Source organism: Ovis aries, chromosome 2 (assembly GCF_016772045.2).
Source record: "Ovis aries strain OAR_USU_Benz2616 breed Rambouillet chromosome 2, ARS-UI_Ramb_v3.0, whole genome shotgun sequence".
NCBI lineage: Eukaryota > Metazoa > Chordata > Mammalia > Artiodactyla > Bovidae > Ovis > Ovis aries.
In genome coordinates this window covers 92,239,098-92,311,186 of record NC_056055.1, presented here as the reverse complement: position 1 = coordinate 92,311,186, position 72,089 = coordinate 92,239,098, and positions in this window count along the sequence as shown.

Sequence of the window (72,089 nt, the reverse complement as noted above, 5' to 3'; positions counted from 1 at the left end):
CACAGGCTTGGGCTTAGAATGCTTTGTTATCACTGGGGGCTTCAGGGTTTGCAGTGTGTGTCCTGTTAGGGTTTCAGCATTTGCAGTGTGTGTCCTGTTAGGGTTTCAGGGTTTGTGATGTCTGTCCTATTAGGGTAAAGTGTGTAGGATCAAGATCAGCTGCTTGCCAGTAGGTCACAGGAAGAGCCTCTCATTTTTAATAAAGGCCTTAAAGTAGAGTCTACCATAGTTCGTGCTTAGAAAACATGCTCCTTGGACCTTCAGTATTTATTGTCAGTAGAGTCATGTTCTGTCTCTTTGTTCTCCGTACAGATACAGATTGGTTAGAGAGGAAGACTGATTTAGGAAGGAGTCTGACCACCTTATGTACTTCTACTTTCTGGCTTCACAGCTGGGGCGAGAGTGAAGACCCACACAGTGTCAATCTGACCTTTATTCTATAGTGAAGAACAGACAGAAATTGAGCTGTTGTTTCTCCAGATGTGCTGGTTTATAGTAGTTGTCTTGCCCTGCCTTCTTTTCTCTTTGCTCTCTATTCTTTCCCTTACTCTTCTTTTCCCTGTCCTTCCTTGGTTTCCCTTCTTCCTACTCTCCCCTTTCCTTTTCAAGAGAATATATTTAAATTGATCCAGAAAGCTTCCTTAAGGAAATGAGCATTGAGCATTTAGAATAACAAGATGCAGGAAAAAGACACAGGTTCTGTGTTGTTTGCCTCTCAACTTTTGAGTTTCAATTTTTATTACTTGTAAAATGGGTGAACTCAGTTACAAAAGTTAGAGATCTGGAAAGTGCCTGCCATTATTAATAATTATCATCAAGGAGCTCAAATAAATTGTTGATGAAAAACTTGGAGTGGAAATTTACAAGTTTGTTTTGTTTTGTTTTTGTTTACTAAACAATACTAAAATACTGCTAGTCATTTTACCAAACTCTTAAGGCAGTTGAGTACCACACAAGGCCTCCAATTCCCATCTCAAGAATGTCTTCCATGTACTTTTGTAGCTGACAGGAACAGACCCTGCAAAGAGCATACTGCGTTTTGTGGTATGCAGGTAACGCAGACTATAATCATCTATTTTCTCATATTATTCATTAAGTGTTTTAGATTTCTTGAATGTGATAAACCAGTCTTTTTTCTTTTAAATGAGCGTTTGGAAAGCACAATGTTTAAATCCCCAATATTTGTGCATATGTGGGTGAATCTCTGGGTGAATGACAAATATGAAAGTTACTGTGAAATATTAGCTGAATCTTAACCTGCAGTTAGTAACAAGCAATTGGTGGAGAACAAAGCCTTACCTATTTGACAGGCTTTAGCCTTTGAAGGGTAAACATGTCAATGAAAGCGCTGAGCATGATTATTCAGAATAAGAAAAACAAATTTCTCAAGCCTCATTTTCTTGATTACCAGCTTTCAGATGATGTGACTTTGACACAGGATATTTCTACTCGGTGCACATCTCAAAATATCTTGTACTAATATAGCCTTTCATTCAAACTTTTGAAAGATTTGATTCATCAGAAGGAAGTTTATTAGAAGAATATGGAGTTCAGAGATAGACCTGAGTTTGAAATACAGCTACACCATCACTAACAGTGTGATTTTATGATGTAATAAAAAAATAAATATGTGGTCTTTGTCCACTTTTCCTAAAACAACTACAGAACCCTTGGCATTTACTGTTTTGTATGCTACTGAGATGACCTGTAGGAGAAGGGAGGCCCTAGATGGTCATCAGTGGTTTAAAACTTTTATCCTCAACCCCTCAACCTCCTGGGAATGGAAAGGAGCTAGAGATTGGGTTCAGTTACCGATAGCCAGTCATTTAATTGATCAGTTTGACAAAGGTAATGAAACAGCCATGCGTGTATGCTAAGTCGCTTCAGTTGTGTCTGACTCTTTGTGACCCAGTGGACTGTAGCACGCCAGGCTCCTCTGTCTGTGAGAGTCTCCATGCAGGAATACTTGAGTGGGTTTCCATCTCCTCCTTCAGGGGATCTTCTCCACCCAGGGATCGAACCCACATCTCTTGCATCTCCTGCATTGACAAGTGGGTTCTTTACCAATTGCACCACCTGGGAAGCCCAAGGAAACCTCCATAAAAACCCCTAAGCAGTAGGGTTTGGAGAGCTTCTAGGTTGGGGAGCACATTGATGTCCTAGGAAGGCGGCAAGCCTGCAGATGGCATGGAAGTTCTTCCCCACCGTCCACCGCCTTGTACCTTGTCCAAGCATCTCTTCCATTTGTCTATTCCTGAGTGGTATCCTTTAAGTATAGCATTTCCCTGAATTCTGTGAGTCCTTCTAGGGAATAATCAGACTTGACAGTGAGGTAATGGGAACCCTGAACTTGTCACTGACCAGGCAGAAGTGTGGGTAGCCTCAGGGCCCCATTTGTAGGTGGCATCTGAACTGGAGGCAGTCTTGTAGAACTGAGCACTTAACCTGTGGGGTCTGCACTAACTCTGGGCATTTTTTATCAGAATTGAATTGATTGTTGGGTACCTAGCTGGTATTGGAGAATTGATGTGGGAAAATGCCTTGTGTTTGGTATCAGAAAAAGAAACACAGATCTTAAGGATTTTTTTTTTTTCAACTACAGTGAACTTTGTTTTGTAATCTCTGAAAAGGAGAAAAGGCATTATAAAACCTCAAAGTGTGGCTAGGAGAAATGAAGAGGGTGATGTATATAAATCTCATAGCACTATGTTATTTAGTAATTGTACATAAATGTTAACTCCCTTCCCTCATTTTTCCACCTCCTGGTTGTAGAGGGAGTGTTGGACATGTTGAGAGAGTGTTTAGAATGTGGTAGAGAACATGGCAAATAAATGGCTTATGACGGCTCTAAATTATTGAGTGGAGAGATTGTGAGAACTTTACATGAAATGGAGAAAGAGTTCAACAGCAGATTGGCCCAAATATTAATGGCTTGATAACCTAAAGGGAAAGTTCTCATTGCATATTATCCCCAATCTTTTGAGCTTTTTTTTTTTCTTGTGACTTGGATGCAATTATGAAGGGCTTGCTTGGCAAGTGTGTCAGAAGAGAGAACGTGTGTGTGTGTGATAAGTGAGGATAGCAAATAATTCTTCTTAGGCCCAGACCTGTGGACCAAAATCAAAAGGGCAGAGTTTTGCTGCTACTAAGGTTGGTTGTAGATTCCTACTTGAGGTGGTCAGATCCCACCCACAGTATTGTCTCATTGCAGGAGCTGGACTCAGGACAGAGTGCACAGAAAAGGGCAGTGAGGTTGAAGAAGGGGTGGAGATGGGGGGCTGTGGAAGCTATGCCAGCTAAAGAAGAATCCTAGAGCCTGAATTGTTTGACTAAGAGAACAGGTATCTTGTTGATTTATCTAAAAGGCTGTCATGTGCTGGGAAAGATTAAAGGCAGGAGGAGAAGGGGATGACAGAGGATGAGATGGTTGGATGGCATCACCAACGCAATGGACATGGGTTTGAGCAAGCTCTGGGAGATGGTGAGGGACAGGGAAGCCTGGCATGCTGCAGTCCATGGGGTCACAAAGAGTCAGACACGACTGAGTGACTAAACAACAACAAATGTGCAAGGAGTGTGTGTTAATTGCTCAGTCGTGTCCAACTCTTGGAGATCCAATGGAATGTAGCCCGCCAGGCTCCTCTGTCCATGGGATTCTCCAGGCATGAATACTGAAGTGGGTAGCCAATCCCTTCTCCAGGGGATCGTCCCTACCCAGGAATTGAACCTAGGTCTCTCACTTTGCAGGCAGATTCTTTATCATCTGAACCACCAGGGAAGCCCTTGTACAAGGACAAACAAGCTAATTCTGACCACTCTAGAAAACAGTGTTAAAACAGTGTTAAATGAGTTTATAATATTCAGAGGTAAAACCCAGTTTTAATTAGGAAAGACTTTTCTGATAATTCAAGGAATTCAAAAGTTGAATGGGCCACCTCACAGACTAGAAAGCTCCTCATTGCTGAAAATTTCCAGCAGAAGCTGCATGATGCAATGAAAAGGAGGCTGGAAAGGGTCTCCTCCAATTCCCACCCTGAATCCTCTGGAGTTTTTAAAATATTGAACTACGTTAAGAACAAACAAGACAAGACATTCATAATTCAGCTAACTTTGGCAAATCCAACTTGTTTGAGTTCTGTCCTGTATTAGACCCCCTCCCAAAGAGAGAATTCCATGGACAGAGGAGCCTGGTGGGCTATAGTCCATGGAGTCGCAAAGAGTTGGATACAACTGAGCGCAAGTACAGACAATATACATAAATATATGGAGATACGTATATGCTGCTGCTGCTGCTGCTAAGTCGCTCCAGTCGTGTCTGACTCTGTGCGACCCCATAGACAGCAGCCCACCAGGCTCCTCCATCCATGGGGTTTTCCAGGCAAGAGTACTGGAGTGGGTTGCCATTGCCTTCTCCAAGATACATATATACATAATCTTTTTTTGGATTCTTTTCCTTTATAGGTTATTACAAAATATTGAGTATAGTTTCCTGTGCTGTACAATAGGTTCTTGTTGGCTGTCTAGTTCATATGTTAGTGTATATGCTAGTTGGTTATCTAGTTCATATATACTAGTGTATACTGAGCGACTAACACCAAGAGAGGATGTCCTGACACTTGATTGGTTAAGTTCATCACTCAAGGCATGTACATTCTCCTTTGAACTATTCATACCAGTAATTCACCAAATCACTGTCTTTGAAAGCACTTATCAATGCATGATCACCCCCTCCACAAAGAACTTTGCAGTGAAATGAATATGCGTTTATTATCTGATACTGTTTTCAGTGGGTGTTTATTTAGGCTTTAAAAATTTGGGAAGAACATTTGTTGAGGCAGACACTGCTAGTTGTCTATCCAGTGTTCATTTCGTCCTTCTTCCTTGTTAACAGAATCCATAGTTTTTTGGTTTTTTTTCCCCAGCTCCAGGAAAGAGAATCACTTTCCCAGGCCTTCTTGCAACTAGGGGCATCAGGTGATAACTGATAATGAGACTTAACTGGAAGTCAGCTTAGGGACTTTTCAAGGTTCATTCTTGCTTTCAACATGGCTTCATGATTGGAACTAATACAGCTATCTTGAAGGCTAAGAGAATTTTAGAGACATCAAACTTGACATTGCTTGGCTGTTGAACAAACTCCAACAAGTGCATTGTTCTGGACTTCTTGCTATATAAAAATAAAAAACCCCTATTTGTTTAAGTCATCACTTTTGTGTTTTCTGCTATTTGCAGTGAAAGTTGTCTTAATTGATCATTTGACCATGGCCTTTATGCAAATAAGAGAGCTTTGACCAAGTGCTGTGTGAAGTGCTGGTCACTGGAGACAAAGGTGTATGACACATGGGCCCTCGGGAGATCTCAGCCTCAGTCTTTAGGTCTTCAAAACCCTTGGACAGCAGTCTAAGGGGGAAAGTTCAATGCCCTGTGTCTTATTCCATTTTCCTGTGGGCTAGAACTGAGAGATGGATCCATTCATCCGTGGGTTTGGGTTTAGAGGGCAGATGGGTTTGGAGGGCAGTTGGGTCAGGAAGAGTAGCCCGGGAGAGCTTACCATATGAACTCTGCCCTTCCTGTGCTGCCCTGAGGTTGTGGGGCTGAGATTTTAGTGGCATCTGTACTTGGTGATTTAGCTGTTGAGAGAGAAGAGGTGTTGGTAGTGTTTACATCAATTTAATGAGATAAACAGCATTAATTTTCTGAGTACTTTATTTAACTTGATTTATTTAAAAGGTACATTACCATTGTAAGCTGTGAATAAGATATTTAAAGATTTCTATTTGAAAACCACGTGAATACATTTTGTAAAATATGTTTTTGAAGTGGCAATTTAATCCCAAATACCTTTCTGATTGTATATTAAGATTTTCAGGGAAGATGATAGATTCTAAGCATATAAACTGTATGCTTAGATAACCTCTGTAAAAAATAACAATTTTAAGAGAAGTCCTAAAAAAGAAATACACCAAGGAATCATCTAATACCCCTGAATTTTGAAATTTTGTGTGATCAAGAGCTACTTTCTACTTTTCTGACTTTATTCTAATTTTATTGTAATTAGTGTTATTTTTATACTCTAAGAATAATGAGTGTAAGGAATTACGTACCGAGTCATGACAAATGAATTGACATAGAAACAGCAGAAGCATTTTAATGTGTTTATATAAATAGTTCTGTATAATTATCATTAAGCCTCATAAGCAGATACTGCTAAAAAGAACAGTTCTGTTTACTCAAATCAAAGTTGAATTTTATTACAATATATACTGCAATAAATTAAATCACATTCCAGGGAATGAGATAATGGTGATAGGAAAGCCATTACTTTAGTCCATCTATGTATTAGGTATCTGTGCATTAGTACCTATCTATTTATTAAGTAAGTAGTGTTACATGTCCATAGCATTGCTATCAGTAACCTAAAAATGCTGACGCTTTGTTTCTGGGACCTTGAAAAGGGAGAGGAGACTATATTCTCACTTATCCTTTTTATGTAAGCGATTTCAGAATCTTCTGTTACTGAATGAGTCTTTTCCCTAAATTTGATTCCCAAATTGAATTCTTGACTCCTTAAAGCCACTGTAAGATCATCATGCAATTAATTAAGTGTTTTAGAGTTTGAAGTCCAAACTTTTAATTGGAAGAGATTTAAAAAAAAATAGGGACTTAGTGATTTTAAAAAGTATTTCATTTTTTTGAACACTATCTACACGCTTACCTGAGGTACTCAGATGACTGAGGGATGGGTCCCATGTTAGCAGAATTTAGTGCTGGGGAGTGGCTCTAGTGGAGGAGAAACAAGCAAATTTGGTTCATGGGCAACCAAGAGAGGAAAAGGGTCCCATGTTAAGACTAAAAATACCCACAGATGGCAACTGTGGCAGGAAGGAGTCATTGGTGACCTTCACTTGAGTGAGTAAGTAGATTTGATTGAGTAGATTTGTCAGAAGGGCAGAAGCAAAAATCGGCTTTGGAGAAGCAGAGAGGTGAGAAAGGACCAGCATTAAATTTGGGAATCTTCTCCTTCAAGGGTGAATGAGGTGCTGGGACCAGAAATCAAGTCTCCTGACTCCCAGCTTATTACTTATTCTCCTAAAGCATGTTGAAAGTTTACTGAAGGTTAGAATTTAGTAGTATGATTTTGTATTCCTTAGAAAGAGTAGTATGTTCAGTCTTTATAACCCCTTGAGAGAGTTCATGGGCCCATTCCCTAATGGTGCAGAGCTCCACTGCAGCAGGGTGGGGGTTCAGCAGAAACAGGGACTCGAGTTTTATGTACTTTAGGAGTTATGTGCGTGGTCTTCTCCTTCCAACTCCAAGCACTGTTTCATTTTCTCTGAAAATAAGCCACAGACCTCTTCTTTGCCCCTGCCCACGCATACACTTGTCATTGCTTGGCACTTGCCTCTCTCTCTCTCTTGAACTTTGAAAAGTTTAGCTTATTGGTCAGAGTTAGGCCAGGGAAGCTAGTCACTTCCAACAAGCCGTGCCCTTCTATTTCTGTCAAATTGTCCATCCTCTCTTAAGCCCAAATTCCCTGATTACCATTCCTTACCTCTGGTTCTTCCAAATACTAAGACTCCTATGGATTTTTTTCCATTTTGCATTCAAAACCGTTCCTTGCTTTGTTAATAATTACTTATACCTTCAACCTTTTTTTTTAAAGATTGTTTTAGAATGTGGACCAGTTTTTTTTAATTAAAAAAGTCTTTTTAATTAATTAATTTATGATGGCTGTGCGGGCTTTCTGCAGGAGCTGCTCTTCCTTGAGGTGCACAGGCTTCTCACTGCAGTGACTTCTCTTGTGGAGCTCGGGCTCAGGGGTGTGCAGGCTTCAGTAGCTGTGGCACACGGGCTTAGCTGCTGCTTCACCTGTGGGATCTTCCCAGACCAGGGATCGAACCTGTGTCTCCTGCATTGGCAGGCAGATTCTTTTTTTTTTTTTTTTAAATATTTATGTATTTGGCTGCCTCAGGTCTTATTTGCTACACATGGGATCTTCGCTGGGGTGCAAAGGCTCAGTAATTGTGGCTCTGGGGGGACTTAGTTGCCCCACGGCATGTGAGATCTTAGTTCACCTGGCAGGGATCAAACCCGCTTCTGCTGTACTGGAAGGCAGATTCTTAACCACTGGATGATCAGGGAAGGCCCAGCAGGCAGATTCTTTACTGTTGAGCCATCAGGGAAGCCCCTATCCTCAACCTTTCATCAAAATGCTACTCAGCCAGAATTTAAAATCTTTATCTTCCTCAGGATAGTTTCTGCCAAGTTGTTCTGCCATGAAGGTGGATTTTCCCATCCACCGCCAATTTCATGCACCAGGAAGGAGGGTGGCCACTCTCCCGGATTTCCAAAAACTTTCTCAGCCCCCCCCCCCCCCCGCCAATTTCCCTCATTTAAAACATCTCCTTTGAGGATCCAGTGTCCGAGTTCTATCCCCTTGACCCTTTTCCTTCACTGTTGTCCACCAGCATGCCTCTCTCTTCCATTGAAACTTTGAGATTGAATCATAGAGATTATGCCCTCCATTTGAACTCCAGCATCCTTGCCTGGAAAATTCCAGGGACATAGGAGCCTGATGGGCTACAGTCCATGGGGTCATGAAGAGTTGGACACGACTGAGCGTGCACACTACTACTACCTTTAGTTCGAGCTTCCCGGATGGCGCTAGTGGTTAAGAACCTGCCAGGCAATGCAGTAGATATAAGAGACGCCGGTTCGATCCCTGGGTCAGAAGCAGGCCCTGAAGGAGGAAATGGCAACCCACTCCAGTATTCTTGCTTGGGAAACCCCATGGACAGAGGAGCCTGGCGGGTTACAGTCCGAGGGATGGCAAAGAGTCAGATATGACTGAAGCAACTTAGCGCTGAGCTGTCAGAGCATCGTTCTACCCCCAAGTGCTGGAGAAGCCTGCGCTGTGGCAGCCCACGCTTCCGCTGCCCAGACAGGCATTTCCACTCCCAATTTGAGCGGGACTGTGAGGAGGAAGCCAGATCTGGGAGAGCCCCTTGTGCTTTCCATGGTGTGTGTTCTGCCAGATGGCAGATCCCAGGTCACCTTCTCTCTGAAGCAGCCCTGGGACTCCAGGGAGGCAGGAGACTTTTCAGATAACTCCAGCGCTATTGAGGTGGGCGCTTCAACTCCCGGACCACAATGAGAAAAAGAAACTCTTTGTTTCAGGCTTTCCCCAGGGCTCTGGTGGACCGCTGTATAGTACGACAGCAGGTTTTGAAAAGAGCAAGAATGTTGCAGCTAATCAGGGAATAGTTGTTTAGCAAGTTGAAAACAACCCTTTTCAGTAATAAATGAAATGATTAATAAAGAAAAGCCGACGAGTTCCAGGCGGCTCTGATAAAAAACACGAATATGTTACAGTTTTTGGTGAAAGGAACTTGAAATAGTTTTCACCTGTAATTTCAGCTGCTTACGAGTCGGCCTTTTCTCTCTCAGCTCAGCATTATCTGTGTTGTGTCGGTTAGATGTGACCTGTGAAGGAGGATCTTTGCTTTTCATTTCTGCCAGCTGCAGGAGTTTCTTGCTGGGCATGGCTTTTGCTTCATCCCTTTTAACGGTTGACCAGAAAGATAAGTGCTGGAGGTGAAAGAGGGAAGCATCTTATTTAGAAACCAGAATAATTGTGCGAGTCCAGTGAATGGAGAGGCCGGAATAAAGGTCTGCCTTGAATGGTCACTACCTGGCTTTTGTTATCCAGTGACTGGATGCAGTGAAGGGGGAGCGAAGAAAGAGACACTTTTTCTCCCCTGAATATTGAATTTTTCTCTCAGGCACAAACAGCAGTTCCAAAGAGAAAACAGCTCTTTAAAATGTCCTAGGCAGATAACTAAAAATCTAGAACTCCCAAGTTCTAATTTTAGCTTCATTAATTTGTAAATGTTATAGCCAGAAAGGGACCTCTGCGTGCATGCTCAGTCACTTCAGTCCTGTCTGATTCTCTGCTGCCCCATGGACTGTAGCCTGCCCGGCTCCTCTGTCCATGGGATTTTCCTGGCAAGAGTACTGGAGTGGGTTGCCATGTCTTCCTCCATGGGATCTTCCCAACCCAGGAACTGAACCTGCATCTCCTGCATTGCAGGTGAATTCTTAACCGCTGAGCCACCAGGGAAATCCAGAAAGATACCTAGGGGTACTCACATAGCTGAACACCTCCATTTTACAGATGAGCAAACTGAGGCCCTGGGAGAATATAGTGACTTGCTCAAGGCAGTGCAGCTATGCTCTTTTCATCCATTTCATCTTTGGATGATTCTCCTTCCAAAAGCAAACTCAAATTCTCCAAGATTCATCCACTTAGATGGTAAAATTCTTTCATCTCTATTAAAACACCTAAAGCTTTTATAGACTAATTTTTCCAAGAGATCAGGGCACTTTATAGTCCTTTTGTCTCATTTTACAACATACTAAGTCAGGGACACAGGCTCCAAGGGACATTTAATACTCAGAAGGCGCAGAAGGTGTGGTATGACTTGTTCAAAATAAAAAGGAATTGAGAACATGAGCTGGAGATGACTTAGAAACTCTATATTTAATAGAAGAGGTGACTTTCTGGAGGAGACCCAGCTAAGAGGAGGCCTTAAATGTGGGAAATCAATATTATTAATCGGACTGTGTGTAGGTTATCAGAGATATGACTAATTTGAGTCCATGAAACATAGAACCAGTGTATTTTCTTACTCTAATACTTCTTCCAGGTCTAATCAAGGCTAAGCCACACCACATGCATTTTTGCTTTTAAATGATTTCCTCACTGTTTGTACTTAATTCTTTGGTTTGCCATCTTGTGTTCCATAAAGCAACCCAGTCAACTTACAGATAAATAAAGGCTGATCTCTGATTCTCACCTCTGTCGCTCTAATGTCCCTACTTCCTTCTGTCTTCAGCTGAACAAGAAACAGGGTCTCCATAAGTCATCTGGTCTTTCCCTGGGCTCGGCCAGACGGACAGAATGTGAGGCCTCCTCTCAGAGACAGACCATTTGTTGCGTTGCACTTATCTTCACTATTCCTTGATGAACTGCATTTGTTAACTCTTTCGGTTTTGCTCTGTATCTTAGTATTTGACCCTAAAAGCCAATATTCTGCTGCTTTTGTTTCCTCTTGACCATTTTCCTTTGGTCTGAATGGAAAATGTCACAGAATTAAAAACAATGGGGATTGGAGCAAAACATCAGTTGTAGGAACTGGAAGATTTATAATCTTAGGTAGAAATTCATAGGAAAACCTTGCTGCAGAAAAAAAACAAACCAACTCCAGAATAATCCCAGAAAATCATGCAGTTATTTGAGATCTGTGAGACTGTAGCAGTGTGTGTGGGCAAGACACTTGAAGAGAAGGCTGTTGACCAGATCTGAGTGATGGCTAATCCTTCGTTTTTGACTTCAATTTTATATCCTCTGGCATACATGACACAGTGGTAAAATGCTGGTAGTGGTTTTTGTTGAGGGAGCAGTTTTGGCTTCTTGCTTCATTCTTACATGAAAAGGTTATTTTTCTACCACTAGAGGAGAGAATACATAGATGGTATTCTCTGTTTTATTTTCAGTAGTATATCTGTGATCTTTCCAAATGAGTCATGAAAAATATTAACATTATGGGGTGGGGGAATTTTCTTCTTTCCATTTTTCAAGAGTTTTTAAGTAGCAATGGCTCCCAGGTCTATAGTGTGACTTTGGGTAGATAATTACTATAAAATACTGCAGACCTTTTTTTTTTTCCCCTGTAGGGTGATTGATTTTAACCTTTCTCCCCTGCCAAACCTCTGTTCCGTGCATGACATTTCAACCCCCACCACTTCCTATGTTCTCTTTTGCCGAAGAAAATTGCATTTTCTATTTCTGGATAAAGCATGGTTGTTTGTGTCAGTCAATTTAACACAATACACCACTTCTTATTTGTGCAGAGGAAGCAGTAATAAGATTCCAGCAGGAGATGGGTCCTGAGCCCATGGCCAAGCCTCCCATTGGGCCCGGAAGACAGAAGCCACAGTAATCCATTGCCGACAAGGCTGCTTAGTGATGATGTAGCGCCTTCTTGTCTCGGAGACCTCCAGGTAGTATGAAGTTCCATTTCCTGCCTGTACCCTCATCCTGCTAATGATACCCGAGCAGGAAAGAAAGTGGTTGTGTGGCTGAGTGGAAAGGACAGATCTGAAGCGTCTGACCTTGTTCTTGATCCTTGCTCCATTTACCAGCTCTGAACACTTAATCATATTACATGCCCTTTCTAAGCCTCTGATTCCTTGTGGAAGATGGGGTAAAGATACAGTTTCTGAGTTGCAGGATTCATAGGAGACTGAAATAAGATACTCAACATGAGACTCTTAGCACAGGGCACACTCCACGGCAGGCACGCAAGAAGTAGCTGTTGTCATGAAAGCACTCCTCTTAATAAGAATAGATTACATTTTGATGAAGTAAGCAGTTCTTACTCTGAGATGTCTGTTAGTTAAAATGGAGGTATAGCCCTCCCAGCTTTGTGTTCCATAGAGTATATCAGCTGTGGGAAAAGTTTATAAATTATCTGATTTCACTGCTGTGCTAAGTCGATTTAGTCATGTCCAACTCTTTGTGACCCTATGGACTGTAGCCTGCCAGGCTTCCCTGTCCCTGAGTTTCACTGCTGCTTATACTTTAACTCATTAAACTATTTAATGAAGGCCCATTGGATGCAATGAACTGTTCTGGATGTGTGAATCTAGAAGAAAAAACAAAGAGGAAAGAGGCAAAGTGATGGTGAGAAAAGAATACAGGTTCTGATGTGGGCGAGCATAGCGCCCCATTCTTACTCTGCTATCTAGGAGTACTCTGTGACTGGGGAGTGTTATTTAGCTTCTCTGAGCCTAGTTTGTGAATCTCCAAAATTTAGATAATAATGCATGCCTCACAAGGCTGTGATAATAGATAGAAGGCAGTTGTAATATGGGATTATGTTCAGAATATTCACTAACCAGAATGGGAAGGGCATTGACTAATCAGAAAGAATCAGCTGTAGAAAACCAGTCAGCTAGAACATAGCAGTGTATCCATGGAATCCGAGCCCTTCTAGAAGCTGTGCTGAAAGCCCAGGGCCTAGCATATTCCTAGTAAGAAAGAGCCCAGGTTTTAATTTGGGGTTTGGGAGTTATACTGTTTGTATTTTTAGTTTTCTGTATATTATGGTATTTTAACATCTTAAAACGCTTTCTGGCTGGAGGGAGACTGGCCCTTCAGCAACTAGCCAGTTCTTAGAGATTGCAAAGGGCTCAGGCGAGAGCTTGCCTTTGATAAGGTAGTCTTACCAAGGCAGACCATACCTCCTCCATCCAACCTGGACACCCCAGGATGCAATGTCCCTCTACCCTCATCATCCCAGAGTCCCCTATCAGACCTGGGGACCACGTTATGGCTTAAAGCTGAAGATACTGCTCAAAGTAGCCAATCCTAAAATGTTTACCGTGCCTCACCTTTTCTGAAAGTGATAGTATTAGTCACTCAGTCATGTCTGACTCTTTGTGAGCCCATGGACTGTAGCCCACCAGGCTCCTCTGTCCACGGAATTCTCCAGGCAAGCATACTGGAGTGCGTTGCCATTTCTTACTTCAGAGGATCTTCCTGACCCAGGGATTGAACCCAGGTCTTTCACATTGCAGGCAAATTCTTTTACCGACTGCCTTTTCTGAGGAAACCTCCAATAAGACTCCACCCTAGACTTTCCTTCTCTCTGTCCTCTGCCTCCTAACAGAAACCCAGCACTGCCACCCGAGACCCTGCGTGGTACACAGGGCTTCCTGTTTCGGGGACTCGTAAGTATATTCAGCTCAGTTTTCGTGAGCCTCTCCTGACTGACCGTCACATAAAAAGCAAAGAACAGAAACGGACTTGACAAGCGATTGTCATATGGTCTGAAATATGCTGTAATGAAAGTATAGAAATGAACCAAAAAAGCACAGGTAGGGAACCCCTGCACCTAACGGGGGGGATCCAGAAATGATAAAGCAAAGGAAAGCTGAGCATTGAAGGTTGAGGAGGAGGGTGTGTCAGGCCTGAGATAACCACACAGAGAGAAGAGCGTACCCCACAGCATGGATGTACACACACGGACAACATGTTTCAGGAGGAATGGGATAAGGTGGGCTGGGAGAGGGACGGTTCAGGCAGTGGATGAAACTGGAAACGTAGGTAGGGGCTAGATCTCAGAGGATCTCTGAAGCCACTCTGCTGCAGTGTGAGAAGCCATCGCAGGGAGGAGATGTGAACTGGAGGATGTCATGGAGGTGGGCTGTGTCGGCCAGTGGGGAGGTACGAGGGCCTGAACTGAGGAGGGCACCCTCCAGGCAAGGAGGGCTCAGACCTCCCAGATGGGTGGCGCATGGACTAGATGGAACCAAGTCAGTGATTGGGTGTGGGGGAGGGAAGAAAGCAGCTGAAAACATCTGAGCTTTAGCCTACGTGATGGATGCACGTAGCAGCTGTTACCAACCTTTTCAAAGCCAGGGACTGGTTTCTCAGAAGACAATTTTTCCATGGCCCAGGGTGGGGGGAGATGATTCAAGCGTGTTACATTTATTGTGTACTTTATTTCTATTATTACATCAGCTCCACCTCAGATCATTAGGCATTAGATTCCCGAGGTTGGGGACCCCTGCAGATAGGGGGTCCCAGAAAAGAGAACAATTTTGGGATGAAGCGCTTCCCTCCTGTTTGTGTAACAGCATCATTCCCCTGCCTGTCGGGTCAAGTGAGGCTTTTTTTTTTTTTTTTTGGTCTCACAGCTGTAAATATTTCATGCCAGTGGCCGTGTTTCTGTTTTATTTTGGGAATAGCACTTTAGCTGGTGTTTCAGTTTAAATGACTCAGGAACTGACGGGCCATTTTTGTCTTCCGGGGAATGTTTGGTGCCGAAGATGGTAGACAGTTGGGTGTGGGTGAGGACAGATAGCGCCTGAGGTCTTGCAGCTTAGAAGTAACATCTTGTCGTTTGAGGATAACACTGCCAAAGGTGTGTGGGTGTATCTTTGAAGAAACAAAACAAAAAAAGCATGACCGGCAATCTGATCTATGCTAGGTGTCTATAAAAATCATTCTTTTATTTATTGCCTTGCGTCCTATGGAGCTGCCTTACTGGCTTCCCAGATGGGCCCTCTGTTCAAGTAAACCACCTCGCCGCTCTCACGTGCTGGGGGGTCAACTTCTCAGTCAGTGGGGTTGTAGGGAGGGGTTTGGAGCCACTCTCCTGGTGGTGGTGGTGGTTCAATCGCCTAGTTGTATCCGGCTCTTGTGATCCTGTGGGCTGTAGCCTGCCAGGCTCCTCTGTCCATGGAATTCTCGGGGCAAAAATACTGGAGTGGATTGCCATTTCCTTTTCTGGGGGATCTTCCTGACTCAGGGATCAAAACCATGTCTCCTGTATTACATGTGAATTCTTTACTACTGAGCCACCTGGGAAGCCCCTTACTGTCCTGCGATACCGATTCATTTAAAATGGGCTTTTTTTGGCTTCCTCTCTTCTCCATCCTTGGCAGCACCTAGTAACCACCCCCTCCCAGGGCTGAGGAATGTGCAGAAATCCCCTGGTTCGTGTTTCCCAGCAGAATCATTTCAGAATAGAGGGGCTGCACACAGGCCAGGCTATGCTCTCCCCTGACTGCTCTGAATGTTGAAACAATGTCACTGAGAAGATGGATTTAGAAGAGGGTTCCTTTCTAATCATAGTGGGAACCTATCCAACTCTTTGAGGAGGTTTGCTGTGGTGTCTGGGGAATCTTCTTGACAACACACCTTTCCATCGTTTAAAGTTTCCACTTTTTAAAGCACCTAGGATCCAGGCCATTGTATCATTTCCTCCGACTACAGTGACTTGTGTTGGGTGCATTTACTGAGCCCCACCACATGCCAGGCCCCATGCTGAGCACTTCACATAGATCATCTGAACTCAGCTTCCCAGCATCTCTGCAAAGCACCACTGTGATCCCCTCCAGTCCTCACATGAGGACCCGGGGGCTCAAAGAGGTAAATACACTTTGTTCAGGGTCACTCAGCTTGAAGAGGTCAGCTCAGGAGGCCAACCCAGATACTCCTAACTGTAGAGTTGGCACTCTCAGCTGTCATGTTCTGCAGCCTTGCCAGGTAAATAACACACATGTTATCAATTTTAAGGAAGATGAACCCGAGGCTTAGAAAGCCTTAGATTCCAGAATCCAGGTCTCTCTGACTTTAAAGTCATGTTGCTGGTCATCAGTTAGCCCTGCTTATACCCTGTGAACAAAGCAAAACTTTATATGAACTGTTGTATCACACATTGGCCCTGAGTCCTGGGATCTTCAGCATGAGCTGATGAAAGTGCTGTTGGTTTGTGATATGGTGATACTTCTGGTCTTACACCTGATTGCACCATTCTTTCTCATCCTCAGTGGTAGAAAGAACATTTGTTGTTGTTCAGTCACTAAGTCTCATCCAATACTTTGTGACCCCATGGATTGCAGCATGCCAAGCTTCCCTGCCCTTCACTGTCTCCCCTTGCTCAAACTCATATCCATTGAGTTGGTGATGCCATCCAACCTTCACATCCTCTGTCGTTCCCTTCTCCTCCTGCCCTCAATCTTTCCCAGCATCAGGGTTTTTTTTTTCCAGTGAGTCAGCTCATAAAATGAGAATGTTCAAATCACATCTTATTAACTGTTAAATCCCAAAGTCAGTTTGGGCCACATTACTGATTGCTCTGTATCAAGTGAGGTGCTATTAAGGCCAATATTTGGAAAGATTGCTACCTTTTTCTGTGGAGTTTACAACCTTCAGAGAATCACAGGATAGCTATTTATTTTTGTATTTATGCAAATTATATATATACATCAGAGTGTTAAAACATAAAAACAACATATGGTTTAGAAGAATTTCCCTAAGTGCTTGGGGCATCTCTGGATACAGAAATGGCATGGCTGCTAATAACACAGATTCCTCGGTGAACAGAGAGCACACCCTCAGCCACTCTCAGAATCTGTGAGATGAGGGGCTCTTTAGGAAAGGGTACCATTCTACATTCACACTCTGACTTTCCATGATGATAGATCATGACTCATGATGATAATTTGCCATTTTTAAAGAAGATTGGGGCTTCCCAGGAGGCTCAGTTGTGAAGAATCCACCTGCCAATGCAGGAGACGCAGCAGATGCAGTCTGATCCCTGAGTCAGGAAGATCCCCTGGAGGAGGAAATGGCAGCCCACTCCAGTATTCTTGCCTGGACCCACGGACCGAGGAGCCTGGCAGGCTGCAGTCCAGGGGTTCACAAGGACTCAGACATGACTGAGCAACTGAGCACGCACAAAGAAAATTGATCTGGTGGATAAGCAGAGAAACTGAAAGTGAAGAACAGGAGAAAACAAAACTTGCTTAACGGATCCAGCCTGTCCTTGTGAGTTGAAACTAGCCTAAAATACTGACCTGTATCATACAGACAATTTGACAAATTTAGCAGAACTTGAGGCTTCAGCTTCCAAATCAGAAATGTTTAGAGAACTGCATAGATCAGCTCCTAATGAGTCTAATCACCTCTCTTGCTAATTAAGCAGAAACAGATAAAAAATAAAAAGTTAAAGAAAACCAAAGAGGGAGGAAAACAAGAGGTAGAATGAACTGAGAGCTACCAGATTCTGTCTACCTGCCAGGGTTGTGATTTAATACCATCTTGGTAACAGCCAAGGGAAAGAGACCTTTTTTTAAAACTTTTTATTCTCTATTGGGTTATAGCTGATTAACAATGTGATAGTTTCAAGTGAACAGTCATACATGTACATGTATCCATTGTCCCCCAAACTCCCCTCCCATCCAGGCTGCCACATGACACTGAGCAGAGTTCCACATGTTAGGTCCTTGTTGATCATCCACTTTAAATACAGCAGCATCACTCGGTTGTGTCCAACTCTTTGTGACCCCTTGGATTGTAGCCCACCAGGCTCCCCTGTCCATGCAATTCTCCAGGCAAGAATGCTAGAATGGGTTGCCATGCCTTTCTCCAGGGGATCTTCCTGACCCAGGGACTGAGCCTGGGTCTCCCACGTTGCAGACAGGTTCTTTATCATTTGAGCCACCTGGGAAGCTAACCCACATGTCCATCCCAAATTCCCTCCGTATCCCTTCCTCCTATCCTTGCCCCAGGCAACCATAGGGTTGTTCTCCAAGTCTATGAAGAGAGACTACTCTTAATTTCATGTCATAGATGGGGAAACTGAGGTTTTAGGGTTGAAGGGATTTGCCCAGGATCGTACAGCTAGGACGTGGTACTGAGAGTCTGTATCCGACTCTTTCTGACACAAGGAAAAGCTTGTTCTTTTCCAACCCTAAGTGGAAAGCTTTCTTGAGAGGCTCCACAGCACTGCCAAATGGCCTTTGCAGTCTCTGGGTACATCTTACATTGATGCTTAGCAGAAACCGTGGAAACCAAAGGTGAGCAGTGTGGCCAGAGCCCGGCTGGTGGCTTTGCTTCTCCCTCCTCACTGCTGCTGGGCAAGAAGCACAGTCACCGCTTCACACATTAGGCTTTGTTGGTTCTTTGCACCACAATGCAGCCCCAGTGCCTTTTGTGCATGAGGCAATTGATTTTCCCAATATTCTCTCATTTTGGACATGGACTGAATGCTACCAGAGAGACTAAGCCAGGATTGTATCAAGGACTTCTGCCTGGGTCTGTGCAGAGCGATGTGCGGTTGCCATAGCAGCAATCAATCTGCTAAATAACTGGTAACATAAACTGATTCAAAGGCAAAGACTGATTTGGGTCAGGGAATCGTACTCTATAAAAAAAACTTCCCTGTGACTTCTGAGGATTTTTTAGCCTTCATGGTTGGCCCTAGAAATGCAGGTGAGTGAATGCTCAGAGGCAGGAGGAGTGTGGGTGCCTCAGGAGATGAGACGTGCGGTTTCCAGGCAGTTAGAACTGGTAATCCCATGGCCCATACTGTACACTTGCTCTTCTGCTGCATAGTAATTCCCAGGGACTTAGGACCAGGAACCAGTCAGAAATCATGGTGTCCAGTTACTGAGTTCTCCCCGTGCCCTGGGATGCCTCTCACTGCACTACAGGGTTTTGGTCAAGAATCTTGCAAAATGGGATTTATCAGCACGTGTCTACAGTTGTGGACACAGATGCCCAGACTCGAGGCACCAGCCAGCAGTGGGTTCAGGATTCAATCTGAGATGTGCTTAATGTAGCTACTAGGCCCTCCCCATCCTGCCACACAGCTTCTCTTCCTTGAACTTCCTAAAAAAGGAAAGGACATTTCTTCTTGGCCACTCCCATAGCAAAATTGCCCTGTTCTGATTATACGTGGTATATTGTGAAACATTTGCTAATTATTTTTTATTTCACAGGAAAACTAAGTATTGGAGCAAAAGGACTTGACATTCTCAGAGCTAGTGCTGCTCAGTTTGGGCGATTCAAGTTGTCATTGCTAAAAAGGAAAAAAAAGCTATTTGTTTCTTTATGATGGATTTTAGAACAATACAGGGGCTTCCCTCATAGCTCAGTTGGTAAAGAATCTGCCTGCAGTGCATATTGCAGGGTTCCTGGGTTGGGAAGATCCCTTGGAGAAGGGATTGGCTCCCCGCTCCAGTATTTGTGGGCTTCTCTTGTGGCTCAGCTGGTAAAGAATCTGCCTGCAATGCAGGAGACCTGGGTTCAATCCCTGGGTTTGGAAGATCCCCTGGAGAAGGGAAAGGCTACCCACTCCAGTCTTCTGTTCTGTAGAATTCCCTGGATTATATCGTCCATGGAGTAGCAAAGAGTCAGACATGACTGAGTGACTTTCATTGTTGTTTGTTGTTAGAACAATACCAAGTATTCTGCTCTCTCCATTGTAATCTAGCCAAGCTCTTAGGTAAACCTGGACTATGAGAAAGCATTTCTGAACCATAGTAAGAGGTTCAGTTCAGTTGCTCAGTTGTGTCCAACTCTGCGACCCCATGAACTGCAACACACCAGGCCTCCCTGTCCATCACCAACCCCCTGAGCCTGCTCAAACTCATGTCCATTGCGTTGGTGATGCCATCCCACCATCTCATCCTCTGTCGTCCCCTTCTCCTCTCGCCTTCAGTCTTTTACAGCATGGCATGTTATAAGGCAGGAAACACTGACTTAATGTCTATGTTGCATTATGGGCTTTTTCACTTTCTAGCAGTGTGATCTTGGGCATTGTACTTCTATTATTTAGGCCTAGTCTCCACTCTGTAAAAAGGGGATGATGGTGGCCGTGGTAGTTATTATGACGACGGTGATACCACACCTGACTCTCAGTTGCCTGGAATGCGCTCCAGAGTGAGATGAAAGTAAAAATTGTCACACAGCTTGAGAAGTAAAGATATCTGCAGATTCCTTTGTATCAGGGCATATATTCCCTCATCCCTGAATTGTAATTTTCATTCTTTTGCTTAGTGGCTCTGAAGGAAGTGTTTGTAGGATGAATGAAGTCTAGGAAGGCACTTCACAGAGTGCCCATCACATGGTTATGGTTTGATACATATTCGTTTCTTATTTAAACAGAGCTTAACAATTACTGGGGGCTTCCCTGGTGGCACAGATGGTAAAAGCATCTGTCTGTAGTATGAGAGACTCAGGTTCGATCCCTGGGTTGGGAAGATCCCCTGGAGAAGGAAATGGTAACCACTCCAGTACTCTTGCCTGAAAAATCCCATGGACAGAGGAGCCTAGTAGGCTACTGTCCATGGGGTTGCAAAGAGTCGGACACGACTGAGCAACTTCACTTTCACTTTAACAATTATTAGATCATTCTTCATCTTTATATCTAGTTTGTAGGCACTGTTTAGGTTTGGTAGTCCAGAGGAATATGAGCCCTGGGAGCCCAGAGGAAGGAGATTAAGACCTGCCTTTGTGTTTTCTGTTCCCTTATTTCTGACTCTGTGACTGAATGTCAGGAGTCAAGGCGAGCGCCGTGAACTGAAATCCCATCTGAAAGTCTCACCTTTCCCAGGTCCGCAGCCACAAAGCTGGGTCAAGTACCCTGGAAGTGAACTTTATGCAGCGTGCAGTTTGACTCTGCTGTGCCAGCTGGAATACACCTTTAGGAGCTGCATAGGTGAGTTCATTTGGGGGATTTGACTATTTGGCAGCCTTTCAGCTGAATGACAATTTCTGATGGAAAGGCAGTCTTCACGCCAGCTCTTTCCACATGGACTGTCAGTGGGTTATGAGCATCATACAGGCAGGGCTGGGCTGCATTTTCAGCTTGTGACCTGGAGGTGAAAGTTCTTCCCCCTCCTTCTCATCATTCTTCCCCATGAGGTGGTGGTTTTACATTGACCTCTAGCCCCTCGACTGGTTTTCTGTGCAGGGCACTGCTGTAATTTGCAGCTTCAAAATAAGTGCTCCATTTTTTTTTTTTTTCCCTGTGTGTGGACATTGCCTTTTTTTTTTTTTTTTTTTTTAAACCTGGAATATAAGCGGAACCTGTGCCTGCTATCTGAATATCTCTAATTAGACTGACTTGCACAGATCTTCCAACTGACTGTCATAGATTGAATCCAAGTCTGCCACTGTGTCGGAGGGGAAATGAAATGTCCCGGGCTCCCAAGTTATCTTCAGTGCTTTTGTCTGAAAAGCAGACAGATTTCCCAAATTCAAGATCCAGCTGTAGGTAGGCAAGAGTTGCTGAGAGCCTGGAGGCAGGATGTAATCATCACACAGGTAAATTATCTCTGCCGGGAGAAAATGGAGCCGTCAATGAAGCGTGAGTCTCCTTCCCGGGGAGGTCATGTATGTTACGGTGCCCCACCAGCCTGCCTCTCTGATGATGGTTAGAGTCAAGGCTGCCACTCAGGCCTTCCTATCTTTTTTCCATTTTGGTTCCTTTTTCTCTTATAGTCTACTGAGCTTTGTTTTACTTCAGCTTCTCTGTATTCTACCAATTAAGCCCCAAACTGGCATCTAAGACAAAATAGAAATGAAAGGAAGGGGGCGGTGAGAAAATGGACAAAGGCAAATGAGAATAAAGATGAAAATTACTCCTGTCTACCTTCCCACGCCGTTTCTCTCCTGGCGGCTGCGTTGAGCAAAGGAGAGATTGAGCTTCGTGTGGCAAGGAACCAGTAACTTACCAGGTTTGAGTCCCAGGCAGTCTGGATTAAAACTGCAGCAGGCAACATCTATGATTTGAGCATATCTTCCCACCTTCCCTTTGCTGCTCCCAAACACACCTGGGCTCCTTCGCCTGAAACAGTATTGAACAACACTATAACACTGATCAAGGCTTATTCTCTCCCTGTGTGTGTTTCCTAAGGAGGCCAGGTTTCAGACTTAGCTTGAAAGGATGATTGTGAATTTTGGAGGCAGATAAGGGGGGAAGGGCACGCCTTAAGAGGGGAGATTGTGCATAAAGCCATAGGGGTGGGGTTTGTGAGGGATGGCCATACAGTGCGGGATGGTTCAGAGGATGGATCGTGGTTGAAGATGAAGTTGAGGTAGGTGAGAATGACACCAGGGAGAGCGAGGTGCCAGTTTCAGAGGTTTGGGGCTTTGTTCTGTAGACTCATCAGTGTCTGTTGAAACCATTTAGGTCATCTGCTGCTGACTCATTCATGGCCTGTAGAATTGTAGTCTACTCTGGAGTACTGTGTTTCCTTGCTCGCTCTAGGAGGTATCCCTTAAGGTTGGCCCACCGCTGGAAAAACAGCCCCCAAGCTCAGTCACTTTGTGCATTTGCTCCCTCCCATTGAGTCTAATGCAGGTCCGGGCAGATGTGTGTGGAGGGTTGCGATGACTGTGCTCCTTGCTGTCTTTCCTGGCCCCAGACTCCCCTAGGAATTCCACTCACATTGCAATGGCCAGAACTCAGTTTCAAGTTCTGCACTTGATCCAGGGGGAGCTGGAAATGTGAGGAGGGATGGTGTGTGCCAGGATAAAAGCAGATGAAGTTTGGGGAACACCTGGCTGGAGTGTGCATGCATGCTGCTGCTGAGTCGCTTCAGTGGTGATCGACTCTGTGCGACCCCATAGACGGCAGCCCACCAGGCTCCCCTGTCCCTGGGATTCTCCAGGCAAGAACACTGGAGTGGGTTGCCATTTCCTTCTCCAGTGCATGAAAGTGAAAAGTGAAAGGGAAGTAATCCAAGACATTCACCTTGAAGAGAGGCCTCACCCAACCACAAGTTGGGCTTTCTGGTTCTGGGACATCGTGTGTGATCACAACTATTTATTCCTTTATGAAATTTAACTAATTCAGTCTGGGCTTATAGTTGGGCTTATTTGCCTAGATTTTCTATATCTGCTCCTGATGCAGAATTTGTTTTCTCGTCTTTGTCCCTTCCCTTTTAGCAAAGCTCGTGTAGAGTGAAAGTGTTTCTCCCTTCTTCTTTCGCTCTGTTGTAAAAGTGAGGATTGTGAAGCAACCTTCAAATTACAAATGCAACATGCAATAGTCTGTCAAAATAGTTTCCTCTGTTACTTTAGTGGAATCTTAAATAGAAGATAAATCGGAAGCCCGTGAAAGGCTGAAAAGCAGGAAGATACTGTGTTCAGATTGCATTTATAGTAGAAGGAACTGGAGAAATTATTTCAATTTGATTGTGTTTATAAACGTGACTTTGTTGTGCCTTTTATACTAATCTTCGTCTGTAACATTTGCTGTTTTTTCCTGTGTCCAGCGAGCAGATAAGTCTGTCAAATAAGTCATATATTTTGTTTCTGTCACCCCCACACCTCTTTATTTAATCTATGCAGTCAGGAATGTGTTATGGAGAACATAATTAGCACTGCCAATGGACCAGCAATGAGATTGCATCTCTGTGTGTGTGTGGAAAAACAAAGAATCACTTCTGGGTAAGGAAATAGACTTTAGTTTCAAATTACATGGGGACTGTGTGAAACCCAAAGGACAGGAATTGTTAAAATATGAAATGTATTTGGTAATATCATTTGATAATAGGGTTTTCGGTTTCTCTCTTCATCTCTGCCATCTTCCCTGTCTCCTCTCCCCTGCTCATCAGTTTAGGAGAATCACAGTGAGACACAACGTGCTGGGCAGCTCCTTTGGCCACCAGAATTGTTGTTTAGTCGGTAAGTTGTGCCTGCCTCTTTTGCGACCCCATGCACTGTAGTGCTCCAGGCACCTCTGTCCATGGGATTTCTCAGGCTAGAATGCTGGAGTGGGTTGCCATTTCTTTCTCCAGAGGATATTCCTGACCCAAGGATAGAACCCATGTCTCCTGCATTGGTAGGTGGGTTCTTTACCACTGAGCCACCAGGGAAGCCCTTGCCACCAGGATAACTTTCCTTAAATGCAGGGCATTTAATTCCTGTTCATCCTTCAGATATCAACTCAGATGACACTGCCTTGGGGAGGGCTTCCCTGACCAATGAGGCTGGGCTTGGAACTCCTATACCCCACTTCCTTAGCCCCCACGTTCTCCATACAATATGGAACATACTTCATTGTCTCATGGCACTCTTTTCTTTTTATTTTATATCAAAGTGTAGATGATCGATAATGCTGTGTTAGTTTCCAGTGTGCAGCCGAGTGATTCAGTTATACATTTGCATATATATATGCTTCTTCCAACTCTTTTCTCTTTGAGGTCGTTACGGAGTATTGAGCTGAGTGCCCCACTGTATAGCACAGGGAACTCTGCTCATATATTCTTAAATTGTTTTCCAGTGAATGATCTGTTGTCATTGATCCACCCTGGTACCTAGCGCGGTGCCCAGTGCGTGGTTGACGCTCACATTTGAAGGAATGAGTGAATGAACGTGTAGTGTAAATAGGAGAGGTTCTAGAAACAGGTACAGCTGCAGTTCTGCTTTGACTCTGCTGGTTCCTAGATTCAGGTTGGTGGGTAATTTATCCAGTCTTTACATGACCCAGTCAGCAGAGCTACAGAATAAAAATGGTTAAGTCCTAAGTGCATGGTGGTTCTGAGGATTAACTGAGACAATGGACATGCAGCCCCTGTGAGAATTTCTATCACAGGCATGCAACTGAAATGTCAGTTCTGTCGTCTGTGGACAACAGTGGAGAATTTGGAGCAGGAACGTGACAGGCTGAAAGTGGTGCTTTGTGAAAGTTGGATCTGGTAGCCTGATGCAAGTAGAGCTGAGGAAGAGGGGAAAGAAACTTCTGCAGGGTTCTTAATGTGAGGGGAAGAGGCCTGATCTTGTTTATAGTTACAGTCTGAGACGCTACCTCTGGATGGGCTGGGTCACTTTGTCCAACGATGTAAGTGGCATATGAATGTGACGTCCACTCAGTGAGCCCCACCCCCCTTACTGAGCTATTGGCTGATTTGCCAGCAGATGCTGGCTTGGGTTAGTCGGGCTCATAACCAAATGGGGAACAGGGACTCATTTAGACCTTCTTGAAAAATGAGTTTGTTTTGAGGATATTTTGCAAATTAAACAGGAAGATTGTAAGGCTCCAAGACAGTTACTCTGTGCCTCTGGACTCTGCCCACTTCACTATCATGGTGGGCTGGCTTCTCTCTATTTACTATTTTATTTCTTGTCTATTTACTTTATTTCTCGTCTATTTACTCTTTTATTTCTTGCTGGTGACTTGTCAAACTTCTCTAGTCCAAATCGCACAGGGTGGTTGTTTGTCTTAGTTCCCATCAACCACATTTACAATATGTTTTGTGCTAGACCAGCTCATCAGTCTTCAGCTAGGCTGGAAATGAACATCCTTTGGGATTTTTCTTTTCCTTCACAAAGAAAGCCACTGGGATAAACTAGAAACGGACACCAAGGGTAGAAGATAGCATGACCACTATGCCCAGGACAGAGGTTGAGAAGGCCTCAGGACATCACTGATGTGATTAGAAAAACTGGTCCTAACTGTTGACATAAACATGGCCTGGTGTGATGGCAGGGGCCCAGTGGCATAAGCAAGGAAAGGAACAGGGCTTCAGGAACATCTCACAGGAGATAAGAGATCATCAGGGTATTCTGTGAAAAACACATCTAGTAATTCAAAAAATAATTACTGGTGCCTTCTCTGTGCCAAACACGGTACTAGGTACTGAAGACACAGTGGTGGACAAGACGGAGTGCCCGCCCTGTTGCTGCTTATGCTGTAATGCTGGAAGGCAGTGAAAAGATGAGCAAATAAATATGTGATGTCATATCAGGTGGAGATAAGCCTAGGAAGACAAATACGGTAGCTTAAGGGGTCACTGAATGAGGTTGATTTCCAGTCCCATTTACTCTTCCACAGGGACACAGACTATATTTCCCAACTTTTTCTTGAAGTTCAGCTGTGACCATTTGACTGAGGTCTGGCCATTGAAATGTGGGGGAAAGTGATGTATGCCACTCCCAGGCCTGGCCTCTGAAGACGTCCTACTTGCAGGCCTATGGGTTCTTATCCACTTTGGCTGGCCTGAATGGAGACAACTCCCAGGACAACCATGGGCATGGACTGTGGAGCCACAAGTCCATCACTGCGTAGAGGAAAGCGATCTTTCTAGGAGTGCCCGCATCTTACGGTTAGCCCGATGAGACACCAGCTGTCATGTTGTTAAACCCAGTGATTCTCAGAGTAGGGTCCTTTGACCAACAGCATCAGCATCCCTTGGGATGGTGTTATAAATGAAAATTCTTGGGCCCTACCCTAGACATATTGGATCAGAAGCTTGGAGGGGTGAGCCCTGCTATCTGAGTTTTATCTATTACATCAGTTGGTATTATTTTTAATTAATACAGAGAAATTTGAGTGGTGGGGTGGGGTTAGCAACTTGAAATGGCATGGTTATGGAAAGCTGTTCTGGGGTGTGCCATTTTAATTGAAGGAAGGAGGGAGCCACCTGAAGATAGAGGCAGATCATTGTAAGGGATGGAAAGCAAAATTGCAGTGAACTTAAGGGAACAAGTCTGGTTGCAGAAAAAAGGAGATCAGGGTGGTCAGAGCAGAACGATGGTAAAGAAGGAGCAGGAGAGGTCAGAATGGAAAGCCAAGGCTGATCACATAGGGCCCAAGATGGCAGGGCTGGGGCTTCTTCAGTGACCCTTTCTAAGTGCAATGTGACTTACATGTTGAACAGATTTTTTTGTTAATGATGTTTTTACTGCGGTAAAGTATTGTTGTAGTCTCTAAGATGTGTCCGACTCTTTGCGACCCCAGGGCACACCAGGCCTCTCTGCCCCTCACTATCTCCTGGAGTTTGTCCAAGTTCATGTCCATTGAGTCAGTGATGCTATCCAACCATCTCATCCTCTGCAGCCTCTGGTTAAGTATATAACATGAAACTCTTCATTCTAACCGTTTTTAAGTGTGCAATTTAATGACATGAAGTACATTCAATGTATTGTACATCCATCACAAAAGAGAAACTCTGTATCTATTAGACAGTAAGTCCCCATTCCCCTCTCCTTCCTGGCCCCTGGTAACTTCTATTATATTTTCTCACTCTGAATTTGAGTATTCTCGGTACTTCATATAAGTAGAATCATAATATTTGCTCTTTTTTGACTGGCTTATTTCACTTAGCATTAATGTTTTCAAGGTTCATCCATGACTTACCTGGTGGTTCAGATGGTAAACAATCTGCCTGCAATGCAGGAGACCTGGGTTCAGTCCCTGGGTTGGGAAGATCCCCTGAAGGAGGGCATGGCAATCCACTCCAGTATTCTTGCCTAGAGAATCCTATGGACAGAGGAGCCTGGTGGGCTACAGTCCATGGGGTGGCAAAGAGTCGGACATGACTGAGTGACTAAGCACAGCAGGCTATACGTGGGTCAGTATTTTCTCCGTCTTTAATGCTGAATAATGTCTCATTGCATTTTATCTTTATTCACTCATCCGGTGATGGAAATTGGGTCATTTCCCCGTTTTGGCTATTGTGAATAATGCTGTTATGAACATGGTACACAGGTAGGTCGGGGAGTCTGGACTTGTGATTTTTCTGGGCCAGCAGACTCTGTAAGTGTTCTGGTGCTGTGTGCATCCTGAGGATGAGGTGAAGTGTAGGATCTGTGCCAGCTGTGGCACTCACCTGGGTGAGGGAGGAGACAAGTGAAGATCAGTCGTGATCTCTTGGAGTGACAGGGCATGCTCACGTAAAGTACCTAGAATGATCAGCAGGTGGGGTCAGGGAAGGCCTCCTTCCTGGAGGAGGTGGTGCTGAAGTCAGTCTGAAAGAAAAAAATAGAAATTATGTGAAGAGGAGAGAGAAGGGCATTCTAGGGAGATAGTGGGGCACCAAAGAAAAATAAGGGTGTGTGTGTGTGTGTGTGTGTGTTCCTCCAGATAGTGGGGCACCAAAGAAAAATAAGGGTGGGTGTGTGTGTGTGGGTGTGGGTGTGTGTGTTCCTCCAGATAGTGGGGCACCAAAGAAAAATAAGGGTGTGTGTGTGTGTGTGTGTGTGTGTGTGTGTGTGTGTGTGTGTGTGTTCCTCTGCAGAGGCTCCTGTCAGCCTAGAAGGATGAAGCACTGAGGGTGAGATGGGAGAGAGGGTAAGAGATGAGGCTGAAGAGATAAGCGAGGGCCTGGCTGCATAGAACCTGGCCAGAGATGTTAAGGAGCTTGACACAAATCCATTAGGACATCAGTGCTTCTTGACTGCTTTGAGAATCACTCAACAGCTTTCAAAATAAATAAATAAATAAATAAACACCAATGCTGAGCCTGAATTCCAGCCCTCATAGATTCTGGCTTAATTGGTCTGGGTTGGAGCCAGGACTCTGGCATTCCTGAAATTTCCCCAGGTATTTCTAGTGTGTAGCCAGCGTTGAGAAATACAGCCTCTGGCCATGGGGAAGCTCTTAGAAGGCTTTAAGCAAGAGAGGAGCAAGATAAGATTCTTCCTTCTCCATGTATTCCAATGGAAAGTGAAGTTTATGGCTTATGAGCCTTTGGGGGAAAGAGGTCCTTTCCTGTTCTCTGAGGCTCAGTTTGTTCCACTCTGAAATAAAGACAGGACTTCCATCCCTCAAAGGCTGCTGTAAGGAATAGATAGGGAGTAGACAGTGACCGGAAGAAACCCCAGGCAGGAGCCCCTTTATACAAACAGCTTTCCATTGACATGGCAGAATCCCCTAGAATCAATGACCGAACCTGGGGCTGAATACCCAGGGCCCAGCGCTAGCTGAGGGTCCAGAGATTCTCTGGCCCTGGTGCTCTGCCAACATCCAAAAGCTCTGCCTCCTTCCCTTCGCGGGAGACCTCCTGGTGTGCGAGATTCAGTTAGAGTTGAGAACTGGTTTGAGGGCAATGAGAAGCACAGGCTGATGCAGCTGTGTGTGCCTGCTGACTTCATCTCAGGCTGCGTGCTGTGGTGTTTGCTTCTTTTCGTCTCAATCTGGAGGAAAGCTCCTACCACGGAGCCCTTCACCTGCTCCCTTCCCATCCCATCCCAGGAGGGAGGCTGGTGACTGGATTCAAGCCGCAGAGGGAGCAGCCAGATTCTGCTTTGGACCTTAGGGTGTGGCACGGCAGTCCTTGGTTTTCTGGGGTAGGGGAGGTGATCTTTTTTCTCTACCTTTACTGCTCCTAGAGAGCCTGAACCACGCCTGAGGTCATTTGGTGCTTTGAACATCTTGAAAGTAGAAAGTGTTAATTGCTCAGTAGAGTCCAACTCTTTGTGACCCCAGAGTTGCCCTCCAGGCTTCTCTGTCCATGGGATTTCCCAGGCAAGAATACTGGAGTGGGTTGCCATTTCCTCCTCCAGGGGATCTTTCCAACCCAGGGATCGAACCCACGTCTCCTGTGTCTCCGACATTGCAGGCTTCTTTACCGCTGAGCCATGAGGGAAGCCCAGATAATTGAGCAGTTGAGGGTAATTTGGGGGAATCCTAGATCCAAAGGCCTAAATGTTAGAGGACAGTCCTTCTGTTCTTTCCAGTTGGGAAACTTCATCTCGTTAGCTGGATTTATTTTGAGATTTTGTACTATCCTTTCCCAGTGTAACTGATTCACCCTTATTTTAAAATAGCATCATGGGGTTAATAGTGCATTCCGGGCAAGTGTTGCAGCCTGGGGCTGTCTGTGGGGTTGTCCTGGAGCCGTGGCCCGGCAGGGGGCCCTGTGATTCCTCACCTCTGTAACAGGGCCTGGCCATGCATGCACGCTCAGATGATGGGCCATCTGTGCCCTGCCTGGCACTGTCTCACAGAGCACCTCACTTGACAAATGAAAGGTGAGGAAGCCTTAGGCTCTCTTGCTTCTTAAGAAGAGTGTGGGAATCAGTCCCTTTAGAGTCAGGCCAGCATGAGGAACTGAGAGAAAGAACTCTACTGCAAATATACTACATGTGTTTTTTTCTATGTTACTTCACTGAACCCTCACTAACCTTGTGAGGTGGGTATTTTTATCCTTGTTTTATAGATGGAGATATCAAAATCCCAAATGACTGATAAACCTACCCCAGCTTGCACAGCTGGACTGGCAGCACCCCGGATTCAAAGCCAGGCCTGATGTGCTGGGCTCCATACCTGGGTTTTTCAAAATGTCAACTGCTGACATTGATGGATGATAGTTCTTGATTGTTTGGGGCTGCCCTGTGCTGGTAGAAGTTCTAGCAATGTCCTTGGTTTTTATTCTAGATGATAATAGTACCCCTCTCCCCCCCAAAAAAACCCGCTTGAAATAACCAAAAATGCCCACTGATAGACAAAACCCTTCTAATCCCAGCTGAGGACCACTGTCTTACAATAATACATGTATTCATGCATGCTAAGTCGCTTCAGTTGTGTCCAACTCTTTGCAACAGTATGGACTGTAGCCTGCTGGGCTCCTCTGTCCGTGGGATTCTCCAGGCAGAAATACTGGAGTGGGTTCGCCTTGCCCTCCTGACCCTGGGATCAAACCCAAGTCTCTTATATCTCTGCCATTGGCAGTCGGGTTCTCTACCACTAGTGCCACCTGGGAAGCCCACAATAAAACTTGAGTTTTCTCAATTCTCAGAACAACCCCGTACACCGGGTCTATCATCATTTCCCTTTTGAAGATAAATGTACAGAACCTAGAAAAACTGTGAGTTGATCCATGTCCTACAACTTGTAAATCAATTGGGAATACATAGCATCTCTGTCTTGTTCTTTCTTTCCAGGTGTCTAAGGTGGTGGATCCTATATTAAGACTCAGTGTAATGCTAAAGTCCTTTTTTCCTTGCCACTTTACCAGGAATCTGAAAAATGTAGTGTTTGTGAGAATAACCTGGGGGAGCTTGTTAAAATTCATATTCCTGATCGATAGATTTGAATCCAGTAGACCTGTGGGGGTGCAGGGTTGTGTATTATAAAACACTCTCACAGGGCTTGGTGGGTGCTGTGGTTCAGGGAACCTTCTTTAAGAAGCACTGAATTACTTGGCTGTGTCTGAAGTGACCCCAAGATAAAAATTGAGGAGAAAGAATGGAGATGGCAAGTGGAAGTGGAAGCAGTTAAGATGAGACCTGATGAGCAGCTCCTTGTAGAGTTCTGTTTAATTACCTAAAGGGGTGCTAAAAGTATAGTTACCGAGGGCCGCCTTGGGATGATATGTCCTATCCATTCAAATCTCTATCCATCCCCAGCTAAGGTTGCCTGGGCTGCCTCATTTGGAAGCTTAGTGCATCCTGAAATTCTAAAAATGGTTACATTTAAACAAAAACAGCTGTGTCAATTCCCAATTTCCGCTCCATTCAATTCGCAGCCTTCCCTCTTCTCTTAGAGGTGCTGGGAGGGACACAAATGGGTGTGCGCACACACACACTGCCGCCTCTCTCTCACTCTCACTGGAGTTCGTTTCCCCACGGAGAGGGAATGTTTCTAGTTTTCCAAAAAGGAATCACAAACACGAGAAGCTACAAGAGTGCAGACTACAATAAAATGCTGCAATATGCTTTCAAGCTAGAGCAACTCAAAAGCTGGGAAGAGAAAGCGGCAGTATGATGCCTATTTTTATCTTCAACTATAATCTACCCACTTGTAGTTTCATAGCTGTCAGGAGGCAGAAAAGGACACGTAATCAGCCTAACGTTCTCTGCTAGCATCCTCCACTCGTGTGACACGGATGTGGGTGTGTGTGCACACTTATTTTAAAACAGCTGTCAGAGGATTTGACTGAACTCACACCTAAAGCCAGACTCTTTTTTAATTTTTTTTCTTTTAGAACCCATCCTTTTATCCATTATTTCTTGGCAACCGGTCAGGAGGTGAAACATGATGAAAACCCAATTTCTGAACATCTAGGAATAATGGTTACTGTGGGATGGTTGGAAGCAACAGCTGCTAACCTCCTGGACACTAGTCACTGATCCAGTGACTGCCTGTCCTCTTTAGAGTGGGAGCAGAAATGGGCTGGTGTGAATTGTGCAGCCCTGGGATCAGGAGGCCTGAGCATCTGGCCTCATTCTGTTGTGTACAAGCTCTGTGTCCTCTCTAGTTTCAGTACACGTGAATGCCAAGCGTTGCCACATGGCAGAGGCTAAGGAGATGCCACCTATTAGTACTAGTATTTCTGTTATTGCCGCTTTACTTGTATTAATATTTTAGAGATCATAGTAGCAGCAGCAATACTAGCAATGGAAGTTGTTTGGGGTTTGATTTAGAAATCCATTTTGCATTCTCTGTAGTCTTCCGTGATTACTCTCGGGTATTGGTAGCAGAGTGTCACATGAGTATTCCTCGCAGTGTTCCTGCAGTGTCCACAAAGGCAAGTCAGAAGAGTCATTTCCTTTATGGTGTGATGGTGAGAATTTGAAAAACTCTATGATGCTCTCGTGTTTCCCCTTAACTTGCTGGCAGATAAGGAACTTAACATCTTCACAGAGAAGCTGAGTCCCTTGGAAGCTCCTGCTCTCAGAGGCTTCCTTTTAGCTGTTGCAGTGACATCTCAATAGATAGAGGAGCTGAGAGTAAGTTTGGTGCTGATTCTTCAGAATGGCTTGAATTAGAGTCACACAGATCTCACTTGGTGCACTGCCCTGCCTTTTATTAGCCACATGAACTTGTGCATGTTGCTGAACCTTTCAAGGACTCAGTTTCCTCATCTGTAAAACAATACCCTTCAGAGGGTTATAGTGAGGTTCAAAGCATAAAGACGCTCTGTAAACTCCATGCCGGATAACTGTTAGCTGGCTTTCCTGATGGTTTAAAACAGGGATGGTTCAGCCCTTTTTAAATCTGAAGTCTTAGGGAACCTATTCGCTCACTGGGTTCCAAACCATTTTCTGTACATGAGGTAATTGGGTTTTAGAGTGTAACTTTCCCTCTGTGCTCTGCTGTAGCCTGCATGTGGACCTCGAGCCACCTAATGCATAGTCAGTTCTTTGTGTGCAAGCTCATTAATGCAGCCACAGCTCCCACAGAAGAGCAGCTGTCTGAGAGGGGGGGCTCTGGCTGGCCGAGGGGGACACACAGGTAGTGCTGCTGCTCTGGAGAGTGTGCAGGGCGCCATATGCCTGCATGGAGTATCCATGTGCTTCTCCTTATGATGCCTCGGGTCGGGAGAAAAAAGCCTGGACACAGCAAAAAGCTTTCACAGATTGGAAAGTGCACAGTTTGGGGGTGTTTAGCACTTCAGCACATGCTCTGTGACTTTGCGTTCAAGGCAGCATGTCCGGAGGAATTAGTCTGCAGTGGCTACATATGTCAGCCAGCCGGTGGGAGCATTTGCCTGACACCCAGGCTAGGGATGTGGAAGCAAAGGCTGCTTACCTGTAAGTCCCCTCAAGGTTAGCACATCGGCAAGATAGTCCAGCCTCTCGTGCTCCACGCAGATATTGGTGAGGAGCAGCATGAGTGTGGTTGAGGAGGAAGTAGCCAGGCAGTGTGAAGAGAAAGCGGAATCTCACGTCATTTGCTCTGAGTCAGGCAAACAGAGATGTCCCCTGAACATTCTATCACACTCCTGATGATAGCCCTGCCAGGTGGGCAGTATTAGTATCTGAATTTGCAGATGGGATGATCAAAGCTCAAAGAGGCCTTGTGGCTTGAAAAATCAAAATCAGAGGCTCGTCCCAAGATCTCTTAGAATCTGAAGTGTATCAATGCTCCTTCCTTTCCATAGGGCATGTGCTTAAAAAAAAAAATGTTATGGTTGACATTATGATGTCATTTAAGAAAAAGAATAAGAATGATAGGGAAGTTCCCAGAGCATATTTTTCTCATAATTTTCACTTTCAGAAGAGGTTCTTAGCATTTATTTCTTACTGAATTGAACACAAGATTGATAAATTACCAAAAGCGGAAGTGACGGAGTTCCAACTGAGCTATTTCAAATCCTAAGAGATGATGCTGTTAAAGGGCTGCACTCAATATGCCAGCAAATTTGGAAAACACAGCAGTGGTCACAAGACTGGAAAAGGTCAGTTTTCATTCTAATCCTCAAGAAAGGCAATGCCAAAGATGTTTAAACTACCATACAGTTGCCCTCATTTCACATGCTAGCCCGGTAATGCTCAGAATCCTTCAAGCTAGGTTTCAGCAATATTTGAACCGAGAACTTCCAGATATATAAACTGGATTTAGAAAAGGCAGTGGAACCAGGGGTCAAATTGCCAGCATCCATTGGATCATAGAAAAAACTGAAGGAGATTGTGTTAAATTCTCAAGCTTCACTCATTTTTAAAATGATAGAAAGTATAGCATAATAAAGATATACTCACTACAAGGATGAGCATTTTTAAAGCAAGCAGTAACTAGAAATGTAGCCCCTATTAAAACAACAGTGGTTTAAAAACAGTGGCTTTTCTTTCCTCAACAGGCATATCAGCACTTACATATGTGATTGTCATCTTCAAAGAGGAAACCCTGGCAGGCCCTGTCCACAAGCAGCGTCCCTGTTTTTGGGAGTTTCCTTCATTCTCGTGAAGAGAGTCGCTAACAGTGAGTTACTGCCACTTGCCAGGTGGGTTTGACGAGTGGTCGAGGACATGGTTAGGATTCTGTTGTCAAAGTCTAGGCAGGAGATGAGCTGAGGTCAAGAGCAGCCGTGGCAGAGGCGAGAGCAGACGTGAGAGAGAATTGAGAGCACACAGTGATCTGACGCGAGAGCTGAGGGGAGAAGCTTGGGAAAGTGTGTTGACGGTGCTACCATGGCTTCCGAACTAGATGTGGGAGGATAGGCACGATCTTCTCGAGAGCTGGGAGGGGCGGTAGTAGTGGGCAGGATGCGTGCTCCCTTCAAGACCTAAGGCATGCTGCACTGGCATTTGAAGTTAGGAGGGCGTTCAGAAACAGCTCTCCAAGAGCTGAGAGCTGGGGGTAGATGAGTGATCCGGGGAACCAGGTGTGATGGTTAATTTTATGTGTTACTCTGACTGAGCTAAGGGATGCCCACTCAGCTGGTAAAGCATTATTTCTGGGTTCATCTTGTGAAGGAGTTCCTGGGGGAAACTCCCTCGGCCTCTGGGCTCTGATTTGTACCAGCAGCCTGTCCACTCCCTCCCATTCCCCCATCCAGCTTCTCAGGACTTTGGCCTCACACCGGGTGTTCCGGGTGTTACGTCATCAGCAGCCCTGGTTCTCAAGTCTTCAGATTGTATCTTACCACTGTCTCTCCCCAGTCGTCATCTGCAGACGGCAGAGCTTGGGACTTCTTGGCCTCCACGGTTACGTGAGCCAATTCCTATGGGAAATCTCTCTTCTATATTGATGTGCATATGTGCTTAGTTGCTCAGTCATGTCTGACTCTTTGTGACCCCGTGGACTGTAGCCAGGCTCCTCTGTCTCCAGGCAAGATTCTCCAGGCAAGAACACTGGAGTGGGTGGCCATGCCCTCTTCCCAACCCAGGGATTGATCCCAGGTCTTCCACATTGCAGGTGGATTCCTTACCATCTGAGCCACCAGGGATGCCCAAGAATACTGGAGTGGGGTAGCTTATCCTTTCTCCAGGGGAACTTCCTAATCCAGGGATTGACCCCGGTCTCCTGCATTGTAGGTGGATTCTTTGCCAGCTGAGCTGCCAGGGAAGCCCATATGTGTCTCTACATACACATATATAGAGAGAGTGATACACGTACATATGTGTATTAATATATTTATATATAAGCATTTGCATTTTATATATATATCTCTTTGGTTCTATGCATAGAGATAAATACACTCACACATATATATGTGTATGTTTATACGTGTGTGCATATGTTTATATATTTCTGTATATCTCCTTTGGTTCTGCTGTTCCTCTGGAGTGTCCTGACTTAATACACCATAAAAGGAGAGAGAATGGATGGGAGAGTGAAAAATGAAGAGGAAGAAACACTGAAGCTTAGTGATGTGTAAAGGGCATGTGAGGAAGGGGAGGGCTGTTAATAAGTCTTGAATTGCATCCCCGCCGTTTCAAGCATATCCTTGAAGGCAGCCGGATTTAAGATGACTAAACCTCTGTCAGAAGAGGGAGACAAGCAGGATCACGGTACTTAGATCAGTCATCTCATCCAGGCGTGGCCATACTAAAGCTGTCAAGACCTGCTGATGCTAATTAAAATTGGATGCCAGCAGGCTCGTGTGCACGCATGCACGCACACGCGTGCACATGCACACACAGAGCACCCCTCAGCCACACAGTCAGCTGGTTTGGGCCAAATACTCTGGACTCTGCTTTGAAGGGTAAATTTGGAAGAGAAAATTTTAAGCAAATATTTAACTCTGCTCTGCCTACTGAGGAGATGTCCGTTCTCTGGGATTCTGTGTTGTCAGCGAGTTCCAGAATAGCCTTAGAGCGTGGAAGGAAGTAACAGCGTGGTGCAGAGCAGAGCAAGAAAAGGTCTTGCATCAGCGCCCCTCCCTCCCACCACCACCTTAGGCTCGGTGGCACCCAGGTGGCAGTTCAGGGAATTCTCCCTGATGCTCACATGTTGCTCCCTTCCTTGGCTGTCTGTGTCTTGTGCCACACTGTGTGGACTGAGTGTGATAATCAGGGATCAGGGCTGTGACCTGGAGGAGCTCGTTCAAGGGAAGACAGAGGCAGGAATCTGTTAGACTTGGATTCCTGAGCACTGTGGGCACTTAGCCCAGTGACATCATTCTCTGGGCCTTAGTTTCTTCCATGTAAAGGAAAGACTTACTGTGATGCCATGTCTGTCTCGGGGCTTCCCAGGTGGCACCAGTAGTAAAGAACCCACCTGCCAATGCAGGAGACATAAGAGACCTGAGTTTGATCCCTGGGTTGGGAAGATCCCCTGGAGGAGGGCATGGCAGCCCACTCCAGTATTCTTGCCTTGGGAATCCCATGAACAGAGAAGCCTGGAGGGCTACAGTGGGAGCTACAGGGGTCTCAAAGAGTCAGACAGGACTGAAGTGACTGAGCATGCACATCTGTCCCCATTGAGACCATCGTAGAGTGTCTGTAAGACTTCATAGCATGTATTCACATAGACTCTCAGCGCAGTGAACACACAGACCTACTCAGTTGTATGTTTCACAAATAACCCATTGTCAGTTATCTTAGATTGCCTAAAGAAGGTCAGGGTAAGCCCTAAATTCCTTTAATAGCTGAACCACAGGCTTTAACCTCTGGCTGATTCCCTCCCCAAACTTCCCTGTGACCTGTCAGGATTGCCACCTTTCTACAGAGGACTTCTCCTTGCTTATTTGCCACCTCTTTCCAGGAGGATAGAAACCCACTGCAGCCTTCAAGGCTGCTTGCCAGAAATGTGGACGTCTGATCAAGTAATGAGATTCATGCTGAAATGCTGGAAGTCCCAAAGAGATTGACCAGGCCTCAAAGCCCTGCCTTCCAGGGACTTGCTTGATTCCCCGAAGACCTGAGTGTGAACCTCCATAGCTCCTCTCTGATGACCTGACCCTGCTAATCATCTAGCATCGTTTCCTACCTCTGCCCGCTTGTCGCCAGTGAAATTAAGGTTCTTTCTTCATCACGAAAGAATTCGGAGATGAAGCAGAGAGGTTAAGAAAGTAAAGTGAGAGTTTATTTAAGCAAGAATACAGTCTCAGAGGGCTTCCCTGCTGGCTCAATCGATAAAGAATCTGCCTGCAATTCAGGTGACCTAGGTTTATTCCCTGGGTCAGCAGTATCCCCTGGAGAAGGAAATGGTTGCAAATCAGACATGATTTAGTAACTAAACCACCAGCACGCTCTCCGAGGGAGAGTGGGCAGGTGAAAAGCTGCCCTGGGTCCGTTTGGCAAGCCGGTTATGAAGAAAAGTACAAATATTAGTTGTTTAGTCGTGTCCAACTCTCTGTGACCCCATGGGCTGTAGCCCGCCAGACTCCTCTTTCCATGGTGATTCTCCAGGCAAGAATAGTGGAGTGGATTGCCATGCCCTCCTCCAGGGAATCTTCCCAAACAGGGATCAAACCCAGGCCTCCTGCATTGAAGGCGGGTTCTTTACTGTCTGAGGTACCAGGGAAGCTCAAGAATACTGGAGTTGGTAGCCTATGCCTTCTTCAGGGGATCTTCCAAATCCAGAAATTGAATCTGGCATTGCAGGTGGATTCTTTACCAGCTGAGCTACCGGCAAGCCCCCTTATGAGGGGCATACAAATGAAGGAGAATATTCACTGGGGAAAGGGGCATTTGGGCATCATATTCTGTAATTTTTCACCCCAGTTCTAATTTCCCAAGGGGAGGAGGGATTTTTGTTCTTACTTAGATCAGAAGTGTCATGGCACCAGTTCATCATGTGTACTTCTTATCCACACGGCTATTTTTACTGTAATGAGAGCGTAATGAGCAACAGGTTACGTTCAGAAGGAAGAGGTTCTCACCTTTCTTTGTCTGCTACCCAAAACTTTATCACCCAGTATGTGTGGTTTCCTATCAGTCTGGAGGTTCCTGCTTTTCTTCATCTGCCTATGGACCTGCTCTGTTTACAAGATGCATGATTTCCTGCCATCTGGCCCCTCCTCGCTTTTCTCTGCTCGGTACCTAGCTACCTGCCTGCTCTGACACCCTCAGAGCACCCTGCCTCACCCACACACAGTCCACCCTGGCCCCTCGCTGTTCCTTGACTGTGCTCCCAGCACAGGGCCTTAGCACTTCCTCTTCATTCTGCATGGAGAAATGCTGACTCTTGTCTGGTATCACACAGTCTCTTCCTCATTTCTTTTAGGTCTCTGGGTAAGTGTCACTTCCCTAGAAAGCCTTTGCTGAACACCCCATATGAAATACCAACTGAAGCCTCTTTTTTTCCATGCCCAGCTATATTTTTCTTCATGGTGTACCTGACATTATTATATTTATGTACTTGCTATCTCTGCATACTGAATGTCAGCTCCAGGGGAACAGGGGTTTTATTCATTGCTTTATCCCCAGCACCTAGAGTGGTGCCTGACACAGGGCAGATTTGTTTCAGATGAGTGAAAGAATCAATGAACAAGTAGTCAAGGAGGCATGTATGACCTCAGGAGTTCTCTCTTTAGTTGGTACAGACTTTCATTCATGTCATCTCTGAGAAAGATCCTCATTTTCATGGAGTTTATGTTCTAGTGGTAGAGACAGATGGTTTGTACATACTTTAATTTCAGATGTTGGTAAGTGCTCTGAAGACAATAAAGGCAAGAGGCAGGCAAGAGAGTGGCTGGTCTGGGGTGATGGAAATTCTTTTACATGGAGTATTCGGAGAAGCCAGTCTGTTTTAAAAGACATGGGCAAGTGAAGAATTGAGAAAAGAGCAGGTGTCAGGTCTCTGAGGCTGGAGTAAGTTTAGTGCATTTGAGCTACACTGAAAAATCCAGAGTGGCTGGAGCTTAGAAAAATAGGAAAGGAGCCTGGAGTGGCGGGTGGAAGTCGAATCACTTATTTCTCGCAGTTCCATGGTATGGAACTTAGATTTCATTGTAAGACTGGAAACATCCTCCATGGAACCCGGCCAGCAGGGTCTCGGCGGCTCAGGTTTCAGTACCCACTGTGTATACTTGGCCTATAACTCCACTGAATTCGGGAGTTGGCTCTGAGTCACATAGTCCAGAGTCTGTTCCCTGGAGGATTTCCTTTCTGAGGGTATGTGATGTCCTTTTCTATCATCTGATTTTGCTTATAGCAGGACAGTCCATCACATACATTTCAAAGTAAATATATTCAACATTGGGAAGAGTCAAGGTCCCATTCCCATATTTTTCAGAGGACTTCCTTGCCCCCTGCATGTGTTTTTAGATTCTTAGGAGAGGGCTTGCTAGTGGTAAATAACCCACCTGCCAGTGCAGGAGATGGAACATATGTGGGTTTGATCCATGGGTCAGGAAGATCCCGTGGAAAAGGGCATGGCAACTCACTCCAGTATTCTTGCCTGGAGAATCCCATGGACAGAGGAGCCTGGCGGGCTACAGTCCATAGGGTCTCACAGAGTTGGATTCAACTGAAGGGACTTGGCATATAGCGCACAGGAGAGGGCTCAACTTCATTTCTCCCTTAAAACCAGTAGTTAGGTCGAGGAAGCTAATGACAGATCAAAGTCTAAACTCCAGGCCATGCCCTCGCACTGCGCACCTGAGCACACGCTCTCTCTCTCCCTCTCTTAGCTCTCAGTGTCTGTGTTTATTCTGCTTTTCTGGTCGAAGACCCTTGTTTAACTTCCCTCATTGTGGGTTTCTTATGTAGGGTTGGTGACATTTGTCTGCTAGTTGAGAAGATTTCCATGATTTTGAGCCACTTATAAGAGCTTTTTGGCATGGGACTTGTAGAGATGTGCAGTTCATGGAATCTTATTAGGCTTGGAAAAATCTGTAAAGATTCCCACCTTTCAATGTTACTTCTTTAGGAACAGTTTATTGGGGTAATTGGGTGGCAAGTTACTACCATTGCTTTGCCTGTAAAATATTTTTCAGGCCAGCACATTAGTACTCTTTCAGGTGGTGGACCCAAATCCATTGCATTGTAACAAACGGCCCAGGGGAACACTGAGCTGGAGTGGCCTGGGGTTAGTCTAGGATAGTGGGAATCCTTTCAAAATTTGCAGGGGGAAAGTACCCTGTCATTTAAAGAAGATCACTTTCTCTCAAATTTATCCCAGAATTTATTCTTAAACTTTGATGCCTGCTACCACTTGTCTGGTAGCAAGCACTAGCAGACAACCAAGGAAATGAACAAGCAGCAGATGAATATTAATGGAAAAATCCTGAGACAGTTGATAATGCTTGGTTTGACAGCTTGTTCCTTTGTGGACATGTGGGTTCCCAGTTCTACATATAAAATTTTTCTCCTAGTAAAATTATTGGTACTTCGCCGGATGGAGTTCACGCTGGTGATATTTTAAGGTGTTCGGCAGAGTATGGCATTTTGCAAAGAGCATCATTCCTTCCAGATTCTTCTTTTCATAATTTGGGAAACATTGAGTGTTAAGGGTCAGCTGAAGTCTCTCTCTTAGAAAGTCTCCAAATAAGTTTCTCTCAGCTACCAGCACGTTAGAATGTTTCTGACTAGTTCTTATTTGTTTTTTAATTTTTACAATGTTTTGTTGTAACACAACACAAATCATACAACACAAATCAGCCATAATTATATATATATATCCCCTCCCTCTTGAGATTCTCTCCCTCCCCCCAACCCACCCCTCTGGGTCATCGCATAACTCCAGAATGGGCTCCCTGTGTTATATAGCAGCTTCTCACCAACTGTCCCTTCTGCATATGAAAATGTATCTATGTTGATGCAACTTTTCCCATTTGTCCTATTCACTGAGGCCCCCACTGTACCCACAAGTCCGTGCTCTACATCTGCATCTCCATTCCTTCCCTGCAAATAGGTTCATCAGTACCATTTTTCTAGATTCCATATATATATATATATATATATATATATGTATGTTAATATACTATATTTGATTTTCTCTTTCAGACTGAGTTCACTTTGTGTAACAGGCTCTAGGTTCATCTACCTCACTAGAACTGACCCCAATTTGTTCTTTTTAATAGCTGAGCAATATTCCATTGTGTATATGTACCACAACTTCTTTATCTGCTCGTCTGTCAATGGGCATCTAGGTTGCCCTCATGTCCTGGCTATGGTAAACAGAGTTACTATGAACACTGGAGTACATGTGTCTTTTAGAATTGTCATTTTCTTAGGGTATATGCCTAGTAGTGGGGTTGCTGGGTCATATGGTAGATTTATTCCTAGTTTTTTAAGGAATCTCCATACTGTTTTCCATAATGGCTGTATCTGTTTACATTCCCACCTACAGTGTAGGAGGGTTCCGTTTTCTCCACACCCTCTCCAGCATTTATTGTTTGTAGATTTATTGATCATGGCCATTCTGACTGGTATGAGATGATACCTTATTGTAGTTTTGATTTGCATTCAGACTTTATTTTTTTGGGCTCCAAAATCACTGCAGATGGTGACTGCAGCCCTGAAATTAAAAGATGCTTACTCCTTGGAAGAAAAGTTATGACCAACCTAGAGAGCATATTCAAAAGCAGAGACATTACTTTGCCGACTAAGGTCTGTCTAGTCAAGGCTATGGTTTTTCCTGTGGTCATGTATGGATGTGAGAGTTGGACTGTGAAGAAGGCTGAGTGCCGAAGAATTGATGCTTTTGATCTGTGGTGTTGGAGAAGACTCTTGAGAGTCCCTTGGACTGCAAGGAGATCCAACCAGTCCATTCTGAAGGAGATCAGCCCTGGGATTTCTTTGGAAGGAATGATGCTAAAGCTGAAACTCCAGTACTTTGGCCACCTCATGCGAAGAGTTGACTCATTGGAAAGACTCTGATGCTGGGAGGGATTGGGGGCAGGAGGAGAAAGGGACGACAGAGGATTAGATGGCTGAATGGCATCACTGACTCGATGGACGTGAGTCTGCGTGAACTCCGGGAGTTGGTGATGGACAGGGAGGCCTGGCGTGCTGCGATTCATGGGGTCACAAAGAGTCGGACACGACTGAGTGACTGAACTAAACTGAACTGAACAATATTTTGGCCACCTCATGCAAAGAGTTGACTCATTGGAAAAGACCCTGATGCTGGGAGGGATTGGAAGCAGGAGGAGAAGGGGACAACAGAGGATGAGATGGCTGGATGGCATCACGGACTCGATGGACATGAGTTTGAGTGAACTCTGGGAGTTGGTGATGGACAGGGAGGCCTGGCGTGCTGCGATTCATTGGATCACAAAGAGTCAGACACGCTGAGCAACTGAACTGAACTGAGCTGAATAATTAGCTATGTTGAACTTTTTTTGGGGGGGAGGGGGGCGGAGCATCTGTATGTCTGACTAGTTTTTAAAAGCCTGTGTGAAGATGTGACCCCTTAGGGTATTCAGGGTGGAAGTTTCAAGTTCTTGTACTAATTTATTCAGCAAACATGACCTACTATGTTGTGCTGAGTTATTTCTGTTGTCAGCTCAAAATCAACATCCTTCCACATCTAAGGTCTTACAGAGGAGAAGCTGGGAGTCATATTTCCCAGGATCCCTTCCCTAAGTGATTCCTAGTTAGACTCTGCCAGTGAGAGCCACTCATATGAGATTTAGAAAGTGGATAGAAAAACAAAAGGCCATTACACTCCGGAGACAGTTTAGGCAGATGTATGGACAGCTAGCAGACTGAAGGCTTGCAGAATCTTCTGGCAAGCACCCATGAATTACCTGCTTTGTGCTCTAGGCAGTGGGGATGATCAGTGTGGCTGTTCCTGAGTTCTTGATTCCCTGTCACCAGCCTAGACAGTGGTGTCTTCTAGGGAGCTTCTTCTAGGTTCTTGGTGCTTGCAGCAGCTTCTTCGTGCTTGCAGCAGCTTCTTGGGAAGCTGTTATTTTCCTGCAGCAGGAGAAGGTCTTCACTGCTGGCTTCTGTATTCTTTGTTGCCCTAGCCCTGAGGCCGAATCTGGCCTCTATACCCTGACACCAAATTAAATCTCAGGGACAGAGTTTTAGGTGAAGTAGAAAAGAATAGCTACCAGGGCTTCCCTGGTGGCTCAGATGGTAAAGAATCTGCCTGCAATGCAGGAGACCAGCATTTGATCCCTAGGTTGGGAAGATTCCCTGGAGAAGGGATAGGCTACCCACTCCAGTATTGCCTGGAGAAGAATCCTATGGACAGAGGAGCCTAGCAGACTACAGTCCATAGGGTCCCAAAGAGTTGGACACTACTGAATAACACACACACACGGAAAAGAATAGCTTTGTTGCTTTGCCAGACAAAGGGGACCAGGCAGGCTAATGACCAGAAAACAAATGTCCCATCTTGGAGGGGGTAGTGAGAAGCTTTATAGTAATGGTTCAAAGAAGATGTGGTCAGCTCATGGACATTCTTTTGATAAGCTGGTGGTGAGGTAAGTGGGAGTCCGCATCATCAACCTTTTGGTTTCAACCTGTCGGGGATCTCCATGCTTGTGGGCAGCACCTGGTGGGGAAGCTTCAGTATCTGTGGAACAGCCCACAGTTATTGTTATATCCCTTGAGGGGGAACTATTCCTGAGGCTACACTATTGTTTCTTTTAACTGTTCCTCCACTTCCCCTCCTTTCCCTAATTAGCAACTATTTGAACCTGCTCTTGGAACATAGGGAAGGTCTTGGAGGCTAAATGAAGCCTATGTCCTGTAATCAAGAACTGGGGGGACACGGAAGCACTTATGTGTCCTGGAGCTCCACAGGGTCCTGCTTGGTATGAGCCCTTTCAGTGACAGTGCAAGCCTCCGAATCTCTGGATTCAAACCCTTCATGTCTGGAACGCTTAAGGGTTAGACGTTTAGACACTGGGGTGTAGGTTGGTTCTGTTAGCTAGTTTGACTACAGCTTCCATGGTCCCACAGGATGTCATCAGATGGGTCCAATTTCCTCCTTTAATGTGCTCCCTGGTGGCCTGGTGGTTAGGATTTGGCATCTTATTCTTCAGCCAGCCCAGTAATCCCCCTTGATAGCACCATCTTTCTGAAAGACAGTATCTCTCTATCACGTAAATGTCAAAGGACTTGAGAAGACACTAATCTGCTCAGATTTGACATCCTTGGCCTCATCAAACCCTCCTTGAACCTGTTAACATTTTCAGCTTTACCAACGCTTAGGAAATAATTCCACTTGTCTTCTTTTATTTTTCCTTATAACTCAAATTTAATGTAAGACTTGGCTGGTGTCACCCTAACAGTTCTTTCAAGACTCACCAGATTAAACATATGAGGCATGGCAAAATCAAGCTTTTCCTGGGAATATCCCCTCGCCCAATATCTGTGTCAATTATTGGGCTTAAACTTGATCGGGGAAGGGTGCTGAAAGCAGTGATGGCATTCCTACTTCCTTCACGTTAGCTCAACATGCACTTGACTGGATAAAAATATTTTCATCTTAGCTGTTTCATAGAGCAAAAGCAGCAGAGAAGTTCAAACAAAACATTTTAAAACAGATATGGAAATAGAATGTTATGTAGCTTGAGTGTTTAATAGATGCAGGTGCAGAGAGCAAGCTGGGTCAGTTTCCACCGTGGATTAGTCTTGCTGAATGGACCAAAATCTCTTCAGATTAGAGAAATTAAATCAGCATCAGAATGGGCCTGGATACTGGCATTTGACTCTGTGACTAACCTCCTCCCTCGTCTGATCAATATACTCTGGTTGAGTGTTAAAATGTTCAGTCCAGTCACGTTATTGGGAACATCTCCAGGGCTGATAGCCCACTGCTGTACCACCTTCGTGGCCCTACCAGTTTCTAAAATAGTAAAATACTTTCTTACTCATGGGTGCAGTCACTGTCCTGAGTTCTCCCATTGTACGCCACCGTCCTGCCACATTTCTCCATAACTCAGCAGTCTGTAGCTTCATGATGTCTGCCACAGCAGGGGAGCTTCCAGGATCTCATTGTTTGACACCTGTTTCCTGTTGCAATTGAAGAGTTGAAATCTCAGACAATGGTCTAACTTTCTTTTCACTGTCTCCTACTCCCACCAGTGAACAGCCCATCAATAACACATGTTTCATGAAATCATATCTACTGCTGGTTGAAAACAACCAGAGACAGACTCCACAAGAGGCTTTTAATAGCCTGGTTAGATACTACCTGGATCAGGGAATAAAACCTCAGATAAAGAGTCCCTTGGATTCTATGGTGTTGCAGACAGTGAAACTGTAGGGGTGGGTCATCTCTCTGGTTCTGTTACCAGACCCCAACATGGCACGCGGAGCAGTCAGCATGGGCCAGGGATACAGACGACCCTCAAAACTTCAGGCCACAGAGAGGAAAGGAAGGGACATCCTTGGTCCTCAAAGTCTTCTGGGTGCTCAGATGATTTACCCCTGAGGTGGACTTCCAGTGTGTGGGGAGAGAACGTTAGGTGTGTTGTGATGGACCTGCTCTCAGTACTGATCTGGCCACTTTAGTTTCTGTGACTGGGGGCACTTTAGTCCCATTGGATCTGCATGCACTCATTTCAGAATGGGGAGAATTCACAGGGTGGTTGTGGGGGTCACATGAGGTAAGGTGTGTGTGCAGAACACATAACACTCAATTTATAACTGAAACAAAAACTGCAAAACAAGCAGCTTGCTCTTCAGTGTTTTTCCTTCTAAGCAATGTGAAGAGAAGACTGGGGAGATGATCCTGACGTGAGGCACTCTTTGTATTGTGTTGTTTGTTTCTGTGAGGCCCTTTGTAATGTATGAGCATATTGACTGAGGGCCTTCACATGGTGAAAAGGTTATGTCCTGGGAGAAAGGAAATGAGCCCCAATGTTTTGCCTTGTCACTTCTAGAAAGAGAAGGCCAGGGAGAGAATGGACCTCCTGTTCCTATCCTGCAGCCTGCTAATCCTGAGAAGTGACCTCCCTGGAAATTGTTCTAGGCTTCCCTGGTTTCCTCAGTGCAACATGTACTAAGGCTAATGCAAGTTTACCAAGTTGCTACCTGAGCAAGCTCTTCCTTGAATGTTCACTCCTATCCCCATCCCCCAGGCTGTATTGTATGGACTGTGGGAACCAGCAATGGTAGACAATGCCCTTTTAACAGTAAAGGCTGCGTCATAGGTTATTCTCAGTACCTTTTGAGCAATGAAGTTCATTTTCTACGTTTTAATCTTTGGTGTGCTAAGTTGCTTCAGTTATCTCTGACTCTCTGCAACCCTATAGACGGTAGACCCCAGGCTCCTCTGTCCATGGGATTCTCCAGGCAAGAATACTGGAGTAGATTGCCATGCCCTCCTCTAGGGGATCTTCCTGACCCAGAGATCGAACCCACTTTCCTGTGGCTCGTGCATTGTAGGTGGATTCTTTACCACTGAGCCACCAGGGAAGCCTCTTTAATCTTTGAAGTATATGATTATTATCTTTAAAGTGAATGTGACAAATAGGAGTAACCTCACATACCAGCACAGATTGCTTGATAGAGAGGCTGCTGCTTTATTGTGCTTTATCAGGATTCTAAGGCTACAATCCACGCCTTGATTGATTAGCAATGTCTGTAATGGATATGGAAAGGGAGGATGGCAGTGTGCCCATAATGCATTTGCCAATCCTATTTTACAGTCTTTTTTATTCTTGTGCAAACAATAACCTTTTTTAAGGTACAAAATAGCAGACTGAATGGATTAGAGGAGCTTTTCTTAGAAAAGTGATAAAACATAAACTAAAGAGATACTCATCCCTACCTAAGCAGAGTGTTTTATGATTTCAAATTGGAGGATTCATTGTTATGTGTGCAAGATGGATTTTCTTGGTACTTATGTCTACATGCAATGAAAAGGAAAAATTGTGTGTTTAAGTGTGCATAATCAATTCCTAGCTTTTACCTCTGTCTGCTAAAGTTAGGGTTTATATGCTTCAAGTTTTCAATCAAGTTTTTACTTTCCTTGGGGGGTGTTTGCAACAGTAGTCTATCCCATAGTGGGACACATCCATTTCTCCCTTTTCTCTCCTGACCCTCATCTACGTTGATGTCTGGGAAGCCACTTGAGGGTGTCGTGCTGCTCCAGGTACCCATGGAAAAAGTTTGATGTCAGTGCCAAGGATGCCATCTACAGATGCTCTGAAACCATAAATCTTTGAGGGCTTGTGGCAGTTGCTATTCAGTAGGGGGATGGACACATTTTGCATTCTGGGCACTAAGGCAGCAGCATTTCACGTAGTGAATCCACAACTTCTGCACTGCAGCCCCTGTCTGCAGAGGGCTCACATGGCAGACTAGGTGGGGTCCAGAAGCCGCACTAAGCTCCCATTCCATCTCCCCGAGGTGTATCCCTGGTGCTTCTTGCAACACTGCTTCTACAGATCGCCAGTTGGGGGGCTGGTCTCCTTGGGACATTAGCAAGAGTCCAGTCTCCTTGGACACCTGAGTTCTCAGATAGTTTGGGCCATGAATATTCCAGTGATTTCCGGTGTTCTCTGTAATTCCTCACTGCTATTTTACTGAGAAGTAAAATGTAGTTTTTACTACAGGAGTACCTGAAGTAGTTGGTATTTGGAGGAAATATGTGACACTTAGACATACTCTTCTTTCATATTTCAGTATATTCCCTTTTGTTAATTTCTATCATTTTATAATTTCATTTATTCATTCAATATTTACTGCACTGCTTGGTTGTATCAGGAAATTAATATTGAATCCTGAACTGATGAATATGAATACTAGAAGCCTAGTCTTCACAGCTTTCACAATTTTAGGGAGAAGGGAAGACATATGAAATGGAAATTCTGTTGGTGAGTGCAAAATGAAACACTGAAGCATTTAAGCCTAGAGAACAGTACTGGGGAGGAAAAGATTAATCCCCAGCAGATGAGGGGGAATAGATGGTATTTCTGACTTTGTTTTTGCCACTCAACCCCAGACAGCAGACTTCTGGGCTTATGTTGACTTTGTCCAGCTCACAGAGACAACATTAGCAAAAGCACCAGGCTGCCAGTATGGTTTAAAAAACTAAAACAAATTTAACACCCTGAGCTGCAGGAAATCTGAACTGAGAACTGCTAGGGAGATCTGCCTTGGCATAAGCTGTGTGGCATCTTGAAATGGAGTAGGTTTTGAGGCCAAGATTTATGTTCAACAGTTAATACTTTAGAGACAAGAGTTATATATACAGAGGCTCCTGTTTGTCCTTTACAGATGCAAATAAGAGTTGCATCTGTAACCCAGGCTTTATTTATTTACTTTTTTTTAGCCGCTGACATTATTATGAAAGGAGAGCATCAGGTCAAACCAAAGTAGGAGGTCGTTCTACTCACCCCATCGCAGGACTGAAATAAAAGGAAGGAAGACTGTGCAAGTCAGTCACCACATCGCCCCTAACTGTAGGGGCTGGTTAGCTGTAAATGTCAATAGTCCTAACAAGGACTGTGGAGTAATTTGTTAAATAACCGAGTGAGCATGCCACTCGGAAGCAGGATGAGAGCGCGGCATCAATTAGAGACAAAGGGAACCGCTCCGTTTTCTCTGCATCAAGTGGGCCTTCGGAGGAACTAGCTAGTCCACGAAAAGCAAGAGGAAGCAGAAGGAAGGAATGGAGGGAGGAGGCAGCAACTCGGCCTCCTTGAAATGTGAGGGGCGATAAAGAAAGAGCGCCCTTGCTCACACTGAGAAAACACCAGCAGAGTGGAGCCTGGAAAGAAAGCCCCGCAGCCCCCAGGGACCTGGGCAGAAAGCGTCTGCCAACAGCGTGAGTGACCAGCCTCACCATCTGCTTCCACACGTCGCTCCCCAACAATGGGGGCTTGTGCGGCCCTTCTGCCCCGCCCCTCCCCCACCGTGAGCACTCATTTAAATGAGGCTGGGTAGGGGGCGGGGAGCCGCTGCCGGCGCTGTGACCGTTCACACCCTGGGAGCCCGCCCAGCATCCCCAGCAGAAGGGCCTGGGGTGAGAGGTTAGACTCTCAGCTGCCCGGAGAGATGATTACCGAGCTGCTCCCAAACGAAGCTGCTTCACCGCTGGTGCTTGGGCATGTGTGGGGGTAATTGTGCTTGAATACTTAATGCTTGATTGACTTGGCTGTTTTGTGTTTGACCATATTTTGAAATGCGATCTCACTGTTGGGGTGGCAATTAGCATCAAGCCCACAGGGTTGGAAAGAGTGAAACGGAGTCGCTTCTGTGGCGATGTCTGCTTCTTTCCTGGAATCAGCGCAGAAAACTGAGTGTTCTACTGGGGCTCATTTGCCTATATTTGGATCATCTGGAATTTTGATCTTAAAGAGGAAGTCTCTTAATCCTGAACTTCAGTGTCCCTGCCAACTTTGATCTTTACATCTTTGGTTACAGCTGAGTTTTACATCAATTCCAAGGGACCTTTGTTCCCTGTGCAGCCATGAGAGAAGAGAATAGGAGAGGAGGTCAGGGCTGAGAACAAGAAAAATTCATGCCAAGTAGGAGAAAGGCTAGGGCTGAATGTGAGTGACAAGTTATGACACAGAATCCAGAATTTCAAGATGATGGTTAGCTGAGTGGCTCTGGTGCCCTGTCTGGTTCAGTTCCTTGAGGATATGTCTTAATTATCTTTGTATCTCCAGCACCTTGCACAAGGCCTGGCTTTTAGTAGGTATTTCGTATTTATATTTCTGGGATATGTATATTAAAGCCAGCACAACTTCTAGGAAAAACGAGAAGGGCAATCAGCTAATGTTTAAAAATTTTTAAATTTCATTTTCAAATGGTGAACTTACGCATCCCTCAGGCTGTGTCTCACATTATTGGAATAAACTGTTCCAGTTAAAAATTACCAGAGGCTGGCAATGGATCTTACAGATTCAAGGTCACTTTGGGGATATTTGAAATTATTGACTCCCTATAATAAAGGATGGGCCAGGTTTCTGTTCATTTAATCTCATTAAAAGTAGCACAAGCAGGTACTGATTTATTTGAAGAGAAGTAATCTGCCTGCAATGCCGGAGACACGGGAGACACAGGTTTGATCCCTGGGTCAGAAAGATCCCCTGGAGGAGGAAATAGTAACTCATTCCAGTATTCTTGCCTGAAGAATCCCATGGACGCAGGAGCCTGGTGGGCTACAGTCCAATGGGTTGCAAAGTGTTGGACATGACTGAGCACCTGAGGACACAGACACAAGAGAGAAGTTAACTATGGATTAGCCAGATGACTTAGTGTGTATCACTAATTCCATAAATGAAGGCATCACAACCCACTGTTAAGTTTTATAAGAAAAGTGAGAACAAGTACTGATGAAGTAAGATTATGAAACCTAAGTGACGGGTCTTATAAAACAATTCCAGAAGTACAGAAAAGTGTGGTGGATGTCTAAGACCAAATATTAATAATAGGTGTGCAGTCGAAATTTCTGAGAAGTCAGTCTTAGCAAAATGAAAGGGTTTGATGACTTTGGCTCAGTGGTGTCCACAAATCTGCGATACACAAACTCAGTTTATTTGTAAATTGATCATTAATGTCCCTTGGTCAAGGCACAACTCCTATGTTGTTCTTGTTGTCAGTTAAAAATGAAGAATGATTCTTGGATTTGCATTTTTTCTATGTTCTTATTAAAGACTTTTTCCTGTCCTGGATGTTAAAGAACTCTTTTAAAATTAGTTATTTATACTTCTTTTGTCATTGTTTCCTCATCTGGAGAACGGGAATTTTAATAGTATCTACTTTATAAAATTATTGTAAGGATTAAATTAAATCATATGTGTAAGATATTTATAATTGTGCCTGGTACTTAGTGTTTGCACATATATATTTCCATTGACAATATTTGCAGTTATTAATTTGAGAATCTTCTTTGTTGAGGATATAATCTCATTCATACTCCTTTTCTGTTTAAGTATGTGTGACTCTGTTTAAAAAGACTATAGACTTCTGCAAAAGATAGTGCAGACAAACTTATTATAGTAAATACTTTTGTAAGGTCACATAATGAAGTATAATAATTTTCAGTCACTGCCCTAAATTTGAAATTCTAATTATATAATTATCATAAATTTTTAGCAGCTGGGGAGTCTGAGTTAAGTATTAAACAAGGCTAAGTATTTTAGTGCATTACATAAGGCAGAGTAGAGTAAGCAAGTGAGCTTGAATCTGGCTATTTTGATTATTAACCTCTTTGAAACTTGAGATTTTTATCTTTTAATAAAGTAATAATATCTATCTCACAAAACTGAAGAAAAGATGAAATAAGATAATCTATGTAAAGGACTTAGTACAATGCTTGGCCTATATAGAGAGGACCCAATAATTGAATAAGTGATAAGTATAATTGTTATAGTAATTCTTATTATAGCTATGATCACCGTTTTCTATTACAAAAGTTAGAAGATGGGCCTTTTACTCCTCACAGGGAAACTCACGGAGTACAGTTTGGCATCTTAGAGGGTATACTGTGGTCTGTTGCAGAGAAACCAGAGGACATGGACTGAAGTTCTCAAAATGCATGGCAGGCTTCCAGGTCCCTCTTGAGAGGCTCTACAACACTGAGATTGACTTTGCTGCTATAGGAACCAAGGATTACTTCCTCCTTCATTGCTCTCTCTCTGCTCCCCACAGCTGTTGTCATAATAGAGGTATCATTGTCTTTCTTTCCTATATGTGCAACAACTTTATTTGCATTATTTTTAATCGCTATTGAAAATCTGATCTGCAATCTAGATGTTACCCAGTTTACAGCTGTATAAAAGTCATTAGCTGGTGGGTAGCAGAACCAAGGATTCAGCCTGGGTCTTTCTGGCCACTGAGCCTGCCCTTTTTCCATTGTCCTCTGGCCTCGTTTACCACTTTAGCACTATCTCCAACTCTAATCTTAACAAAGGTCTCTAAAAACATTTATAAAGAAATATTCTTGAGGATAATTTTTTTCTCAACTTGAGATGTGTTTTTCTTCCTCCCCTACAGAGTACAAAATTATGAGAATCCACACATATACATACTTGTGAAACTGTAGTGCGAGTCACTACTCTTGAGTGATATTACATATAGTTTGGCTGCAAGAAAATTAAACCCTGTCAAGAAATAGTTCCCAAGACCAGTAACTTTTGTGGGGAAAGAAAGGAAGAAAGAAAGTGAATCACTCAGCTGTGTCTGACTTTTTACGACCCCATGGACTGTAGCCTACGAGACTCCTCTGGCCATGGAATTTTCCAGGCAAGAGTACTGGAGTGGGTTGCCATTTCCTTTGTGGGGAGGGGATGTATAAACACAGATGCCAAAAAAAGTAAAGAAAAAAAAAGCCTCCCAACCCCAGAGAATAAATAATTATTATATATATAATATTTAGTTCAGTGTTCTGAAAAGGTTGAGACATACTCGAGTTCAGTCACACAGTAAATTAGTAATGGAATCATATCCAGCCTTTGGACATTCATTCCACTACTTTTTCCTGATTCTACTTTTTCCTCTGAAGCTTCTCAGGTATTGGGAGAGAAAAACTTTTTAATCAAAATGAATGGTGGAGGAAAAACTGTTTAAGACACTCCAGGAATAGTGTTAACTGTAGAGGGAGGGTCTGTAAGTTTTGAGCCCTTTTGAGGTTGCCCACATCCTTGAATCCATGTATCGCACATACGTATCGTGCATACACAGCATCTTTTGCTCCAGGCCTCCTCTCAGTCCTGAGCATATACTCCATGAACGTGTTGCAAGGACCATTCTGTCCAATGAAACACCTGCAGGGGCAACTTGAGATGGAGCAAAATGTGTCTCTGTCAACATCCCCCTTTCCCTCTCATGCCCTCTAACTCCTTTTGATATACGTATGAGCTCTCTTACAGCCCCTAAAATCCTCTTTGTATGTTTTGTTCACATACAAACATTTTGTTCTGATGTGTTAACTTTTATAAAATTCTGCAAAAAATTATCTGCTGATAGTAATCACTTGTATTTGTGTAACTCATTATATTAAGTACCATCATATGCACTGTTTTATTTTTCTTGTTAACTGCCAAGTGGAACAGACAGGTAGGTTATCCACATTTTACAAACAGTAATAATACAGGGCTGCTGCTGCTAAGTCACTTCAGTCGTGTCCGACTCTGTGCAACCTCATAGACGGCAGCCCACCAGGCTCTGCCGTCCCTGGGATTCTCCAGGCAAGAACACTGGAGTGGGTTGCCATTTCCTTCTCCAATGCATGAAAGTGAAAAGTGAAAGTGAAGTTGCTCAGTCGTGTCTGACTCTTCGTGACCGCATGGACTGCAGCCTACCAGGCTCCTCCATCCATGGGATTTTCCAGGCAAGAGTACTGGAGTGGGGTGCCATCGCCTTCTCCGAATACAGGGCTAGAGGGGTTAAAAGACTTGCCCAAAGTCACACTGGGCAGTGAGCAGTGGTGTCAGATGGACCTGGTGTTTTCTGAGTCCTAACAGGGCTTTCATCACAGAGCTGCATTTCCTCATTGAGTAGTTTCACACGAGAGAAGACGTACCTGATGATGGAAAGGTGTTTAATGCAGAAAGACTCTGACTGTAATTTCAGGTTTTATGGCAGCAATTAGCCAAAGGTATACTTTGGTGGCACCTCTTGATTTATACCATGGAAGCCAAAATCTTAAGGAAGATCATCAGAAGCATTTCTCCCTCTGAAGTCTTATCCCATGGTAAGCATTTGACAAATACTTTTATTCAGAAAAAAGAAGTACACTTTTATGTGTCAGAGGTAAACAAAAGTCAGTACCGAGCCAAAATACTCAGGATTTCTTTTATTTACTATGTTCTTGAGCTACTGGGCTTCCCTAGTAGCTCAGCTGGTAAAGAATCTGCCTGCAATGCAGGAGACCCCGGTTTGATTCCTGGGTTGGGACAATCCCCTGGAGAAGGGATAGGCTACCCACTCCAGTATTCTTTGGCTTCCCTGGTGGCTCAGACGGTAAAGACTCCACCTGCAATGTGGGAGACATGGGTTCGATCCCTGAATGAGGAAGATTCCCTGGAGGAGGGCATGGCAACCTACTCCAGTATCCTTGCCTGGAGAATCCCCATGGACACAGGAGCCTGGCAGGCTATAGTCCATGGGGTTGCAAAGAGTTGGACATGCCTGAGCAACTAAGGACAGCACAGAGCATTTTAATTAGAGGTTTTTAAGTTTTGAGAGATGTTAAGCAAATAAATACACGACATGAAATTTATAGGAAATTGGTGAGCAGCTAACGTGACAATGGAATTCATTACTGGGCATATGTTGTGCATTTACTGCTTCAAAAACTGAGGAATATCCCAGGTGAAATCTAAAACTGGCCCCTATACACAGAGGGCAAGGAGAGAGAAGAGAAAGGCAGATCACTCCAGAATGGTAGGTGGAGGTTTAATAAGCAAGGCAACTTACACACGAGGCTTGTCTTGGGCAGTCACAAGACAGGGTGATCTTATCCACCTGCCAGAATCTTAAAAGTTTACATGGAGGCTTTAACTGCTTCAGTCACTATGCAGTTCAAATGGTCTTAAGAACACCTCACTCTCTCTAGACTATGTGCTTGAAACTCCTAGTGTGGGAATGGTGGGCAGAGGGTACATTCTGAGGATGGGAGGGTGTAAGGAGCCTCCGATCTCCCACATCTAACTTGAGGTTCAACTGGTGGTCACATCCCCTTGATGACCTCCTACAACAGCATCACGTTGGCTGTGGGTTCTTTAGAAGATTCGGTTGCATAATAATGTTTTAGGTTCTTTAGAAAACGAAGACCAGAACTATAAATACTTTCAATTGGATACAGTATTCTTATGGTTAAGGAGCAAACAACTTGTGCATCTCCGGAAGAAAAGGTGCCAGTTATATAAACTTAGTAACGAGAGCATGTGGTTGATAATAATAATTTTTTAAATTTGTCCAAAGGGAATTTGTAATTTCTATGGAAGCATTTTTATAAATGGTTCCTTTAAAATCCTTTTAGATAATTCCAGTATCTGATTAATTTCAGTTCAGTGGCTCAGTTATGTCCGACTTTTTGCAACCCATGGGCTGCAGCACCCTAGGCCTCCCTGTCTATCACCAACACCTGAAATCTACTCAAACTCACGTCCATTGAGTCGGTGATGCCATCCAACCATCTCATCCTCTGTCGTCCCCTTCTCCTGCCCTCAACCTTTCCCAGCATTGGGGTCTTTTCAAATGAGTAAGTTCTTTGCATCAGGTGGCCAAAGTATTAGAGTTTCACCTTCAGTATCAGTCCTTCCAATGAATATTCAGGACTGATTTCCTTTAGGATGGTCTGGTTGGATCTCCTTGCAGTCCAAGGGACTCGCAAGAGTCTTCTCCAGCACCACAGTTCAAAAGCATTAATTCTTTGGTGCTCAGCTTTCTTTATAGTCCAACTCTCACATCCATACATGACCACTGGAAAAACCATAGCTATGACTAGACATACCTTTGTTGGCAAAGTAATGTCTCTGCTTTTTAATATGCTGTTTAGCTTGGTCATAACTTTTCTTCCAAGGAGTAAGTGTCTTTTAATTTCATGGCTGCAATCACCATCTGCAGTGATTTTGGAGCCCCCCCCAAATAAAGTCAGTCACTGTTTCCCTTGTTTCCCCATCTATTTGCCATGAAGTGAGGGGACCAGAAGTCGTGATCTTAGTTTTCTGAATGTTGAGTTTGAAGCCAACTTTTTCAGTCTCCTCTTTCACTTTCATCGTAGGTTCTTTAGTTCTTCTTCGCTTTCTGCCATAAGGGTGGTGTCATCTGCATATCTGAGGTTATTGATGTTTCTCCCAGCATCTTGATTGCAGCTTGTGCTTCATCCAGCCCAGAGTTTCTGATGATGTACTCAGGACATAAGTGAAAGAATGTACACACTTGACACACTCCTTTCCCTATTTGGAGCCAGTCTGTTGTTCCATGTCCAGTTCTCACTGTTGCTTCCTGACCTGCATGCACATTTCTCGGGAGGCAGATCAGATGGTCTGGTATTCCCATCTCTTTCAGAATTTTCCTGAGTTTGTGGTGATCCACACAGTCAAAGGCTTTGGCATAGTCAATAAAGCAGTCAATAAATAGATGTTTTTCTGGAACTCTCCTGCTTTCTCGATGATCCAGCAGATGTTGGCAATTTGATCTCTGGTTCTTTTGCCATTTATAAAACCAGCTTGAACATCTGGAAGTTCATGGTTCATGTACTGTTGAAGCCTGGCTTGGAGAATTTTAAGCAGTACTTTACTAGCATGTGAGATGAGTGCAATTGTGTGGTAGTTTGAGCATTCTTTGGCTTTGCCTTTCTTTGGGATTGGAATGAAAACTGACCTTTTCCAGTCCTGTGTCCCCTGCTAAGTTTTCCAAATTTGCTGGCATATTGAGTGCAGCACTTTCACAGCATCATCTTTTGGGATCTGAAATAGCTCAACTGGAATTCCATCACCTCCACTAGCTATGTTCATAGTGATGCTTCCTAAGGCCCACTTGACTTCACATTCCAGGATATCTGGCTCTTGGTGAGTGATCACACAATCATGGTTATCTGGGTCGTGAAGATCTTTTTTGTACAGTTCTTCTGTGTATTCTTGCCACCTCTTCTTAATATCTTCTCCTTCTGTTAGGTCCATACCATTCTGTCCTTTATTGTGCTCATCTTTGCATGAAATATTCCCTTAGTATCTCTAATTTTCTTGAAGAGATCTCTAGTCTTTCCTATTCTATTGTTTTCCTCTATTTCTTTGCATTGATCACTGAGGAAGGCTTCTTATCTCTCCTTGCTATTCTTTGGAACTCTGCATTCAAATGGGTATATCTTTCCTTTTCTCCTTTGCCTTTAGCTTCTCTTCTTTTCACAGCTATTTGTAAGGCCTCCTCAGACAACCATTTTGCCTTTTTGCATTTTTTTCTTGATGTTTATCTTTACTCACTTACCTTGTGGTTTTCCTGGTTCTTGGTATAAGAAGTGATTTTCAGTTGTATCCTGGACAGTTTAGATATCATTTTCTTGAGAACTGAATCCTTTTCATCTTTGTGAGCTAATCTCCCTGCTAAGGTGTAGCTTAAGGGAGGATCAGATGAGTGTCTGTGTCAGGTTTCCTAAAGGGTCTCTGCTGATATAGGAAGTAGAGGACTGGCTTACACGTTTCCTTGCAAGTGGATGCTTCCCACTTGGTCCTACCGATACCTTCCCAGTGAAAGTGGGACATCAGTTGATACCACCTCATTGCCTCCAAGTGGTGTAGAACCAGGTCTTGCTGACATCAAGGATGGGGGTGCAGAGGGCTGATTCACCTGCTTTGTGGCTACAGGGGAGGGAGGCAATTCAACAAGTCGTCGTTGAGAATGAGGGAGAGGAAGGGAGTTGAGTGCCAACTGACTGCATCTCACATCTCATTGTTGCCACGTAGGCATGGAGGTTCAGCCATCTACTGGGCTCTAGTGACATGAGTGATGGGGAAAGCAAGTGTCGACTAGATGTGCCTCACTGTTCATTAAGTTTCATTGCTGCCTAATGGGGGTGGGATGACTGCTCACTGCTGGACCTCACTGGATGCTATCCTGATGGAAGAGTCAGGGTTACCAGAATGGTGTAGGGTGGCAGAGCAGCTTTCCACTCAGCCCCCCACTAAACTGAGGGGTGGGAGAAATGTAATTTTTCTTTAGGAATTTGCCTGGAGCAAGGCAGTGTTACCAAAAGGCTTTCTGTTGATAGGCCACCTCTTTTCAAATATTTTGACTTGGGAATAGGCTTTTCTTCAAGTAATTTTTTTTTGTCCATGCTAGTTGGTGATTTCTGGTTTGAGGCTTCTGCCATGTCTAGAATATATGTTCTTGAAATCTTAGTTTGAAGAGGGAGGAACTCTGCCTCTCTAAGAGGTGGAAATGCTGCTGCTGCTGCTAAGTCACTTCAGTCATGTCTGACTCTGTTTGACCCCACAGATGGGAGCCCACCAGACTCCCCTGTCCCTGGGATTCTCCAGGCAAGAACACTGGAGTGGGTCGCCATTTCCTTCTCCATTGCATGACAGTGAAAAGTGAAAGTGAAGTCGCTCAGTCGTGTCTGACTCTTAGCGACCCCATGGACTGCAGCCTACCAGGCTCCTCTGTCCATAGGATTTTCCAGGCAAGAGTACTGGAGTGGGGTGCCACTGCCTTCTGCAGAGGTGGAAATGGGGCTACTCCAATATTGGAACTAAACGTCTCAGTAACTATTTTTAAATAATTAATTGCCAACATCCACTGGATCATTGAAAAAGCAAGAAAGTTCTAGAAAAACATCTATTTTTGCTTTATTGACTATGCCAAAGCCTTTGACTGTATGGATCACAATAAACTGTGGAAAATTCTGAAAGAGATGAGCATACCAGGCCACCTGAACTCCTTCTTGAGAAACCTGTACGCAGGTCAGGAAGCAACAGTTAGAACTGGACATGGAACAACAGACTGATTCCAAATAGGAAAAGGAGTACATCAAGACTGTATATTGTCACCGTGCTTATTTAACTTATATGCAGAGTACATCATGAGAAATGCTGGGCTGGAAGAAGCATAAGCTGGAATCAAGATTGCCAGGAGAAATATCAATAACCTCAGATATGCAGATAACACCACCCTTATAGCAGAAAGTGAAGAAGAACTAAAGAATCTATGATAAAAGTGGAAGAGGAGAGTGAAAAAGTTGGCTTAAAGCTCAACATTCAGAAAACTAAGATCATAGCATCCAATCCCATCACTTCATGGCAAATAGATGGGCAAACAGTGGAAACAACGGCTGACTTTATTTTTGTGGGCTCCAAAATCACTGCAGATGGTGATTGCAGCCATGAAATTAAAAGACGCTTACTCCTTGGAAGGAAAGTTATGATGAAGCTAGACAGCATATTAAAAAGCAGAGACGTTACTTTGCTAACGAGGTGCATCTAGTCATAGCTATGGTTTTCCAGTGGTCATGTATGGATGTGAGAGTTGGACTGTGAAGAAGGCTGAGCGCCGAAGAATTGATGTTTTTGATCTGTGGTGTTGGAGAAGACTCTTGAGAGTCCCTTGGACTGCAAGGAGATCCAACCAGTCCATCCTAAAGGAGATCAGTCCTGGGTGTTCATTGGAAGGACTGATGTTGAAGCTGAAACTCCAATACTTTGGCCACCTGATGCGAAGAGCTGACTCATTTGAAAAGACGCTGATGCTGGGAAAGACTGAGGGCAGGAGGAGAAGGGGACAACAGAGGATGAGATGGGTGGGTGGCATCACTGACTCGATGGACATGGATTTGTGTGGACTCCAGTAGTTGGTGATGGATAGGGAGGCCTGGTATGCTGCGGTTCATGAGGTTGCAAAGAGTCAGACACTACTAAGCGACTGAACTGAACTGAACTGACATGCTATTTGGTAAGAATATTTCCACGGACCTTGTCGTTCGAGTGGGCTTCCCTGGTGGCTCAGAGGTTATTGTGTGTGTGCGTGTATGGTTGCATGTACAAAGACAAACTTGAATGGTTTAAATTTTTCTTTCTCTAATACCCATTTAACATATTTTGCCTTCCTTTCTTACACACGTGTATACACACACACACACACACACACACACTTCTTTTGTGTTGTTGATCTACCCTGCAAGCTTACTTGCACTATTCTATTATGCCCACTACAGTTTATTTCAAATCTTGCCCAGTAATTCCTTGCCTTAGGGTGGATGTAAAAAATCAAGAGCATTAACTTTTTTGTTTTTCCCTGAAAATATCTTTATTGTCTGCCTTTGGTTCACAGCTTGGGAGAAGGCTCCAAGGCTTCCTTGACGTCTCAGACAGTGAAAAATTTGCCCGGAAAATGGGAGACTGGGGTTCGGTCCATGGGTTGAGAAGATTCCCCTGGAGAAGAAAATGGCAGCTCACTCCAGTATTCTTGCCTGGAGAATCCCATGGACAGAGGAGCCTGGCGAGCTATAGTCCATGGGGTTGCAGTCAGATACGACTGAGCTACTAACACTTTCTTCACTTGGGAGAAGGCCCCAGGGTGGTTAAAAACTGCCTAGTGTCTGCAAAGGGAGGCTGCTGACAGAAGCCCTGACACCAAGGGGATGTCAAAGGGGCCTCTCAAGGCCCGCTGGGCCGTGGGGGCTTCTGTACGTGCCTGCTGCTGCTGCTGCTAAGTTGCTTCAGTCGTGTCCGACTCTGTGAGACCCCATAGACAGCAGCCCACCAGGATCCCCCGTCCCGGGATTCTCCAGGCAAGAACACTGGGGTGGGTTGCCGTTTCCTTCTCCAATGCATGAAAGTAAAAAGTGAAAGCGAAGTCGCTCAGTCGTCCCAACTCTTAGCGACCCCATGGACTGTAGCCTACCACGCTCCTCCTCCTCTGTCCATTGGATTTTCCAGGCAAGAGTATTGGAATGGGTTGCCATTTCCTTCTCCAGTACGTGCTTGAGGCTGAGCGTATTGAGCAGATAGATACCCAGCCCGTGGGCTGCCAGCTGATGGAAATTAGTCACATGGTTGCAATCTTGGTGAGTTTCACCTCTCAACCCGGAAGTCCTTCATCCCGGAAGTTAGCTAGGGGCCGCCTGAACCTGGGGCGTTCGGATCCAATAGGGCCTTGTTCAGGTTCTCCATAACGACAGTAGGTTCCATAGCGTCAAAGGTTTTGCCCCACTTGTCTTGGAACGGCTTCCCTATGGCAAGTTCTGGAAGAGGGCTCAGCTGCAGTCGTTTGTGTGTTAAAGAGAGGCTTGGCGTTCTCACTTTTCTCCTCGGCCAGCTCAACGAAGTGGCCCATATCTTCCCGAGTCACGTGGTCGTAGTCAAAATAGAAGCCCAGCGAGAGGTAAGTGGAAGGGGGCCTGCAGAGTCTTGTGGACCAGGCAGTTGCCTGAGTCCTCCACTTCGGTGGAATAATTCTGGGAATATCTGGGAAGGCCGCGGTTGAGTGAGGATACGAAACTCAGCGTAGGTTCCAAGGTTGCATTTGGAAAGGGGGTTGGAGTGGAGTCCGAGGCCAGGAGCCAGGGCGGCGCTGGGTCTCTTCCGTGTAAACACTGTTGAAACCACAGACTGAACTGGTGGGCCACCTGGCTGCAGTGCCAAGAGTATTAACTTTTTTTAAAGCTTTTACTTTATTTATTTACTGTTTTTATTTTTGGCTGAGCTTGGTCTTCATTGTCGTGCACTGGATTTCTCTAGTTTCAGAGAGTAGCAGGGGTGCAGGGCGGGCTACTCTCGAGTTGCTGAACTCGGGCTTCTGGTTGCAGTGGTTTCCCTCCTGCAGAGCACAGGCTCTAGGGTGCTCAGGCTTCGGTAGTTGCAGTGCATGGACTCAGTAGTTGCAGCCGGCACGCTCTAGAGCACAGGTGCAGTAGTTGTGGCATAAGGGCCTAGCTGCAGCAAGGAATGTGGGGTCTTCCCAGACCTGGGAAGGAGCCGGTGTCCCTTGCATTGCACGGTGGATTCTTAACCACTGGACCACCAGGGAAGCCCGGCAGTATTAACTTTTTAACTCAGATCCCCAATTTCCTGTGGTATTGAAATTTTGGCTTAGCGGCCTTGCATGGAGAATTTCTTGAGTTCAGGTCTTTGACTACTCAGCTTTTTATCTGTAGCATCTAGGTTCAGTTCGTGGCACCTCCCAGGTTCTCAGTGACTATTTGTTGGCATAAAATGTCCATATAAGCATTTTTTCCCCCAGTACCCTTGCCTCTGATTGGAAATCCTTTCTTTGCAAATCCTCAGATGCAGCTTGTTAATTTACATGAAAGAGAAAGGCATGGCCTACCTGATGTTGGACCGTCTCACTATGGCAGTTCAGTGCTTCAGTTGTCTGTTGCTGTGTAATACACTGCCTCAAAGCTTGGTGGCTTAAAACAACAATGATTTTGCAGTTTGGATAGGATTTGGTAGAGCTCAGCTCTGTTCCATGTGTCGCCAGCTGGGGTGTTTTAACTGGGGTTGGAGGATATACTTTCAAGATGGTGCACTCGGCTAACTGGCAAGTTGGTACTGGCTATTGACTGGGGGGAGCTCAAGTGAAGACTGCCAACCAGAGGTTTGGCTTATATTTCACAAGAGCTGTTTGGGCTTTCTTACAACAGTGGCTAGATTTCAAGATGTAGAAACTACCCCGCATTCTTAATAGCTTGCTTTGAATACTCATAATATTTCTTTCTCTGCCTTTTATTGGCCAAATTAGTCTTAGACTCAGCAGATTCGAAGGGAAAGAAGGTAAGTGCCACCTGTTTATGGGAGAAACACCATGTACATATACGGAGGGGCAGAAATTAGAGACTCACTTTGGAGAATAATTTTCTGCCATAAAATTTCTTTATGAAATAGGAAATTGAGGGCGAAAAATAACACATGCATCACAGAATTGGTATAAAAATCATATTCCTGGCACATAACAAACAGTTGATACATTTTTTGAAAGATTTTTTTGATGTGGACCGTTTTTAAAGTCTTTAAAATTGTTGCAATATTACTTCTGTTCTGTTTTGGGGTTTTTTTGGCCACGAGGCATGTGGGATCTTAGTTGCATGACCAGGGATCAAACACACAGCCCATGCATTGAGAGATGAAGTCTTAACCACTGGACTGCCAGGGAAGTCCCACTACATTTTAACTAATTTAACTAATTTTCATTGCTATGAGAAAATGAAAAATTCCTGCAAAACACCAAGTTGGAGAAGAACATAATTTTTCCTCCATGGAAATTATATTTTCTCATAATTCCAGTTAGATGATTTTACTGGTTAGTATTTCCTTTGATATCTTTAATTGCCATATTCTCTTTGCTTCTACTTAACTGACAATTTTTCTTTTTTAAAGATCTCAAACCAGCAGTCCTTAAATGAAAGGACTAACCCACAGTTTTGAGGGGTAATGACTTTTGGTGTCTCTGTTGTAATCCTTTTTCTTTTTATACTTTGTTGCAGGTTTTTTTTTTCTTCTTGATATCACTTTTCAGTCCCGCCACATTACGCTTTGAAAAAGCAGCTCTCTGTAGAGATACAATGAATGATATTGGAATGACATGCCCTGGAAGCTGCTCCTGGTTCTCTCTTTGGAAACTCCTGTGCAGTTAGTCCTCTAGGAAGTTTACAGGTCAGCAGAGGTCATCAGCCAGATAAATCTGAAGAATAACCAGTGGAGCTAGATAAATTCAAGTCAGGTAATCTACATTTTAGCAGTTTCAACAAGATAATTTCTTATTTATACACCAGGGATAGGAATTGATGCTAAACAATGTGCAACTACAATTATGTAAGTTTATTTTTAGTGGTTGAGATGTTAGCCAGACTTTTTATTCCCCAGTGCATGGTGTCTTTGTAACTAGTTTTTTTTTGTATATGAAAAAAGCAATCAGGTTTATGCCATATTCTCATAACACTGCTAATTTCCATTCTTTTCTTTTGATTCTGTGTCCAGACCTGTAATTCCTTCAAGTGATTAAGACCGCAAGTTTTTCCTTCTACCGCTGATATTTCCTTTCTGTGATTATTCATCTCTTTAGTTCTTTTAATAGCCACGTTTTATTAATGATCATTTACCATTGCAGTAATAAACTCTGTGTCATTTAGTCCTTCCGGAATTTTCTGATCCCTGATTACAGTGTAACATATTGCCTGATTAATTGCTCATCATTGCTGTTTTCAGCTTCTGCGTGCACTAGCTAAGCTTATTTCTTCCCTTTTTGGCTTTTCTAGCCCCTGAAAATTTTCATGTACGAAAACCCTATTAGTTATCTCCAACTCCTCTCACTTCCTTTTGGCATTCCCTGATAGCACAGAGCATATGTGGAATCCATGTATGTATGTATATATATATATATATATATGTATGTATATATATATATATATATATATATATATATATATATGGTTACTATTTACTCTTATTTAAGTCTAGCACAGAAGTTCTCAGATTTTAGTGTAAGTTAGAAGCACCTAGAAGGCTTTTTAAAACATAGCTTTCTGGGCCTCTCTCCCAGAGTAGATCTGGTTGTGGACAGAGAATTCACATGGCTAAGAAGTTCCCAGGTAAGCTGATTGTACCTAGCCAGGACCAAGCCTTGAGAAGCCCTGGTGGTTAAGAGTCTAGGCTATAGTCTTTGCTGATACGGGTTCAGATCACAGTTCTGCCACTTAACTTTCTTAATCAGGTGACCTTGAGACAGCTAAGGCCTCACAATTTAATCTTTGTAAATCACAGTTTCCACTTTTATAAAATGGAAAGAGAAGTAACTTTCTAAACTTGTAGCCATGAGGTGAATTGATCATACAAAGCACTGAGTGCAGTTGCTGCTACTGCTACTGCTGCTAAGTTGTTTCAGTCATGTGCGACCCCATAGACGGCCTCCACCAGGCTCCCCCATCCCTGAGATTCTCCAGGCAAGAACTGGAGTGGGTTGCCATTTCCTTCTCCAATGCATGAAAGTGAAAAGTGAAAGTGAGGTCTCTCAGTCGTGTCTGACTCTTAGCGACCCCATGGACTGTAGCCTACCAGGCTCCTCCGTCCATGGGATTTTCCAGGCAAGAGTACTGGAGTGGGGTGCCATTTCCTACTGCGTGCAGTGGCAAGATGTAAATACTCAAAATGTTATCTGGTAGTATTTTTTAACCAGTTGTGAGAAATTGATGTTCAAGCTCAATTACTAAAATTAAGAAAATATGCCCCCTCTATTAAGTTAATCATTTATCTATGGATCTTGATTTTCTTTTTAATACTGATGAGGTAGAAATTTTTCTGTGTGTGTTTTTTTTTTTTTTTTTTTTTAAGATTGGCCATGTGGACAGAAAGATTTGGTAGAAAGATCATGAGATTTGGAATCAGGAAAATGCTTGGGTTCCAGTCTAGACTCTGCTATTCCTAGCTTTGTGAGTCATAGCAATTTTCTTCATCTCTCTGATCCAAGTTTCCTCTAAATATCTTCAAAAGTGGTGATATAAATGGTAAGGACTGTTACATGGATCAGAGGAACTAGATCACTTGAAAGTTTTTTTTATCTTAACATTCAGTACAGGTATTATTATTTTTATTGAGAATAAGGGTCTAGAGCAATTTAAAAAAATTTTTATTGGCGTATAGTTGATTTACAGTGTTGTGGTTAGTTTCCGGTATACAGCTGGAGCAATTCTTATTGTACCTGTAATCATGAAAAATCGTGCTTCTGTGGAGTGACAATTATGGAAAAAATTTTTCCATTGAAATTATTTCGAGTTGTTGGTGACTCTAACTGGGAATTGTGGAACACTTAGATATGTGAGTGTGTTCTATTTTATTAGTAATCTAGCCAGATTTCTTTCTTATTGGCTGAAATGCTGGTTCATTTTTCAGACATTTTACCTGAAAGGAATTAACATCTGAATGACCATATTTCAAAATGATGCAAGGAGAAAGAAAAAAAGGTGTCCAGTAATGACTGGACCAAAAGCATATTTTAGAAAACTTTGCCCCATGGTGTGAGTAGATGAGTTTTGATAATGGATTTTGGATGAAAATCAGGGGCTTATTTTCAGTTTGAGACTGTATGATTCTTTCAGAAGAGGAAAGAAGAGAAAATAACAAAATTTTAAATGTAGTACTGAACACTCTGTTAGGCACTGTGGGAGATAAGAAAATGAACTACACACATTTCATCCTTTAATTGCGTTTCTCTTTCAGAAACCACAACAACTTACAAAAATCACTACATATGTCATAAAGAAGGTCAAATCAGAAGGCCGAGAGCATTTAAAGGAGGAAGAGATTATGTCCGGCTGGAGGATCAACCCCCTCCCAATTTTAGGCTCCACTCTGAGCCACATTAAGCTCATGTATCTGAGTATCATATGGAATCTGGAAAGGACTTGGTGAGCCCAGTTTATTGACCTTCACAGAGGATTACATTTAAACCATCTCAGACAGATGAAAATCTATCCCCCATTGGGGGAAGAAATCCTTCCCTTGAAAGAGACTCTATAACCTTCTTTATTAACTCATTTCAGTATTTAACAGCTTTCTCTGGCAGCTGAGAAACCTGCTTTAACTCCCACATGCACATCAGAACTTGTCCTTTCTGTGCTTGCTGAACACAGACTTGTATCTCAGTGTTAGGCGACCATCATCCTAACTCCAGGGATCCTCATGTCATTGCCTCATTAGGTGATTAAACAATTAAATAAACAATTTAGGGGTTGGGATATAGCCCTGGCTAAGAGCATTGAGAGGCAGTGGTTTTGGATTAGAGTCCTGACTCCTGCCGGGTTTCCCTGGTGGCTCAGGGAGTAAAGAATCTGCCTTCAATGCAGGAGACCTAGGTTTAGTCCCTGGAGAGGGACAATCCCTTGGAGAAAGGAATGGCAAGCTACTGCAGTGTTCTTGCCTGGAGAATTCTGTGCAAAGAGGAGCCTGGCGGGCTGCAGTCCATGGGGTTGCAGAAGAGCTGGACGCGCTTTCACTTTATTTTTCACTTTCCTGACTCTGTCACTTTGTTGTCCTGGAACCTTGGACAAAGTTACTTGAAACCTCTGAGCCTCAATTTTCTTATCCATAGAATGGAAATAGCATCATATTTATCTCTTAATAAATATCTCTACCTCTTAGGGTTGTTGTGAAGATTAAATTTAAAAGATCCATGTTTGGGTTGAAGTACATGAAATCATCATTTTGTGACCATCTTGACCAATTAACAACTAGCAATTTTATGTCGTTCAAGCTAATCATGGCTTAGCAAAGTACCTAGAATCTACCAAAGACTCAACACTAATAGCATTTTTTAGAAACAATGGATTTCTTATTGTTGTTATTACATTGTTCTCATTAGTGTTATCATGGCATACATATTCAGGCTCGGTGCTGGAGGATATTCCTGCGAACAAACCACTACAAAATGGTGAGCACATTGATTATGGAGCTGCATATGTGACCATACATGTGCAGAAGATAGAGCATCTGGGTCGGCCTACAGAAGGTATTGAAGGCTCCAGAGAGATGGCAGCATTTGAAATGGCCTTGTAGGGTGAGCTGGAGTTTTCCAGGTAGAAACCAATGAAGAATCTCACACAGAACCAAGAGCCTGCGCCCAAGGCACAGAGGTGGGAGAGAGTGTGGGAGCTTGAGGAACCTGTCTTGATTCCATATGGTGCGTGTAAAATAGGACTGTGGGGGTGGAAGGAATTGAGAGCAGAGAGAGGAGGAGGGGTGCGCTGGAGATTTCATTGGAGAAGTGTCGTGGTTGGTTTTGGAAGCTGGAAAGGTTCCTCTGGAGATTTTGAAGAAAATGATTGGCCTGGAGCAAGTGTGGAAGATTTGTAAGAAGAGAGACTTGTAAGAAGGCTGTTACAGCTGCTAAGCCAAGAGAGAGTATAGGGGAGCAGCAGTGTGCCGGGAGTGAATGAAGATGAAGTTTTAAAGGTCCTCATGATGGGAGGGCCAAGTGAGGGTGACGGGGAAGTTGTCTGCTGGGTGTATGGTACAGAAAATAGCAGGACTAGGGTGTGGAAAACGGGGTGAGAAGACAATAAGTTGAGTTTGGAATTTCTTGCATCCCTGTATGTGAGGGCTTTCCATTTCCTCGGATTTTTGGGAGCCTGTTGATTTTGTTCTGACTGCTGCAGCACGAGTTGTTTCGTTCTCACTGGGACCACAGGGATTCATGAGACCCTTCCTTGTTGGCAGATTTTGACAGCACAAATAACACTTCGCTTTTCTGGTTTCACCAGTGTCTTGCCTTCACAAGGACATTGGTCATGTACCTCTGCTGAGGCAATGGATAATAAGTTTTTTTTTTTTTTAAATAGCTAATTTTAATGAAATTTTAAAGAATTTTAATGATTGTTTTTTATTATTGTTTGACTACTGTGGGTCTTTGTTGCTGCACAAGGGCTTTCTCTAGTCACAGTGAGCAGGGCTACTCTTCATTGCGTTGAGCAGGCTTCTCATTGTGGCGGTTTGTCTTACTGCAGACCACAGGCTCGAGGCACATGGCCTTCACTTGTTGCAGCTTGTGGGCTCTAGAGCGCATGCTCAGTAGCTGTGGCACACAGGCTTAGTTGCTCCAAAGCATGTGGGATCTTCTCTGACCTGGAATCCGACTGATGTCCCCTGCATTGCAAGGTGAATTCTTAATGATTGGACCACTAGGGAAGCCCCCATTTTTAAACTCCTTAAGGTATAGTTGATTTACAATATTGTGTTAATTTCTGATGTACAACAAAATGATTCATTTATATGTGCATATTTATGATATATACACACACAGTAGGACCTTGTTGTTTCTCCATTCTCTGTATAATACTTCGCATCTGCTAACTCCAAATTCCCAATACATCCCTCCTGCATCCTTCTCCCCCTTGGCAACCACAAGTGTGTTCTCTACGTCTGTGATTCTGTTTCACAGGTAGATTCATTTTATAGAATGCATATAAAATGACATACAGAATGTCACTTAATGTTGTATTATAGAATCCGTATATAAGTGATGTCATATGGTATCTCTGTTTCTCTTTCTGATTTACTTCACTTAGTATGGTCATCTCTAGGTTCATCCAGGTTGCTGCAAATGGCATGTTGTTTCATCCTTTTTGATGGCTGAGTAGTATTCCGTTGTATATATGTACCACACCTTTTTTATCCATTTGTCAGTTGATGGGCATTTATACTGTTCCCATGACATAGCTGTTGTAAATAGTGCTGCTGTGAACATTAGGGTACATGTATCTTTTTGAATTATGCTTTCATATGAATACATGCCCATGAGTGGGATTGCTGGATCATACAGAAAGCTATTTTAGTTTTCTGAGAAACTTCATACTGTTCTCTACAGTGGCTGCACCAACTTACAGTCCCACCAAGAGTGTAAGAGGATTCCCTTTTCTCCATATGCTCTCCAACTTTTGCTATTTGTAGATTTTTAAATGATTTCCTTTCTGACTGGTGTGAGGTGATACCTTATTGTAATTTTGATTTGCATTTCTCTAATAATTAGTGTTGTTGAACATCTTTTCGTGTGTCTATTGGCCATCTCTATGCCTTCTTTGCAGAAATGTCTATTAGAGTTTCAGCCCATTTTTGGATAGAGTTTTTTGATTTTTACTATTGAGTTGCGTGAGTTGTTTGCATATTTTGCAAATTAAGCCCTTTCAGTCACGTCATTTGCAAATATTTTCTCCTATTTTGTAGATTGTCTTTTCATTTTGTTTATATTTCCTTTGTGATGCAAAAGATTTTAAGTTTGAGTAGGTCCCATTTCTTTGTTTCTATTGTTTGTTTCTGTTGCCATGGGATGGCTTCTAGGCCTTTTGGCTATGGTAAAGTGTATTGCCTTGGGAGACTGACCTAAGAAAACATTGGTATGATGTATGTCAGAGACTGTTTTACCTACATTCTCTTCTAGGAGTTTTATGGTGTCATGTCTATATTTAAGTCTTTTAGCCATTTTGTGATTTTTTTTTTTTTTTGAGGTTACTGAGAAGGGTGTGTTCTAACTTCATTGATTTACATGTGGCTGTCCAAATTTCCCAACATCACTGTAGAGACTGATTTTTTTCCCACTGTATATTCTTTTTTAAGAAAATTTTGTTGCTGTATAGCTGTTTACAATGTTGTGTTGGTTTCAGGTGTACAGCAAAGTGAATCAGGCATTTGTTATTGTTCAGTCGCTAAGTCATGTCCACCTCTTTGTGACTATATGGACTGCAACACACCAGGCTTCCCTGTCATTCACTGTCTCCTGGAGTTTGCTCAAATTCATGTTCGTTGAGTCAGTGATGCTATCTAACCATCTTATCCTCTACCGCCCCCTTCTCCTTTTGCCTTCAACCTTTTCCAGCATCAGGGTCTTTGCCAGTGAGTCGGCTCTTGGCATCAAGTGGCCAAAGTATTGGAGCTTAAGCATCAGTCCTTGCAATGAATATTCAGGGTTGATTTCCTTTAGGATTGACTGATTTGATCTCCTTGGAATCCAAGGGACTCTCAAGGATCTTCTACAATACCACAATTAGAAAGCATCAATTCTTCGGTGCATGTATTCACTTTTTTGCCGTATAGGTCATTGCAGAATATTGATTGGAGTTGCCTGTGCTATGCAACAGGTCCTTATTTCTATCTATTTTATATATAGTAGTGTGTCTGTGTCAATCCCCCCTGTACCACCTGGTAACTCTAGGTTTCTTTTCTACACCTGTAAGTCTATTTCTGTTTTGTAGATAAGTTCATTGGTACCTTTTTTTTAGATTCCAAAAATTGTTGTTGCTGTTCAGTCACTCAGTTGTGTACGACTCTTTGAGACTCCATGAACTGCAGTATGCCAGGCTTCCCTGTCCTTTGCTATCTCCCTGAGTTTCCTCAAACTCAGGTCCACTGAGCCAGTGATGCCATCCGACCATCTCATTGTCTGTCACCACTTCTCCTACCTCAGTCTTTCCCAGCATCAGGATCTTTTCTAATGAGTTGGCCTTTCACATCAGATGGACAAAGTGTTGGAGCTTCAGCTTTAGTCCATTGAATGAACATTTCGGGTTAATTTCCTTTAGGACTGACTGGTTGGATCTCCTTGCAGTCCAAGGGACTCTCAAGAATCTTCTCCAACACCACAGTTCAAAAGCATCAATTTTTTGTGTTCAGCCTTCTTTATGGTTCAACTCTCACATCTGTACATGACTACTGGAAAAACTATAGCTTTGGCTACAGGGACTTTGGTTGGAAAAGTGATGACTCTACTTCTTAATATGCTGTCTAGGTTTGTCATAGCTTTTTTTCCAAGGAGCAAACATCTTTTAGTTTCATGGCTGCAGTCACTGTCTGAAGTGGTTTTGGAGCCCAAGAAAAGAAAGTCTGTCACTGTTTCCATTGTTTCCCCATCTGTTTGCCAGGGAGTGATAGGACTGGGTGCCAAGATCTTAGTTATTTGAATGTTGAGTTTTAAGCCAACTTTTTCACTCTCTTTCACCTTCATCAAGAGGCTCTTCAGTTACTCTGCATTTTCTTCTATTAAGATGGTGTCATTTGCATATCTGAGGTTATTGATATTTCTCCCAGCAGTCTTGATTCCAGTTTGAGCTTCATCCAGCCTGGCATTTCTCATGATGCATATAAGTTAAATAAGCAGGGTGACAATATACAGCTTGACGTACTCCTTTCCCAATTTTGAACCAGTCCATTGTTCCATGTCCGACTCTCACTGTTACTTTTTGAAGTCCATACAGGTTTCTCAGGAGGCAGATAAGGAGGTTTTGTATTCCCATCTCTTTAAGAATGTTCCACAGTTTGTTGTGATCCATATAAAGGCTTTAGCAAAGTCATTGAAGCAGAAGTTGATGTTTTTCTGGAATTGAATCTTGTTTTTCAATGATCCAAAGGATGTTGGCAATTTGATGTCTAGTTCCTCTGCCTTTTCTAAATCCAGCTTAAACATATGGAAGTTCATGGTTGAAGCCTGGCTTGGAGAATTTTGAGCATTACTTTGCCAGCATGTGAGATGAGTGCATGTGCAGTAGGTT